This window comes from Phragmites australis, chromosome 3, assembly GCF_958298935.1.
Source record: "Phragmites australis chromosome 3, lpPhrAust1.1, whole genome shotgun sequence".
Lineage (NCBI taxonomy): Eukaryota > Viridiplantae > Streptophyta > Magnoliopsida > Poales > Poaceae > Phragmites > Phragmites australis.
In genome coordinates, this window is record NC_084923.1 from 38,020,413 (window position 1) to 38,092,501 (window position 72,089).

At 43.0% G+C, this 72,089-nt stretch overlaps 4 protein-coding genes across 4 annotated transcripts; 3 read left to right on the top strand and 1 right to left on the bottom strand.

Moving 5' to 3' along the window:
* The first annotated feature begins 1,238 nt into the window (after positions 1-1,238).
* On the top strand, positions 1,239-4,508 carry LOC133912982 (glucan endo-1,3-beta-glucosidase 8-like). The gene is made up of 2 exons (XM_062355997.1): positions 1,239-2,145; positions 3,270-4,508. The coding sequence occupies exons 1-2, from the start codon at positions 1,802-1,804 to the stop codon at positions 4,381-4,383; spliced, it is 1,458 nt and encodes a 485-aa protein (XP_062211981.1). The 5' UTR covers positions 1,239-1,801; the 3' UTR covers positions 4,384-4,508.
* A 14,771-nt stretch (positions 4,509-19,279) lies between these two features.
* On the top strand, positions 19,280-22,762 carry LOC133912983 (uncharacterized). The gene is made up of 7 exons (XM_062355998.1): positions 19,280-19,632; positions 19,730-19,806; positions 19,970-20,104; positions 21,219-21,273; positions 21,436-21,523; positions 22,045-22,143; positions 22,266-22,762. The coding sequence occupies exons 1-7, from the start codon at positions 19,388-19,390 to the stop codon at positions 22,392-22,394; spliced, it is 828 nt and encodes a 275-aa protein (XP_062211982.1). The 5' UTR covers positions 19,280-19,387; the 3' UTR covers positions 22,395-22,762.
* Positions 22,763-38,048: 15,286 nt separating this feature from the next.
* Positions 38,049-42,431, top strand: LOC133912984 (TATA-box-binding protein 2). Its single transcript, XM_062355999.1, has 9 exons — positions 38,049-38,416; positions 39,185-39,272; positions 39,958-40,029; positions 40,610-40,660; positions 40,748-40,792; positions 40,889-40,981; positions 41,083-41,184; positions 41,268-41,341; positions 41,919-42,431. Coding segments are annotated over exons 1-9 (603 nt in total). The 5' UTR covers positions 38,049-38,339; the 3' UTR covers positions 41,920-42,431.
* An 8,480-nt stretch (positions 42,432-50,911) lies between these two features.
* Positions 50,912-52,646, bottom strand: LOC133912985 (WRKY transcription factor 71-like). Its single transcript, XM_062356000.1, has 3 exons — positions 52,478-52,646; positions 51,804-51,944; positions 50,912-51,472 (listed from the first exon to the last, which is right to left on the bottom strand). Exons 1-3 carry the CDS (start codon positions 52,504-52,506, stop codon positions 51,259-51,261), a joined length of 384 nt encoding a protein of 127 aa, XP_062211984.1. The 5' UTR covers positions 52,507-52,646; the 3' UTR covers positions 50,912-51,258.
* Between the last annotated feature and the right edge of the window lie 19,443 nt (positions 52,647-72,089).

A 72,089-nucleotide genomic window follows, 5' to 3' on the forward strand; every position in this document is an offset into this window, starting at 1 on the left:
CCATCTCAAACTCCATGTATTCTCATTGCCCACCCTACCCACCCATCTCTCTTTTCCTATTTGCTAGCCAAGTAGCCAGTATTCACTTCACATCAAGAAACTAATTCCATATTTCAATTCATGGATCAAGACGCCGAGAACTCACGTGCATGGTCATGGGTGTGGCAACATTTTGAAAAGGTCTTCAAAGAAATTAACAGGGAACAGGTAAGATTTGCTAAGTGTAATATATGCAGCATAGAAATAAATGCCAGATCTCCACATGGAACGGGACACTTGAGGAAGCATATTAAAATTGCAAGCAAAATTCTGGGGTTTCTAATGAAACCATGTAATTTTCGGAGCATAATCATTGGTTGTACTCTTTTTTCCTTCTAGTCGAAAGGTTTTTAACGAGGCAACCAATCAATAAAGATGTTATGTATTTATTTTCTATATTTTTTATTGTTTTTGAATTTTTTTAGCTATTATTTTTTATTTTTTCCTATTTTTTTGAGTGCTGACGGGCCCAACGTGCCTCCACCGTGCCGGCCGGGCCCGTCGTGCCTTCCCGTGCCGACCTGGCCCGTCGTGCCTCCACCGTGTCGGTCGGGTCTGTCGTGCCAAACGGGCCTGTCGTGCCTCCACCGTGCCGAACGGGCTCACCGTGCCGGCCGGACCCATCGTGCCGACCGTGCCGTGAGCCGGCCCGGCACGGCACGGTGACAGTTGGGCCGTGCCATGGGCCGACGGCTCGGCACGCGGGCCGGCACGGCTAGGCACGCGGGCCGGCACGGCTCGGCACGCGGGCCGGCACGGCACGGCCCGTAACAGTAAATGGGCCAATCGGGCCGTGCCGATTTCGGGCCGTGCCGAGATGGGCCCGTGCCGGGCCGACCCGATTGTTCCATTTGACCATCTTTAGCACTCACTTTCCATCACTTGCATTAGAGCATATACATTGTAGTGCTTAGAGGATGTGCTAATAGAAAAAAATGGATTTTTTTTCAAAACTGCATTAACGCTGGTGCTTAGATGGAGAGCAAGATGCTTATTTAAGTATTAATAGTTATAGTAGTGCTAACAAGATAACTGAACATATTTAAACACTCATAGTCGTTATTTATATTGAAAATTATAATTTTAATGTAGATGCTTAGTGCTATCTTTCCTTAAACACCTAATCATAATTGTTGATACCATTAGCCACTAACCCAATCTCTAGCCCGCCTATCCCGTAGTTTTAACATCACCACAAGAAAATATCTTAGTGGCTCACTCATTTCCTCCACCTTTGCATCGAGGAAAAACTAAATCCAGTACTCTGAGCTCACCATTGAACTGCTGCATCGCATTTGGACCATGCTTCAGTAAAGTTCAAGCTTCACCTTATCTGCTGGACCGTGAGGTCATCCTTTTGATCTCTAATCTTCCCCTTAATCTCTTTCTCTTCTTCCATCTCTCTCTGGCCTGGTGACAAATTGACAACAGACCCATGGAGAGTCGTAATTCGTGATGTTTAGGGATGTGAACGTGCAATACTAGTTGTTCTTGGATAGAAAAGTTTTAAGCTTTTTTGAGCTGCCTTTCTCCCTGCTTCTCCTATGTGGTTCTTCGTCATCACACATCCAGTTCTATCCAAAATCCCCTGTCCTTGTCCCCCTCGAGTATCAAAAGCCGCCCGGTAGAATAACAATTCCTATTGCCCACTTCCTCCGATCTGTCCATCATCCAATTCGCGTCGGCCGCTTCCTTCTACAACCCAAGAAAACACCGCGTGCTTGCCTGCGCGTACGCGGCTGACAGTGATAGCGTTGTCTTCATGGCGGCGAGCTACCGGTTGGTCGTCGTTGCCGCTCTGGTGGCGGTCCTCGGCGTCGCGGGGCTGCCGGCGGCGGGAGGGCTCGGGGTGAACTGGGGCACGATGGCGACGCACCAGCTGCCGCCGCGCACCGTGGTGCGGATGCTGCACGACAACGGTATCAGGAAGGTGAAGCTGTTCGACGCCGACGCCGAGCCGATGGACGCGCTCGCCGGCAGCGGCGTGGAGGTGATGGTGGCCATCCCCAACAACATGCTGGACATGATGACGGACTACGACACAGCCAGGGAGTGGGTGCACCAGAACGTCAGCGCGTACAACTTCGACGGCGGCGTGAACATCAAGTGAGTAGTGTCCACAGCTCTGTTGTATGATCATACTGTCTCCGGTTCGTCTTCACATGGTCTTGGTGCAATCTTTTTCATTCTGCTGGTGCTTCAGGTGTCATGCATGTTGTAGTTATAGTTCCGTTGGATTGGATTTGGATTGAGATGCATCTCTTTCATGAACGCAATGAGATCATTGCCTGTGATTATGAGTTTATGACATGTTCAGTGCATGCTAATTTTCTTGATTGGAGCTGGTTAAAAAAATACTGCATGTAAGGATCGATACTATATAGTCATGTAGGGAAGTGAGAAACTGGCACTAGGAAATGTTAGTGCTCTTCACGTTTCTAGCTCCAAATTTCTTATTTGTTCTCAAAAAATTTAGGAACGCCTTTTGTTAATATTACTATGGGAGGTAGTTGCTTTCATAGGGTGACGTGGATTTTTATTAGTTCATTCAGAGGAACCTTTTTCTTTAAACCCTTAAATATTTCAGAGGAAGCTTTTTGATCACCAAAGTGGAAAACTTGACATGAACAGGTTTGCCATGGTTCAAAAAAAAAAACATGAACAAGTTGCGACATAAAGTATGGATATCCGTTGCATTTGTGCTGTCCATTTGCTGTCTGAAGAATCTAACTTGGGTGTTATCTGCTAGGTCTCGTGAGACTGAAATTTCTGAAAATGAGCTCCATGCACTACTGATCTCACAAGGATCATCCCATTGAATTTTTGTCGCAAAAAGACACAGTTCATTATTCATCATAAAGCACGGCACCGCATCTAATTGCAGTGCCCACTGGGTGCCTAGTAGATGTGCACTAGTCTATCCATATGACAGCAAAACTGTTCAATGCGAGGTTTCAGAAACTGCTTTTGGACATAAAGTTCATCACTTGAACAAGAATCTTCAGACGAACAATTTTGCAGCGATTTTTTTAGCTTTTCCGAGACTGAAAATCGATCTGCTCCCGAATGATCCACAACGATATACAGTTCTTGCAAGTTACAGTTCCTGATAGCAAACCAGCATTTCTCACCAATTATACTCAAGTTAGAAAACTAGGCAGTTGGGCTACCTTGGTAGCTTAACCATGGTAAGATTATGAGTGGTAATTTTGTTTGATGTTTGCGCGCAGGTACGTAGCCGTCGGGAATGAGCCCTTCCTGTCGTCTTTCAACGGCACGTTCCTGAACGTCACCTTCCCTGCCCTGAGGAACGTCCAGCGCGCGCTCGACGATGCCGGCCTCGGCAGCACCATCAAGGCCACCGTGCCGCTGAACGCCGACGTGTACAACTCCCCGAAGAGCAACCCCGTGCCGTCGGCAGGGAGGTTCCGGCCAGAAATCGCCGACCTCATGACGGAGATCGTGCAGTTCCTAAACCAGAGCGGCGCGCCCTTCACCGTCAACATCTACCCGTTCCTGAGCCTCTACGGCAACGACGGCTTCCCGCTCGACTACGCCTTCTTCGACGGCACGAGCAGCCCCGTCGTGGACAACGGCATCCAGTACACCAACGTGTTCGACGCCAACTTCGACACGCTCGTGTCCGCGCTCGGCGCGGCCGGCGTCGGCGGCCTGCCGGTCGTGGTCGGCGAGGTCGGATGGCCGACCGACGGCGACACGCAAGCCACCGCGGCGTACGCGCAGCGGTTCTACGCGGGGCTGCTCCGGAAGCTGGCCGCCAACGCCGGCACGCCACTGCGGCCGAGCCAGTACATCGAGGTGTACCTGTTCAGCCTCATCGACGAGGACGCCAAGAGCGTGGCGCCGGGCAATTTCGAGCGGCACTGGGGCATCGTGCGGTACGACGGCCAGCCGAAATACGCCATGGACCTGTCCGGGCAGGGCCGGAACATGGCGCTCGTGGCGGCGCGGGGAGTCCGGTACCTGCCCCGCCAGTGGTGCGTGGTCAACCCCAACGCGCCGGACATGAGCAGAATCGGCGACAACGTCAACTACGCGTGCACCTTCTCCGACTGCACATCGCTCGGGTACGGCTCGACGTGCAACGGCATGGACGCCGTCGGCAACGCCTCGTACGCGTTCAACATGTACTTCCAGGTGCAGAACCAGGTGGCGGGCAGCTGCGACTTCCAGGGGCTCGCCGTGCAGACGACGCAGGACCCGTCCACGAACGCCTGCAACTTCACCATACAGATCGCGCCGTCGATGGCCGGACACCGGCGCGCGCCGCTGGCGACCGCTGTGCTCCTCTCGATTCTTCTCGCTGTCATGGTTGCTCCCTGATTGATGCGATGTTAACAGATAGAGGAGGAGGATTTCGTCTGTAAAGATTTTTGTTTGGTTTGTAGATAATCTTGTGTTATCAGATTACTCTGACGTGCATAATATGACCTCTTGGATTTAAGGGACGTATAGATGTAAGAATGATTGAGTGAACAAAACAGTCATCTGAAAGGGACAGGACTCGGAAAATGTGAGTGGAGGGCGCTGCCTAGTATATTTGGCAAACTGTTTGTCTCTTCAAAGATTTTGGAGGGTTAGGTATAGTTAATCTCAATCGTTTCGGTGTAGCACTACAGCTCAGATGGTTTGGTACCAATGGAAGGGTGAATAGTGGCCGTGGAATGGAATGCAATTGCCATGCAATGAACTAGAGAAACTTATTTGCTGCATCAATCATAATACATCTGGAAAATAGTTGCAAGACCTTATTTTGGAAGGATAGGTGGCTGCAAGGCAATACACCAAGAGAGCTAGCACCCAACCTATTTGCAATTGCAAGGTTTAAAAATAGAACAGTCAATAAGGAGCTGCAGAACGATAATTAGATAAGATCGGTAAGATCAATACAAAGTGCACAACAACTCAGGGAATTCGTTGTCCTTGGGAACAAAGATCCAAGCCGTAACAATTCATATAAATCAGGAAGATTCAATTGTGTGGAGATGGACTACTCATGGTGAATACACACAGCAATATCAGTTTGTAGGGTGCAGTCACAGGTGGCATGACGAAATTGAATATAAAAAGTTTATGGAAAGCTAAGGCCGAGCCAAAAGCAATAATTTTTGCTTGGATCCTACTATACGGCAAGGTCTTAACAGCAGAAAATCTGCGACTCGAGGATGGCCACATAACTCCATATGCCCTTTGTGCAAGTGTGAATTAGAGCCATCTAAACATTTGCTTAAAATTGTGAGTTTACACAAGAGGTTTGGAATGAAACTGAACTATGAAACAATTAGAGTAATTAAAAAAAGTAGCCACCATGCTACAGGGTACCATGGCGGAATGGTGGCAAGCACGCCTTCAAATGCTCCCAAATCAGAGAGGAGGAAGGTAGCAAGAGACATAGTATATATGTGGTGCAATACATGGAAAGAAAGGAACAAATAATTTTTTTAGGAATGAATTACAGGCTGAATAGGTTGCTTATAAAGTGTATGAGGACATTGGAGCCCGAAGAATGGCTATAAAAACGAGAATGAGACACAGCTGCAAGGAGATCAACCAAATGGTTAGAATTTTTTTTTATGGTTACGGTTTTCTTCGGTATTCATGTTTTCCATCTTGTAATAGAGCATACAACTGATGTCTTGCAAAATCTTAATGGTTGTTCAAGGTTGTAATCATGTAAACTTTCTTTCTTCTAATTGAAAGGCAGCGCTCATGCAAATTTGTCAAAAAAAAAAAACATTTTACACGGTCTCGTGACCACGCATGCACCACGCATTAAACGTATAGATGTAAGAAAGATTGTTCATGAAAAATTCACGAAAGGTGTGTCTAATTTTTAAGTGATTGAAATTTTGTTAGTTTTCAGTCACATTTTTAAACCATTAGATCAACATGTAACACGTAATATTGCAATTTTCAGACGATTGGAAATTAACAAAGCACGCTACTTTCGCTGAATATAATCGAATCGATTTGAGCTCTCAAGGTTTGATACGATGACGCTAGCATCGACCGAAGTTGCAAAGACGTTTGCAACTCTTCATCTCTCGTGTGAAATGAAATGAAAGAAAGCTTTGGCCGGTAAGTGATGCCCAATTAAACGTTGCTATCTCACCGACGGGAGCATCTCAAACCCCTTTTATAATACCTTTGTTTTTTAAAGATTAGGTGATTGTGAGTTTGTGACATTGCCTGGAAGTGTTTTGACGCATGCCACGTGCCACGAGCTCATGGAGGACCACCACTGCACCGCCTGGATCTGACCGGGCGCCACTTGCCGTCGACGTGAGCGCGAGGAGATGGGAGGCCGACCTCAAGACGGGTCGTCACCGCTGCGGCGAAGATGGGCCGCTGGGATCTCGATTCAGCCGGATGGATCTGGACCTTGGGGACGACGAGTTGGTGGCAGGCTGTAGTGGCTAGAGGAGACGATGGGGAGAGACGAAGGTGGAGGAGGGGAGCGGGATCGATGCGTGCGAAGAAAGGGGAGGGGAACGCCGGAGCGGTTAGGAGATTTGTTTTTTTATTGGAACTAGGTCCACCCTGTTGCTATATATTATATCAATTACAATAACTAATGGGAGCTTAGTGGTAGCACTGTTGGTGGGTAGCCTATCCATCCGGGTTCAATCCCTTGACATTGTTTAGATATTAGCATTTTTGTCCCTGGGATATTGATAAAGCGCGGTTTAATTCACACCACATTGTACTTCATGTTTTTGTTCCAGCCGCACCACGAAAATGTGGTCTGATCCACAACACACCGTCCAGATTAAAATAATCTTTCCTGGCTTGAGAGGACAGAGAGGGGGTGGTGAAAGGATGCTTCTGCCCTTGGCCTCCCGCCTCACCCATTTCCCCTCTCTCGTCAGCATCTCCAGAGGGGAGAGGGGTGCTAGAGAGGGGCGAAGTTAGAGAGAGTGAGCTGGGAAGGTGGTTGGCGGAGATGGAGCTCACCGGAAGCGTGAGAGGGCGGGGAAAGCCAGCCGGAGCGGAGGGATCTCTGGCGATGGCTTAGGGCGCGAGCAACGGGTGACGCGGTGGAGCTACGGGCATGGCGGCAGAAGAACGTGCGACCGAGACGATGCCTGCGTAAGGGGTGGAGGGCGTGGCAGCGTGGCAGTGTGGGCCAATGGCGCGATGAGTACGACGATAGCATGGCGCATGCGGCACGCTTGTCGTCAGCACGCATGCGAATGGCAACGCAGGCGGAGCAGCGGCGCGTGCGAGCGGCGGCCTGGTGCCATGGCGTCGTGCGAGCTGCTACTGTTCTCTAGTTGAGAGGAAGAAGAAAGAAAAGGGCAACAAAGTCATTTTACTCACCCTCTCTCTCCTAAATGATTATTTTATACGGTGCGGTGTCCTGCAGACTAAACCATAAAATCGTAGTGTCCATTAGGCAAACTCAATGAGTGGAGTGTCCCAGGGACAAAACCAAACTTTATCAGTATTCTAGAGACAAATATCCCTTAGATATTATAGCTGCACCCAATTGAGAGACGTCAAAAATTTTTGCAACAACTAATGTCCACTGGCATATGACATCACCTACTACCTGATTAGGTAATAAACATCGCGGTCACCTTTTGATGTAACACTAGCTACAGCTTCAAAAATTATTAGAGCCAGAACTCCACTAAAGAGGGATTTACACATGGCTCCAACTCGCAGCTCTACTTGAGATATGGACTTTGTAGGCTAATATAAAATGGTTCAAGTATCAATTTTTTTATTTAAAATAAAAAGAAGATGGTTCACCCAGAGACCAAGACATATTTGATATACATTCATCTCTAGCTTCATAAATTAGGGCTACACCTTATATTTTTAGGTATAAAATTATAGTTTGACACCAGCTAGGAGGCCCATTAAGATCTAGACCCATATATCAGCAAGAATTGAGCGCCAAATCCCGAATTGCCACTTGAATTGAGAGGCAGATATGCCCTATCTTTTTGGACCCGAGGAGTACATTCCTTCCATGAATATGCCGCTTTTGGGTTACTCGCTGTTTGTTTAATAAAACAGGTGGCCAGGTCGGTGATCAGCTTTCGGTGACCATGGAGCATGCGACGAGCTCCTGATCCGGCCAAGGCGCTGACGACGACATGCACAGCGACGGGCCACCGCACAATGGACACACGGAGAAACGAGCGACTTGCAGCCACAGACCATCGGCGTTCCGCGTCTCCGTGCCCTTCCGGCGGCATCTTTTTTGGCCTAAACCTCTTGCAAGATGTTTGGACCCACTTGTCCTGCACTCAATTTTTTATATTTGTTTTAATATTTACAAAATTACATGACCATTTTAACAAATTACAAGAATAAGCTACTATCATTTGTTCATTGGGTAATATCAAAGTATCATCGGATGAAAGAGTGAGACTTTATGGGTCCTGTCGGTTAGAAGATTAAAAATACGAAAAAAACATATCTCGCTTGTTTAACAGGCAAGACCTTTGTAGGGGATCAGTGACGTTCTAAGAGTGGGAGTGAATTAGGACACTTAGAATTATTTCAGCTCTAAAAACAACACAAGATAAACTTATATCAATTTCTATCTAAATGTGATCTAGGTTTATCTAGTGTGTCTACTCTACCAATCAAAAGGCTTGCAACCTATCTAAGAAGGAAAATTACAAGTAAGTAAATACGAAAATATAAATAAGGTAGAGAGAGCGAACTTGGTATAAGGATTTTTTTTCTTATGGTATCGATGGCATAAATGTCACCCTTAGTCTACGTTGGAGCTCCACAAAGTATATGCTCCCGGTCGGCACCCAATCACGGCCTTTGAGCCACCAAGTCACAAAGATAATGCCTTCACCCGAATGAGCCACCAAGCCACAAAGACAAGACCTTCACCCGGATGAGCCACCAAGCCACCAAATCAAGATCTCATAATTAACCTCTCTTCCGGTTCCTCGCCGTCACGATCACTTCGGAACTTGAGCCACAAAGGCAAGGGTCTCGGCGTCCCCGCACAATCATCTTGCTGCTGCTCCACACCAAGTCGGAGGGTCAACAAACTTGTCGGCGAGTCACCAAGACTTCAAGATACCGGTGAGTCACCAAGACTTCAAGCTTGCCGGCGAGTCACCAAGACTTTATTCGGTGTTAGTACTTACTCAGAAACTAGCCGTTGGAACCCCACTAAAGCCTCTGTGAATACCGGATACTCCGGTGTATACTCTATCTTCATCACCAGACTTTCCGGTGAGTATAACTTAGCCATTCAATCCAACATCTTCTTTGTGTAAATTTCTCCAGTGCCTTCTCTGGTGCTTATCACATCATCACCGGACTATCTAGTGGGGTCATTGCATTCTCCCCTTTGTCAACAATGCTCCGGTGCATTCCTCTGGTGTGTTCAAATCAATCACTGGACTATCCGATGGAGTCTTCTGCTTCTTTTTCATCTTTGCATTATTCATTGTCTGGTGTATTGTTCGGTGTTGCCTTGCTTCATTACTGGACTATCCAGTGAGGACTTCATGCCTCTGTCCCCCTTAGACAGAGATGCTCTAGTGAGTGCAAATATCTGGAGCACCAGACCATCTGGTGTAGTCATTTCTCCTAGGACTTTTTCAATTCAATCAAACTTTGTCCCGCTTCGGTGGCTTTTTCATGTATTGCATCCATGAGACCCACTAACATATATTCTTGACAAATATATTAGTCCTAATGACTATGTTGTCATTAATCACCAAAATCACAATTAGGACCTAATATGACTATTTTCGCTACAATCTCCCCATTTTTGGTGATTGATAACAACATAACCAAAGTAAGTGGCAAATAACAAATGATTTCAAATGTAAAGATTATAAATGAGCACAAAGTCTTACCACATTGCTTGATGCATGTCCTTACTACTTAGTCCCCTTTTGTTGTGGATCCCCTTTCTCTATTGCTACTTAGTCCCCTTTTGTTGTGGCTCCCCTTTCTCTATTGCTACTATCTCTCTTGATTTGACCCAAGCAAGAGTTTCTCCCCCTTTGTTAACCTTCATGTATCTTGCACTTGTTACAATCTCCCCTCATTGTTCATCTTGCATTCCTTGCTTTTGGTCGTCAAACTTCTCCCCCTTTATCAATAATCTCCCAAAAAGGACTATATGCATATGTTGAACTTAAAGGGAAAAACATTAGAATACATGGGAGAGAGCTTCATAAATTATGATCCAATTGTAATGATACCAATTGTAGGAATCCCACTACAAAAGAATGATACCAATTGAAAAAGATGAAGTTCATGAAACTCACATAATATAGTCTAAACTCTCCATATATATATGCATACATATGATGAGAAAGAGGCATATGCATATCTAGACAATATATTAAGATAGAAAGTTTAAGCTATATTATGCATGGAGGTAGCTTAAATGAACAAAGATTTAAGAATGATACATTTGCATACATCCGGAAACATGTTGATTTCTCCATGAGACTACAAAAGATATCACTAACAATGCATGTTAGTCTCAAAATCACAACATATAGGATATACTCCCCCAAAATATGTGCATACAAGTGTTGGATACTTGAAAGATATATGCATTTGTTATTGACAACAATGGAAATTTATCCTATAGATTGGATCATGGCACATAAAAGATATCAAATGTAAAACTAGTGTCATAAGAAAAACCTATCACTAATAAACAATGTAGGTTGCTCATGGATAAGAGAGAAATATAAGCAACCTATCATATGAGACTTACACTAGGTATTGCAATAATTGAAATGAGCACATATAATCCTAGACAAGGCAAATGAGCTAGAAGCAAAACAAAATACATGAACAAAAATCTAGCTACACTTACATCTTTTACATTTGGATGGGGATTTGTGGATATGATGATTATAATCTTCATCAATGTACCCATCTTGTACACTTGGCTTCTTTGCTTAAATCTTTATTTCATCTTGTAAGCCAAATCTCCAAATCCACATAGCGCTTCGGGGCTTCAAGCCTTTTTTGGAACACAAACCGATGTGGCACCTTCATAATGATGATTACTTCCTTGGGCACCTAAATGGGTTGGTTCTACCTCCGATCATTCTTTCCAACCATGTGTACAACTACCTTACTATTTTCTTTATTTTTGAGCTTGTAGTGGTTGTTCTTTATCTTGTTCTTATAGTTAGGCTTGATATAGAGGTTGAAGGCTTTGTTGGAGAGGTTTGACATCTTCTTCTTTTCCTTGTCTCCTCCTTCACTTGCTTGCATTGGAAGGATTTGTGGCCTTCTTGATGGTATTTGAAGCATGTCACGGTTGACCCCTTCTCAAATTTCTTCACCATGAAAGCACTGTTATCTTGAGTAAGTTGGACATATCCTTTGCACTTCAATCTTGCCAATCCTCCTTGAGTTTCACTACTTCTTACTTGAGCTCATCATTCTCTTGTGCAATGTGTTCATTAGATTGTTCTATAACAATATTTTTAACACAAATTTTATTGCAAAAGGGTGAGCTAGATAAAGCATATAAATCATCACAAGAAGTGAAAATATCTACCTTAGGATTGTAATTAAAAATAGAGGTAGATTGCTTCAAAGGGACCTTAGTTTGAGATTCAATGCACTCAAATTTATCCTTAAGCTCTTCATACTCCTTGTTTATAATTAGAAATAAATATAGCATAAATATTATTAAGTGTATTGAATTTCTTAAACTCTTTTGATTGTTTCTTAAGGTTCATTTGTTGCTCATTGATCAAATAAAGGAGTTCATCATAGGAAGGAGAATCCTCATCAGATTTATCATCACTTACATCGATATCCATACCTTTGGCCATAAGGCACTTGTGAGATACACTTATATGATGATGACCTTAAGGAAGAGCTTCTCTTGGAGGAGTGGATGGTGATGCTCTCATCACTTGAGCTAGAATCTTCATCATCACTCACCATCTTTCTATGTTTGCGAATGCTTTAGCTCTTCTCCTTGTCTCCCTCTTGTTCTTGTCTTTTTCTTCTCCTTCTTGATATGATCAATTGTGTTGACTAAGTCTTCAATGGAGATATGATGATTAACCTTAGCATTGATCTTCTTCATGTTCTTCTCTAACTTTGAGAAGAGCTTGGCCATCTTAGGATCAATTTCTTCATCACTTGATGTGCTTTGATCATCCTCTTTATAGCTCTCTTCATCTTGATCATCATCATCTTCGCTTGAGTTTGACTCTTGCTCTTGTCTCTTCATACTTGCCTTCATGCGTTAGCATTGAGCTTGCTTGCTTGTGAGAATAAGATTCTTGATGTCGGATGAGGAATAAGCTTCCACTCTCATGTTTATTGTCATCTCATGGACAGTGATCTTGCCGAGCACTTAACTTGGAGTCATCTTCTTGATGTCATTGTTGTCGTAGATGATGGAGACTATCAACTTGTACTTCGGAAGAAGATCTTGAAGTATTCTTCCCACCATTTAATCATTTTCAATTGGCGTCAAACCTAACCTATTGATCTCATTGACAAGAATATTCAAACGTGAGTACATGTCATTAGCTTTTTTATGGGGCAGTTGCTTGATGCTATTAAGTTTAGTAACAAGTACATGATATTTCTAAGTACGCATATTCTTTGTGCCTTCATGTATTTCAATGAGACTATTCAGTGCATTAGTGCGAGAATAAACACAATTGAATGCATCAACACATATAGATGATAAAAGAATACTCTTTGCCAATACATCTAATTGTCTCTCCTTGTTGGTGATGCGTTGTCTCATCCCTTCCTCAGTGACTCTCCAAACATCTAACCATCTAGCTTGCAAATAACAAGTCATTAGAATTTTCTAACGCGAGAAATTTGTGCCATCGAAAAGTAGAGAACTATGAGAATCCATCCCAACCTCGGATGTCACAACTCTAGTATTTTAAGACTATCAAGAGCACGAGGCTCAGATACCAATTGTAGGGGATCAGTGATGTCCTAAGAGAGGGGGTGAATTAGGACACTTATAACTATTTTGGCTCCAAAAACAACATAAGATAAACATATATTAATTTCTATCTAAATGTGCTCTAGTTTTATCTAATGTATCTACTCCACCGATCAAAGGGCTTGCAGCCTATCTAAGAAGGTAAATTACAAATACGTAAATGCAGAAACGTAAATAAGGTAGAGAGAGCAAATTCGGCATAATGATTTTCTTTTCCTATGATATCGATAGCATGAATGAAACTCTTGTCCATATTGGAGCTCCACAAAGGATATGCTCCCGGTCGGCACCTGGTCATGACCTTTGAGCCACCAAATCACAAAGACAAGGCCTCCACTCGGATGAGCCACTAAGCCACCAAGGTAAGATCTCGCCACTAACCTCTCTTCTGGTTCCTCGCTGTCGTGATCATTTTAGAGCTTGAGTCACAAAGGCAAGGGTCTTCGCATCCCCGCACAATCGTCTTGCCACCGTTCCACACCAAGTCGGAGGGTTAACAAGCTTGCCGGTGAGTCACTAAGACTTCAAGGTACTAGCGTACCAAGAGGTACACTGTTGGATCACTTATTGATCCACTCTCTAAGCAGGAATCACCTAGCAGCTCACTCTCTAGGCCTATAAGCACTAATAACTCACTAATCTTGTGCTTAATCGCCTTGGATGATTACTTTAAGCACTTCGATGGCTTGAATCTCTTCCCAGGTGTACATGAACTTCTCAGGACTCCAGTACGCTCAAAGGACTGAGTGGAGGGGTATTTATAGCCTCAAACTCGCCAACTAGCCGTTAACCCAATGGCTCTAAAAAGTTGTTAACACCGGATGATTCGGTGAGAACAACAATAGTACTTCCTCAAAAACTAGGCGTTGGAACCCTACTCAAACCTCTGTGAACACCGGATACTCCGGTGTTGTCGGTGAATCGGGAACCAGGGGTCCCCGAATCCCGAGGCCAGGGCAGCAATCCGCCACGTGGTGCCATCTCGCGGGGTCTCTTCTGCAAGGTAAAAAGACTAAGTCCCGGGAGAGGGCGCTCGGGGCCACAGTCAGTGGTCCTCGAGTACCCAGGTTCCCCGATGATCTGTGAAGACCAAGTACCGGGAGGGGTGTGCCCGGGGCTGCGAGTAGTAGCCCCCCGGGCACCCGAGTACCCCGAGGGCCCACTGAAGGAAGTTCCGGGAGAGAGTGCTCAGGGTTGCGCGCAGTGGCCCCTGAGCACTCGGTTCCCCGAGGATCTGTACAAGCATGCCCAGGAGAGAGTGCTCGGGGAGGTGAACAGTAGCCCCCGAGCACTCGGTTCCCCGAGGACCGAGGAAGGGCATTCTCGGGAGAGAGTGCTTGGGGAGGAGAACAGTGACCCCCGAGCACTTGGTTCCCTGACGACCCAGGAAGCCCCCTGACAGTGGCCCCCACCGGGGTCCAGTGATGAGATGTCAGCCAATCAAAGGCCCGAGGCCGCATTTAAGAGCGCGCGTGGCCTGTCACCTCCAACTGCTCCCGCCACGCTCGGTGTCAGTTCCTGCCATATTCTGGCAGAAGGGCGTGGGGACATTAAATGCACGGGTCCCATCCTGTGCCATCCGGCACGTCTCGGGATAACGTCGCAAGGGCCGAGGCGTTTCGTCTGCCGCGCTGCTGTGGTAGGAGAACAAGACAGGACGGGCACGCCAGGCCGCTCTGCGGCTGCCCGGTGGGCCCTCCCCACGGCGCCCGTTGCCAGTGCCATTATGGTGACTGATGACCGGGCGTGGGGCGCGTTTTCAACCCCTAGTCACTTCTCACAGAGGCTATGATGACGTCCTTTCCATTTATGGTGCCTTGGAACTCGTGCCCTCCCATTCGGGGCACGCTACTGCCGGCGGGTATTTAAAGCAGCCGGCAGCACGAACAAAGACAGGCTCTAGACAAGTTGAAAAATCCCTGAAGAAGTGAATATCTCTCGGCAAGCTCTGCACGGTTGAAGCAGTTAAGGAAGTAGATAAGATCGAGAAGCCCAAGAGCTCCCAAAAGCCAACAGACACACACAGACCGAAGAACAAGGAGTCCCAGGCTCTAGGATAGACAAACATTCTTGTAACCAGCAACATCCTTAAGGGACATTCTCAGAGCATTTATAGTATCCATACAGGAGTAGAGTGTTACGCCTCCGTGTGGCCCGAACCTGTCTAAACCCCCAGTGCATTTACTTTATTCCGCACTAGATCATTCCATCCTGCCAGCCATCGCATTCATATCCATTTATTTCTCTGGCAAACATATTCAGAATCATCCCCCCGGCCGAATCTCTAAAAAGGGGTCCCTCAGGATCCTTGCGACAGAAGTTAACCCTCCGACAGGTGTATACTCCATCTTCATCACCGTACTTTTCGATGAGTATACCTTAGGTATCTGAGCCAACATCATCTCTATGTAAATTTCTTTGGTGCCTTCTCCGGTGCTTATCACATTATCACCGGACTATCTAGTAGGGTCACTGCATTCTTCCCTTTACCAACAATGCTCCGATACATTCCTCCGGTGTGTTCAAATCAATTACCGGACTATCTAGTGGGGTCTTCTGCTTCTTTTTTTATCTTTGCACTGTTCATTGTCTGGTGTATTGTCCGGTGTTGCCTTGCTTCGTCACCGGACTATTCGGTGAGGTTTTCATGCCTCTATCCCCCTTAGACAAAGATGCTCCGATGAGTGCAAATATCTGGAGCACCGAACTATCTGGTGTAGTCATTTCTCCTGAGACTTTTTCAATTCAACCAAACTTTATCCCAACTTCAGCAGCTTTTTCATGTATTGCATCCATGGGACCTACTAACATATATTCTTGACAAGCATTTAGTCCCTATGACTATATTGTCATTAATCACCAAAATCATAATCATAACCTAATAAGATCATTTTCACTATAACCTTGCTCTCATCTACTAAACGAGCAAGTGATAAACTGATACATCCGTTCATTAGCTTTTGCTCTATACGTGTACGCGTGTATTTCTTTTTTATTTAACTCTTGATTTTATCTGAGAGTACACAAGTGGTCTAAAAATTCTAAATGTTTTTACGAGCAAACTAGAGCTCACTAGCAAACTATTTTAATTGGTTTGATCCAAAAATCCTAAGTCAATATTTAATTAAAATTCTGCAAAGATACCTACTTTTATACATTCTAGAAATTTTTAATTCCTTAAATAAATTCCCAAAAATCAGGAAAAGTTCACTAATATTCTTTTCATATGATTTACTAATTTATAAAAATATTTTCAACCCTATTTTATTTGGTGAAAAGTGAATTCCTTTATAATGATCCATTTATATACATTTTTATCATTTCATGTGATATTATCTTTTTAATTCAATTTAAATTCAAACATACACAAATTCATCTAAATGCTACACAATAAAGGGGTAAGTTTGCTAAAAAAATTATCATAAAAAATTGTCTAAAAGATTATCGGTGTAATGTGATATAAATTGATAGATAATTGAGGTAGATACCTAATTACATATATTTAGAAAGTATAATTATGAAAGATAACTGATATAGCTTCATAAATCACAAGATAATAATATAGGATAGGGGTACTTATATGTTAATTTACATAAATAACTGAAAGGACATAGCTAAACAAAATAACAATAAAACAATTGAAAGAATTTGAATTCAATGTCTAACTTATAGTTGGACTAAAACAATTGAGACAGATATATAACACATGATAAGCTACAAATATAATTACATGAATAATAGGCAAGCTCGTTACTATTGTGCGGAGAAATCTCACTACCTACAAAAGCTATGTTCGAATCATAGATAAAGTTTAACCAATATTTTAAAACTTCTGTGAGCCATTATTATGCCAATAGAGACGCATGCCCTCATTTTTTCTTCACTGGGAAAGATCAAGGTAGTGATGACTTTTTTACGATGATCAAATAACCTAGGGTAAGTTCATTAAAAGAATATCACATGAAATAATAAAAATATATATAAATGAAGCATTATGAAGAAACTCACTTTTTTACTAAATAACTTAAGGTTGAAAACATTTTTATAAATTAGTATCACTAGTAAAAAACTATTTTTTAAGACATCTAGTGTGTCTTTCCATAGGCGGCTCAAATGACAAACCGCCTAAGCAGCTTTCTGGGTCACCTGTGGAAACAAATTTTCACAGGCAAATGATATGATTAACACAAGCGGTTTCTTATTTGAACTGCTTGTGTAAAAAGTCATTTTCAAAGATGATTACTAACACGAATCGTCTCTAGAAATAGGATGATTACCACAAACGAGCCACATAAAAAGTTGCCTATGTAAAAGGGTATTTTCAAAGGCGGTTCCGCCTCTGGTAATGAGTTGCAAAAATCATAATTTTTTCATACAAAGTCGAATGAGAACAAACTTTATATAAAAATTGTAGCTCTCGACGAGATATACAACTATGTAGTTAAAAACATTTTTATTTGAAGTCATTATCAGATGGTGAAATATCAGCCCTCATATATAGTTTGAGTCATATTCAAATGAGTATGCTCAGAACCTTGAACCTTGAGGAAAAGACTGAGAATCATCATGTGCATGACTCAAAGAGGAAGCACTCTTGAGATAGGTTTTACCCCTTACTAGTAAAGACAGAAGTGAAAATAGCTCCCTTTATAGCATTAGTTTTGATCTTTTTAGAGTTCTCTAACTAAGATCAGACCCAGATGCATGTTTTGTTTTGTCATTATTTGGATATATGATAATAACTTCAAATAAAAAAGTTTTCAACTATAAAGTTGTGGATCTCGTGGAGAGCTACAATTTTTATATAAAGTTTGTCTCCATCCAACTTCGTATAAAAAATTTATGAATTTTTACAACCTATTTACACAAGTGGTTCCTTATATGAACCGGCTCTGGTAATATGGATGGTTTCTAGAGACGGTTCCTTATGTGAGCTGTTTTTGATAATGGGTTAAAAATTTTATAATTTTTAATACTAAGTTGGATGGTGGCAGACTTTATATAAATATTGTAGCTCTCGATGAGATCTATAACTTTATAGTAGAAAACCTTTTCATTTGAAGTTATTTAGATGTTCAAATAATTATTTAAATTTTTAGATAATAGAATAAATCAAAATGATTGCTTATACTATTAGTATCACTAGTACTTCTATAGTGAGATAGTAAGGATGTCTTGCGCGAGCTGAGAGGTCCCAGGTTCGAGTGCCGCAAACCACATGCGTGCGAAAAATTGCATGACTTGTGACTTACAACAGAGCAGGCATGTGGTTCCTCAGGTGCCAAAAATAGCTTTTTATCCAAAAAATATTAATTCTGAAAATTGATTAACACAGACGATCTATTTAAGGAACTGCCTATAAAAATCAAATTACCAGATGCGGTTTGCTTAAGGAACCACATATGGTTTTTTAAGTAAACCACATGTGGTAATAAGTTTCCGCGTGGTGTTAAGTTTTCACAGACGATCTTTTTTATATTTGTGGAAATCGTCTATTTTCATAGGCATTTGACCAAAGATAGGTGGCTAAACGTTTGTGCAAATAAGTTATCACCTGCATCCGAAAATAATTTTTGTAGTAGTGTATATTACATCAGAAGAATATTAGTAAATTTTTTCTAATTTTTTAAATTTATTTGAGGTATTAAAAATTATTAGAAGTTATAAAAATAGACTTCTTTAAAGAATTTTAATTAAATATTGACTTAGGCTTTTTGATCAAACTAATTAAATGGATTTATAATGAGCGCTAGTTTGCTCATAAAAATATTTAGAGTTTTTGGACCACTAGTGTACTTTTTTAAAATCAAAAAATAAATTAGAAAAAAATATACACGTACACATATACGTACACATGTAGAGCATAAGCTAGACAAAGGGATATGCCGCTGGGTGTTTAATGGACGAGAGTAAGATCTCACCTACTAAGCAGGCGAGACATGATTTTTCGTATTTTTTAATCTTCTAACCGGTGAGGTTCATAAGATCTCGCTCTTTTATGCAAGAGTTTGATCTTACGCGATGAACGAACAACGGACGGCAATAGATTATTTTTTTAATTTATTAAAACGGCTGTAATTTTGTAAATATTTTAAAAAATAAAATATATAAATAAAAAATTCCCCGCACTCGACCCACGCACGACGTGGCCCATATGCCGATGGCGAGCCGAGCAGCAAACCGGCGGAGCAGCGGCCCAGAATGAAGCGAGGCCCGTGCAGGCGCTCCTGCAAGCAACCAGCACCTTATCCCCTCGCTATCCCCCCCGCCCTCCTCCTTCCGTGCTCCATTCCGGGCTCGCTCCTCCGCGCTGCGTCCTCCTCAAGCCCTCTCCTCCCACCACTCCGCCGGCGGGAACCACCGCTCGCACGTGACGAAATGGAAGCAGCACCTGCCATCCGCACATCCTCGGCCTCTTCCGTAGCATCGAGACCCAGCCGCCTCCTCGCAGGCCCATCCTCCGGGCACGCCCGGGCGCTCGCGGCACTGCCTCCGCCCCGCGCCGTCGCCTCCTCCCGCGCGCCGCTGGTAGTCTCCAGCCCGCCCCCTACCGCGCCCGCGTACGCCAAGGTCGACCGCTCCGGCCGGTTCTGCAGCCCCCGCGCCGCCCGGGAGCTCGCGCTGTGAGTCCCACGCCCAAGCCCGCTCGTTTCTTTCGTTCCGCGTGCCCTTGGCTTGGGTTCTTTGTCGAGCTGAATCGTTGCCTTTCCCGGGTCTCAGGATGATTTCCTATGCGGCGTGCCTGGAGGGCACCGACGTCGTCCGGCTCTTCGACCGCAGGATCAGCGCGAGGCGAGGTGAGGATTCCTCGGATGTTTCTTATTCGTGCACTGTTTCAAGAATCAGCTTGCGGAATCGTTAGGCTGGATGCTTCGCACCATAATTGCAAATTTGTGGCGTTCTATAGATGTATTTTACTGCTGCTCCTTCTCTCATTTCGTTTTTTCCCCGATTGTTCAGAGCCCGGGTTTGTTTTTGACAAGGCGTGCTTGCTGAGCTACAACCATATGAGCTTCGGCGGGGGACCTCTCGAGGTTGGGACGGAGGAGGAGGCTGAGAAGCTGACCAGTCAGAACGAGAAGGATTCAGCCAACGGTAACTACTATCAGAGTGCAATCTCTGGTTCATTTCAAGATGTTAATGAAGTTCAAGTTGGAACAATAATTTCTTGTTCGTAAATTTGGGACATCTCAGACTTCGAATTTGATCATAATTTTAAGATGGAATAACTATACCCTGGGAGCTCCAAAAGAGCAAAAGTTCAGTTGGTTACCTCAATTCCATCACAGTAAACTTTTACATTACTCGATGCATTGCTAGATAGTCAATGCTGAGGTAGTCACGCTACTCTTTTCAGGTGTTAGGATAGGATATAATGTGTATCTGTTATGCTTTGGACAATTTCCATCATAATCCATCAGTAAATTTAGTTGATTCTTCATTGAACAAATTTTATAATGAGTTTCAGTTGTAACTATTAAGTTTTAAAATTTTCTCTCAGATTGTCATATGCTTATACATATTATTCTGATTTTCTAAAGTAAAGAGAGCAATGGAGCATTATATGTTTGATAAATAGATTAGGGTATGCTGGCCCGTTCCTATGACCATGCAGGTCATGCATATCAAAACTGAAGGGCATGATAGAACAGTTTAAAGTTACTGCTGTGAATTTCCGTCTTTCAAACTAATATAATGTAGTGTTCTGAAAGTGCATGCTGCTCCTAAGAAGGGTTAGTTGATGATTAGGCGCTAGGCTGGAGGGTGGCACCTAGCGCCTATATGCCACCTAGGTAGGCCTGGTGGCCGCCTTTTAGAACAGTAGGATAATAAGTTGGACCTTAAGATCTAAAGGGGGTGTGCATCTGATTTTTTTTTTTTTTGTGACAGTTTGAAGAGTGACATGCCATAGTCCATCACTCTCCAGTTCATCTCAATCTATTCTCAAGCTATGTTTCAATTATACTTTTAATCGACAATAAGCTGAAAATTGTTCACCTTTGTTAACTGCATATTTTTCCATCAGTTCAATGACATTTATACTGCTCAACACCATACACATATCCTGATCATACATATTACGTTGCTCATAGTAACCGTATAGACTTTTCTTCGATTATTCTATTGTGAATGAATTGGGTAATTATAGATTTCTTTGAGTTTGTTATTCTCATGCAAAGATTTTGACATGCTGCTTTCTTGTAATCAGAAGCAGAAGTTCTTTCAGCTCCTCCAAAGCTTGTTTACAACAACTTTGTTCTACGGTATACTTCCCTGCTTGTTCTTTTCTGTTAGGCATATATTGAGTATTGGCACACTGTGTTCTGTGTTCTGATATATCTGATTGTGATATATTTAATGCCTATTTAGTGTTTAGCTCTGTTGCTCTTGTACTTGCCTTTCTGATTAGATGTTTTCTAGTACAGGTTGTCCAGGGAACTTTTAGTGGCTGTTGCTGGTGGATGGGATAAACATGTTGATATCATCAACAAAATAACTCCCCAGACTTGGAAGGTTGGATACATATTCCTAATCTTGTATGTTGATTCATCAAATCCATCCAACATGCATCAAACTGTTCAGATGTTTATCAAGCTTTTCAGATGCTTAGCCACTTGTTCAGTATGATGCGGTGAATTTTGAGTTCTCCCGTAATTTCATTGTGGCATGATCCATGTTATTTTATACTTCTACCTCACCACACTACTTGATTTTCCTGCTAGTTATTTCTGATAGGCACCCAAGGATGAGGAAGTGATTCAATACAGAATCTGAAGAACGAGCACTTCCTTAATCTTTTTTTTTATCTCAGTATTTGTTGCTGCCACCAGAACTCAGATATTTTCTCTGAAATAAATTTTGGAAATATGAAATATAATAGAGGTCTTGTTGAATCCTTGTCCATTCAGTTTATAATCTGCTTAAATTTTACCAAACTAGTATCCAAGTAATGCCTGTTTGTATTTTAGTATTTTACTCACCATTTTGAATTACAGCAAAACCTGCTGCTGATACATTGAAAATTTCATGGTCAGGATGAGCCTGTGGCAAGGATACTTGAGCTCTGCATTCTTCATATTGCTATGGCAGAGATGACATCAAAAGGAACACCTCACAAAGTTGTCATTAATGAGGTTCTTATTTTCTTCCCATCTACTTTTTGCATATTTCAAATTTACGCATGTATCAGTTGCATGGAAACAATGGAATGGATTACTACTAGAATGAATGGCTCTTGATGCTCCTTCTCTTTCAGGCAGTAGATCTGGCGAAGAGATTTTGCGACGGCGGTGCTCCTCGGGTAATCAATGGATGCCTTCGAACATTTGTAAAGGATCACTTCGACATTACAGGCACCAGTCAGGCAGCTGAGACAAAAGCGTGAAGTTTTTTGCATATACCATGTATCGTACATCAGAAAGGTGGCTGAAGTAACATAAGTATGGAGGAAAACCTTGCTCTCTTCAGACAAAACTCCTTCATCGAAGATTGGATGTTTAACCTGAGAGGAGGCAAACGGGGGGAGGGGGGGGGGGGGGGAGGGGGGCACGTCGAGAGCCAGTAAAAGCTTCAGTCTGCGATTGGGTGAAACATACTGAGCTTTAAGCTAATGATGTAGATTCAGCTGAAGCTACTGAAAGGTTACAGCTTCTGACAGCTTTTAGTCCTGCTGATCATTGTGATCCACCGGATAACACATTATGTACAAACCTGAATTACCTGATGTGAATGTAAGTTATGGTTCCAGATGCTCATGCTTGCGCATATCTCAGTCTCCGCTATTGGAGGATTCTGATGTGGCATGGTGTGCGGATACTTCTTTTTTGCAAATGGGGGGATTTATATTAAACTGGGAGCACAGTACATCCTCAAGTTACAACCAAGTCCCTAACCGGATATCGGCGGTGACATCATCAAAATCGGTCGAGGAAAACAGATCGATCGTCGTCGAAACAAGATCTGACAACCTAAAAGCAAATCGGACTTAATACCCGAGCAACTCCTGACAACCCTGAAGACGGAACAAACATCAAGCATCAAGGGGATCAGAAGCATCCCCCCAAATGCAGGCACCCTACCTACAAATCCAACACAATTGTTGCTGGTGAACTCATGTAGGCCGAAGACAACACCGGAGAGAAACATGACATAGGCACGGTGCAGATCCAAATGTTGCTGCACTTTCCTCACCGCCAAGTCCCAAACCCGAAGCTCCTCAAACAAACTACTGCAAACCGGCAACATAGCGAGATCCGCAGCAGGTCAGCCGGCTAGAAACAACCCACCGACGCGTAGCACCAACCGCAAAACACCGGTGATCTGGTAGACCATACCCAAACACTGACACATACCTAACACGTACACATACGTGGCCAGCGAGCTGCTTGACATACCTTGGAGACATAGACGACGACGACGAGCACCCCAAGGCAGAAAGCGGTTGCCACGACCGCGTCCACCGGGTGCATCGTGCGTCTTCCGTCGCCTCCGTGCTCAAAGCAAAGTGGACCTCGTGTGGGCTTGGCCGCACGACTTCGGCCCATACACCCTCCATTGGTTGACCCGGTCGCATAAGCACCCAGAGCTCAAGAACAGGATGACGCCGGCTAGGGCGAGAAGGAGCGGTCCACGACCGACAGTTCCGGTGTCTCTATGGGGGATCCAAGTCGGCGCCGGAGAAGAACAATTTGCCCCTACGAAAGCAGCGGGGAAGATCGATGAATCGAGCGAGGAGAACTTTAAACTAGACCTAAAGGAACCTAGATCTACATAATTGCTATACGAGAAACAGGTCCCTCACCCTGCACGACGCCGACAGCGAGCCGAAGACGGAGGGGAGGGACCAGATCCGGCCACTAATGCATTTGGTGTACGTATACTTGCATGAGTGTTGTGTTACGGCAGGCAAAAATCGAAAAAATAGACAATATATGCTACAGTATTTACCAAAATAGATAACATATCGACATATTTACAAATCTACTACTAGTATTTGGCACCTCAAACACAGAAAAATCGATTCTGGTACCTGAGGCACCGAGAAATGATGGGCTTAGAGGTGTCGAAGCACCATATTCGGCACCTCAGGTGTCAAAAACACCATGTATCTGGCATCTGAGGTGCCGAATACAGTGAATGGTGTTGTATTCGGCCGGGCATGGTGCTCTCGTCCCTTCACGTTGCATCGTGTCGCTTTCGCTTTTGTCGCTTGGGCCCGGTCACTTTCACTTTTGTTGATTTTGTCACGCCACACGCTATTATCCCTGCAGTAATTACTTAGCCCCTGCACTGGCGTGTTTTTCTATAAGATGAGAGCAAACTGGTAAGGAGACGCAACGTGAGGAGAGAGGAGACGAGCAACGCGAGCAAAGGAGGAGAGGAGAAGCAGCAACGTGAGGTGAGGAGTAGCAGTAGTGCGAGGAGAAGAGAATTAACCCGAGGCGAGGAGGACCAGCAGCGCGAGTTACAATAAGTACTTAAATTATGTATTTAATTAATACTTGCAGTAATAATAGTAATTAGAGTACGTAGATTTTTTAATCCATTCAATTACATTTGTTTAATTATTTGCTTAGTTTGATTATATACATTTGATTATTTTATTAGTCATAAAATAGTAATTAGCATGAATTTATATAATAGTAATTAGCGTGAATTTGTATAATAGCAATTATTTGCTTAGTCAGAGTAAGTATATTTCATAATAGTAATTAGCATTAATCTGATTAGTCAGTGTAATTAGATTATTTAATTAGTTTAATAACATGATGGCCTAGTGGTGGCGTATGGTGATGGCCTGGTGCATGAATGCTCTCTATAGGTGTAAGTAGGATGTTGATGCAATGAGAGAAAAACAAAGGAAAAAGAAACAAAAAGGAAAAAAATAAATTTAAGAAAAATTAAAAAAGGGGTTGGGTAAGATTTGATTAAAATCACAATACACTGAAAAATTATCAAATTGAATTTTTTAAATAATAGTGGTGTGTGCCTGCTTAATTAGTATTTTAATTCAATCCATTAAATAGTGATGTGCACCGAACAGCTACATGACCACAGAGGTGGTCAGGGATGAGATGTGATGAGAATGACGGATGGATAGTGGTGTAAACCTATTTAAGTAATATTTTAATTTAATATTAATTATTTCATTTGAATTGAATATTGATTATTTAATTAGCATTATTAATTATGTAAATATTTAGCATTGTTAAGTATTGTACTATTTAATTTGCATTTTTAATTTATTTATTATTTATCGAGGGGCGTTATTAGTTGTGTATCATATATACATCTAAGTAGTTATTTTATTACATATATATTTGTTTAGGAAATACGGTATGACTTTCTATATTTATTTTGGAGAACGTTCCGCAGTTTACATGGGAGACTTATAGCATTTTAGAACTACTGGCACATAGAGAGTTCGATTGAGGTACCTAATGACCTAGATGGTCTGAAATCACATGTTATGAGTCTTTTGCGTGTGAACCAACAATCTCATACTGTTGTCCTGGAGGATGTGTGGTAATGGCTTGTTCCAAACAGCTCAGTCATTATCCATACGTTGTTCAAGATGAGAAGGAACAACGTATGAGCTTTGTACTCACGCAAGACATTAGAGGAAAATTTTGATATGAGGTGTACATAAACATAGTGTCACGATTGGTGCAAGATGATATAGTGACTACCATGGAAGGATCAGGCCAACAAGTGATGCATGGAGAGGATGAAGGCCATGTCGGGGAGGGCAACTCCGGTAGAGAGGGAGGTAGAGTGAACCCTTCTAAGGTAGATGCAAGATGTATAGATGATGAAGTTGGTGGTAGTGGGGATGAAGAAGTTGCTGACAACGATGATACGATGCCAAGTACTTTTGTGGTGCTGGGCTGCTGGATTATGCCGTCGTTAAGTATAACACCTTATCTAACTGGGGATACCAGAATAGCGACATCCAGGTCGGACAATAGTTTTGTAACAGGGGGAGGTCATCCACTTTATTAGCAACTATACTGTAATGACAAGAAGGGACCACAAGTGCGTCCGGTCTAACCCGACGGAGTATTAGGTTAGGTGTATCAAGCACCCAAATTGTCTTTATTTCGTACAAGCACATAAGCTAAAATATGAGAACTATTTTATGATCAGTAGACACACCTCATATACATGCAGCGAAGAGGCTCTTAGGAATGTGAGTCACACCGTTGATGCGAGGTTCATAGCCTAACTCCTCATCACCCTTGTTGGCACAGACATTTGTTTGTCGCCAAAATTCATTATGGAGGAGGTGCAGACTAAGACGTGTATGCTGATCAATTATCACACCGCATGGTAAGCGAAGCAGAAGGCGCTGAAGATGCTGTTTGGAAGCTTTGAGGAATCTTAAAACTATACTCTAAAGCTACTGGCAGAAGATTTTCATGACGGAACCAGTGACTCAGTGGACCATGGCGGATGAGCCAATCAAGCTAGATGATGGGCCATACAGCACCACTGACCGATACCTCATTAGGTTATTCTGATCCTTTAGACAATGCATTGAAGCTTCTAGACATTACAGGCCAGTTGTATGCGTGGATGCCACATTTCTGAGCGGCAAGTACCATGGTACCCTTATGATAGCGATAGCGGCGAATACAAATAATCAGATCATTCCTCTCGCCTTTGTAATGGTTGAGAGTGAGAACAATGATAGCTGGTTGTGGTTCCTTACTTTGGTAAGGACACATTTCATGGTCAACAGGGAATGAGTTTACATCATCTTAGACTGTAATAAGGGTCTTTTGCATGCGTTAGACGTGCTGCATGATAGCACAAACTATTCCATTGCATGGCCTGATGTGGAGAGAAGATGGTGCATGAGACAATTGGGAGCGAACATGCGTTGGATGTGTTGCATGATAGCACAAACTACTCCATTGCATGGCCTGATGTGGAGAGAAAATGATGCATACGATACTTGAGAGCGAACCTATATACAAGGTACCACAACAAGTCTCTTGTAAAGAGATTTAAAAGGTTGTGTCTGCATAACCAGTATACGAAGTTTAACGAGATATGGAGAGAGTTAAATGAGATGACTCGCAAGATGATGGCAGATCAACAAGCACAAGAGGACCATCTGCAAACGCAAATGGTTGGGGGACAAATTATCGTTAGTCATTCACGTGCCACGTTTAGCCAGTGGATAACGGGAAAGCCGATGGAGCGTTGGGCCCTAATCTATGATACTCACGGTGCCAAGTTATCACATAGAATTTAAATAATCATATTGCACCCTTTCTTATGCAAATAGACATTCTAAAATTATTGCATCCCATGTTAGGTACATCATCATGATAACAAACATAGTGGAGACGTTCAACAATGTCCTAAAGAGAGTATGGGGTCTTCCATTGTGTGCCATCATTGAGCTCATGGTGGACTACTTTTGAGACTGTGGTAATGCTGCTATGAATTACAGCACACGGTTCACACCTAAGAAGGATGAAATCATATCAGAAGGAGGAACAAGACACATTTCATCGGATGAGGATCTACGACCTAGTCAACAACAAATTCGAGGCCATGTGCCACCGTAGGTATGCTTCAGGATATAGCGTAGGAGACACTATGCAGCAATGTCAACATGGGTCTCACGAGGTGAAGTACATATGCAATAAGCCAAAACTGCACAACATCTCGTGCTCGCATATCTTAGCCACTTGTAGGGACGTGAGCAGTAATAACATATCACAGTACGTAGCACCATGCTTCACGATCGATGTACTAAGGAGCACATGACTTTCAAAGATGTAGTCCTTCAACATCGAAAGCAGCTACAAAGCAATCAAGGGGCCTAAGTGGGTACCTTATCCCTGAGAACGACGTACGGATCCTGAAAGGCCTAGAGCACGAGGTTGTAAGGTGACATGGATGAAGCAGATACTATTCATAGCCTACGCAAGTGCAAACTTTGCAAGTAACCTGACCATGACAGGAGGACATGCTCGACCTGGCAGTAAACTATCAGGCCACTATCAAACTTTAGTGTATTAGAGTTGTTGCATTTTAATTTGTTGTTTGAAGTTATTCGCAGTCATGATTTGTATTCTAAATTATTCACATATTAGTTGTACTACTTATATTGTAAAATATCATATGGCACTGGCATCACATACGATGTTTTTTTATTGAACCATGAAGCTTGTTATTCACTTATTGATTGAACCATAAAGCTTGTAATATATTCTAATTTGTTATTCACATACTTATTAAAGCATCAAGCTTGTAATATATTTTAATTTGTTATTCACCTACTTATTGTACCATGTAGCTTCAAATCATTATCATGGCTCATTGTGGTCTTCCCGAGCTTCTTCAGCAGCGGTACGACGAGAACCATGATGATTTTTACAGGGCAGCATGTACCACAATTATATGTGTTTTTTAATTTCCATAATAATTTACTACTAACTTAGTACATATATTGGATACCTTTTGTAGTTGCTTCCACTACGAGCCCGATGTGTCCACACGATTAAAGAGTTAGATTCTCGATTCCACGAGCCACTTTATGGGGGAACCGCTCAAATAATATTCTAGCTAATCACTAAATCGATCAGCTACATAATCATGACTTCAACGATTAACCAGAATACCATCCTGATAGTCTCAACACGTATTTTGTGCCCAAGATCAGAACACATGCTTTTCCAACATAAGCAATCACAATCAAGCTTAACAAAGAGTGAGTAATTAAATTATATTACAAGTTCTTAAGCATTTACAAGTTTAACAATTTACAATAAAAGAAATATAAGAGGATACTAAAACTGATCAACTCCTAGCCAACAGGAAAAACTATGCAGCGAAAACAAAAGCTAAAGACAACAAAAGATGGTTGAAACCATATGTCCTTAGGCTTCACCCCAAAAGCGCGACCTCCGAGTAGTTACCTACTCATTCCCGCCGCTAGCATCTGCGGGCGTGAATTAGACAAACACCACCTCTGTCTCACCTGCAAAATCTGTAGAGCAGCTGAGTACGAAGATACTTGCAAGACAGAATCCATATAAGGTACATATAAATAACCCGACTTCAAGGATTATGCATTGGGCCTAGCAAGGAATAAGGCCACAAGGCTAATTAAAATATATGCTCCCGCAACATAGACACATATGTGTGAACATCTAAACATAACCAACATACTCTCCAAACCTGTAACTACCAACCTGCATATAAATGTAAATGGACCCATAGTAATACATCAATAGCTAGCCATCAACATTACCCAACATACCATCCATACCAACATCCCACATTCGTAACTCTATGACCGATGCAAATAGACAAAAGCATGCTCATGACTGAGATCGTGGTAATTCAAATTATTTTTACACTCTGCAGAGGGTACTCCTATATCTACACAACTTCAGGACCATATGACTCACCTGTCCACACAGGCCCATGCGAGAGGGTACTAGTGTCAACCTTTCCCAATAAGCCACAACCATTTGATCATGCATCGATAGGTGCGGGGGTCATCCAGAACTACTCCCGGAGCAAACTGGATACCCTACAAGCCCGTTCGCTCACATCATCGACTTGCATGCCAAAAGGCCACAGCTACAAAGGTTTTCGGCTTATCATTCCCATATGCGATATGTAATAAGTATGGAAAGTGCTAAAGCCCACTGCACTGATGGACGGTGCTTAATCGATGCAAAGCAGTCTATGGTGCCTGGGCTCCTCTCCCGAACTACCCTAAGAAACTTCTTCGGGACAGAAGACACCCCTAATACCGCCCATATCTCGTCTCATCCTTACATCTCATCCAACCATCGACATTGTAATCAATATTCATGAATAATAAGTAAACCCGAAGCTCGCGAACAATGGTTACACTATCGCTCGACTTCTACCGATAACCTATGCATTGCTAAGCATTTCGAATAACTTTCACGTTAGACATCAACAATGTTATCAATTCTACAAGGATATGGATCATCAAATAACCAAGGTACGACAATGCATCACATATGTTCTACCTATATAAGCCCGACATCGACTCATTGAACTTGCAAACTTACATAAAGCATACTTTATCAATTTTAGACTCCACAATTCAAATCAAATGATGCAATATGCTTATATGCTTGCCTTGCTGCTCTAGGGTTTGCCTGATACTTTTCACACAACACTCGCAAAACTCTGGAAGGTTGGCATCACATTCACTCGCTTGGATCGGTGGAGCAACACCCTCTAAATGAATCAAAATGAATGCATAAACAAATGAATGACGAAAAAACACGCAAATGATGCATGCTCGAAGTATAATATAGCGTCGAGCTTCAAAAACACTTGCAAAAGACCGCTAAATGATTCGAGTTTTGAAGTTTGAAACCTCGGACACGGTAACCTAAGTATATCTAGCTTTAACAGGCTGGCGGTTAGACCGACGTAGATGTGGCAGTCTTACTGGCGGCCGGCAAAAAGTTTTGGCCTCTGACGATCTAACCGTAGGCATGGTGGCGGTCAGACTGCCCACCAACAGTCAGACCGGCACTAGTGGCGGTTAGACTCCTGAATAAGTTTTCAACTCGGATTCTCTGGTCCCAACAGGCGGTCAGACCGGCCCTAGTGGCGGTTAGACCTCCAGATCTTATCGATAGCACCTTTATGGGGTCGTTGGCAAGAATTCCGACAAGATCTTCAACAACGAATGGTACTAAAATGCTCTGTGGGACTAGTGGAATGTTTCTAAAGTGATTTGGACATCATTCACCAAGCTAAACTCAAAACACCCAATGGATTGGATCCAGACTAGGTTGAACTTAGGCCTAAACGACACGAGGGTCGAATCGAGCTCAGAAACAATAGGAAAACGGTAGGGGATAGCTCACCTCAGCTTATAGAAGCTTTCTATTGGATTAGAATGCTTCGGGGAGGCTCCAATTCACGGATCGGCTCTCTTTCTCTCTCTAGGGTTGGGTGGAGAGATGGAGAGTGAGAGAAAAGTGAGAGGGAGAGAGCAAAAGATAGTGATCGATCCACTTAACCTGAGCCTCTGTGTGCTGGTGGTCAGACCGCGAGCTCGAGCAATCAGATCGCGGAAAATGAACATGGCAGCGCACCTGGCGGTTTGACCGCGAGTGACACCGGTCAGACCGCGAGGGGGTTCTTTTGCTGAAATTTTTCTAAGTCTTCCCTCATCATCTTACTTCTATTCTGTTATTTCTCTGAGGTATGTTGAGATTTTCCTAAGTTCTCTAAACCATCTCTAAGGTGTTTGTGACATATTTAACTGGTTTTTGATAGACAAACATGTGCAAGCACATGCGATGATGATTATACATGTCTAATTACATTATTAGCATTTTGGGATGTGATACACTTGCACGGGCAGGACTACTACCTTTCGCTCTCATAATGGCCGAAGCTCCCATGGCGGGCAGTGGTAGGACACCTCTCCCATTAATTGAGGAGCCACTGCTCACAGGTCTCATCGACTGGTGGCATCCTGAGACACACACATTCCACTTTCCTTTTGGCGAGATGGTCATCACATTAAAGGACATGGTCATGCTAATCGGGGTGCCAATCAGGGTGCCTCTTAGTAGTTTTGCGACCAGCTAAGGAGCAGTGGAAGTGTTACATTGAGGGTAGGTAATTATTTGTTATGTAATGCACTTCAAATAGTGTAATGCTATCAAGCTTCATTAACCCTCTGCATCTTGTAGGTTTGGTGTGCAATATGACAAGAAGGATGTTGGCTTCTCCATATTTTCAATTCATGGGCAGCCATAGTTCATTACATACCCACCGGATGCAGATGAGGCTACAATTATAAAGCACTCTGAGGTGTACTTGGACATCTTGTTGGGAGGTATCATGTTCTGGAACACGGCAGACGATTAAGTTGTCCCTCATATTGCATGGTTAGCGAGTCAGCTCTCATCACATCCTTATGAATTGACATCTTACAGTTAGAGATCTGCTATGCTGGTTGCTATCTATAGAGGATTATGTGATGAAACCCAGTAATCAAAGAAGAATGGATCTATTACAAGCTGTCTACACCTATTACAGCTATAGAGTTGGGAGTACCTCCCGACTTGTCGGCCTTAGGTGCTCAAGAGCTATTATCCAGTCCCCATCTTTGATGGTACTGTAGATGGTATGAGACCTACAATAGAGTATCGGTGGATGCATGCTAGACTGAGATGGAGTCAGCAGCAAGACCATGGTAGCTACTCCCGGATGATCAGTGATCTGGACATCCTCAGTGCTGATCTCATGGAGTGGGATCCATGGCGTATGCCAAGAGTGACCGAAATTGCAACTGGAGGGCTCACTGCATCATATTATTGGTGCGACATAGACTTATGGATGACCAAATACTTCTTGTTGTATATGAACAACGTGGAAGTATATTGTCCTGAGTGTGTACAGAGGCAGTTCGAGTACTGACAGGTGGTGCCAGTACCTCCCCTATGAGACGTCGGTCGGGCGTACGAGTAAGTGTGTTATTGTAGGTAGTAGTAGTACCTTAGGTGATCCATGTTAATAAATTATAACTGTTTATGTCACGTACAGGAGGAGCACACAGGGGGAGGCATGCGGGACTGGGCATCCGTGAATGCTGAGCACGTACAGAGGTGGATGGAGTTAGCCACAGCGGATGTCGCCATTCCTGCTGAACAATACGGCGATGCTACGTACTGGGAGTATATTTCGTGGTACCATCTGTGCACTCGTGCCACCTTACTCAACGGACCTGTAGAGCCGGCCCCTAGACCCTTCTCCAAGGATCGTGCCCGCCTTCTTCATATTGTAGTAAGTGATGCGGTACTTATAACAATTTTTATTGGTTAAACTTCTGTATTACTAACACGACCATCATCTTATACAGACCGAAGAGGCGTACGCGATGCATACGCATGAGGAGCAAATTTGTGGGGAAACAAGCGGGTCATTAACGTGAAGGGATCAGAACCCTCTCTAGGACTACATACGGATGAGAGGGTCCCGCTTCCTGTCTGCTATACATGGTCTAGGTGGTTGTGTCCCACGTTGGAGGAGGTATGACCTACCTACCATGGACCTATCACGTGCCTCCCACAGCAGGTGCTCGTCCAGTGCTCGGGATAAACCCATTTGGGCACAGTCACGAGAGTCACCTTCAGCTTTGGAACATTATGTGTCACGTTTCTCTGTTGAGGACGAGGAGTGCACGCAGGCTCCTGCACCCGAGCAGTGTACACTAGGTACACAGGCCCCACGGTAGACACTACATCCTCAAACTACGCTGACACCTCCGCTTGCAGCATTGACTCATCACGAGGATGTTGTTGACTGCATGCAGTAGATGCCTAACTAGAGCTTCACGCATGATTTTGACTGGACTACTGCAATGCAAGCCGCAAGCTTCACCGACCTCCTCAGCGCACAGTACCTCCTATATCTCGAGGCACGTGAGGGTTCATAGTGGTACCAGCAGGGCGAGCCTTTGGCACACTGGACTTCATCGGAGCACGTTCAAAGGATGTCCACACCGCCGCATGAGTATCCTTCTTCTTGGTACATGCAGGGCAGAGTCAGCGGGGCAGGATACAGGTTTGATGGGGGTCCCATAGGGCACGACAATGATGATGACGAGTAAGAGAACACTTGGTAGGGCCCAGCACAGGCTGCTGGGATGAGGGCCACAACCACCAGACAAGTACACTCTTAGGGATTTCGTGTGGCGTCATCGTCGTTGAGTTGATAGTACAGTTGTTCGGTGCACTTGTACTTGTTAACACATATATTATTGACTTTATTATCAAATTCATTCCTATTATGTATTATTCATTATATTGTTAATTTAATTATTATTAATTTATGTAATATTTTTCAAAAAATTCTGGCACATAACTTATTTGTTAGTTATTTATTAAGCTTTGTTACATATTAATTAAGATATTCAATACTTATTTAATGTTTCTTAAATAATCAAAGATTAGTGCTTTGATACAGAGGCATAACGTTTCAGTGAAGGATCAATAAATCTATGGCGGAATCTTCAAGTATAGGCTTTCTACGGACACCTACAATAATCCATATAGCACTTAATACCTCATTGCAGGTTGTGCGTAAAGGAAAGGATGATCCCTTCAAGGAGATCAATCTAATCCAAGCCATGGCCAAATTGCATGTAAGATCCTTCTGTTCCACGTTAACCAATCCGCTCCATCATGTAACCACTAAGGACTTTAGGGCCCTCTTGCACGAGTAGCATCAAACGTATCTCAGGGTGTACGAAGTAGCCAACCATCCTTCTGTTCTAGGTTTCTCTAGGAGACAAAGAACGATAGTGATATTGCCCGACCAATATGCATCCCATATTCACGTTCGTAATTTTCTATGTGGTCACCCTACTTATATTTTTTCCATTGATTCGAATACTCTTCTTTTACTTTAGGCGTTCCTGGAAGATGCACATTTGATCAATAAAGACATCAAAAACTTCTTGAAGATGTATATGCTCTTTGGTGGGGGTGTCATGCCAGGTTCGGGGTAGAAGATGACGACGGTCCACAAACCTAAGGGGTACAACGGCACCCTCTACTACTCATCCAGAAAATGATGAGAACGATGAGGATGATGATTTCATACCCCCAATGCCTCGGTGTTCCAGCAGCAATACATGAGAAGGTTCAAGGAACACTGCAAGAGGACGTTCACGCACCACATCGAGATGGCGTACAACCGACAAGGAAATAAGACATGCTACTACCATGATAGCTCAAGATGATGACGACGGTGACAATTTCATGCCACAATGACCTCTCCTTCCGAGACATCCATCTCCAAAGGACATTGATGACCTTAGAAATGATGGTGTATTTGCTGGTACTCATCCTTACAATTTCTTATTACCATCTCAGATACGATAACCATCTTACCCATATAGCATTGACTGGCATAGCTGGCATTTTTCTGCTAATTTGCGTCGCCACTTTCCTCTACCATCTTGAGATGATCTAGATATTCAACGTATATGCACTATGAACTATGCAAATGCTAGACAAGACTATTTATTTTGTTTACCTTTCAATTTCATTAGTTCAGTTCGATGGGTATATATTTAGTGTTTTATATTAACATGCTATGTTATGAATTATTTGCGAACTTTATGTCTAATCAATGTGATGTTAACATACTATCCAAACATAATTCTTTCCAACATATGAAAATCATTACTTATAAAGCTAATTAAGTATCATTTCACCGGACTAGCTCACGTACTCACGAATGCACTTTAGTGCATGCAGATGATTAATCCATCTCCACCATAATATCACTTTAGGTCAATTATCAAACAATAGGGACTCATCACCTCATCACACTGTAACATTGATTCATGCACATATTTTTCACTAACTCTGCAATTACACCCGTTAATGAGTTTACCAGAGTATCTGATGCCCTTTATCAATATAAGGCACTGCAATATTGACTCATGCACAAATTTTTCCCTGCCACAACACCTCTGTCCTGACTCAGGATTTAGACACACCAATGCTTATGCTAATGTCCTCTTACGACTAATGTTGTAGCACGAACACCTTATTGACTGGCATAGATTGAGGTTGTATCACCAGCACCTTGGCGACTAACATTAATTGCAGCTCTAACATCAACCATATGATTGTATGAACCGTTCAACACACAAATATTGCTTGCTTTAGGACGAATGCTTAAAGCAGGCTTTGACTTTGGATTAAGATTGAAGGGATAGATGTTACTTCACCACTCAAAATCAACAGTTTTCACAGGGAATGCTTTCATAGGATTATATGCCTCCATATAGAGGCAACAATAACTTATTGCTGAACTTTTCTATAATAAAATGATCACATCAAGCAACAACTTTCATAGGGAATTTCTGCCAAGCATCAATGTCACAACTTTTTCAGCTTTCACAGGGAATCATATGCTCTAGTCCCCAGCCAAACCCATGCACGCAATCCATAAATAACCCCCCCCCATCCATGGATATACCATTCATTCCTCAGCTCTCTTAACTGCAATATCTTCCTCAGCTCCACCAAGCTCATCCAAGAAATATTGTGGGTTTTTAATCCTCTAGGGGTCAAACTGTTGATGTACTTCTGTGGCAACCCTTTTAGGTTTCATGAGTCCTATCATATATCCTACACCTATGGCCTACGCTTCTTCATATGTGCCAACTACCAGTACGACAAGTCTCGATATAAACTATACAAGTATCTACCGGTGTAACAATATATATAACTCATATGGCACTTTTCGTATGATTTCATGCACTGTCTTCCCTCTTGTTTCACTTGTCTAGTCTGCTCTACCTATCTGTGACTACATGGAATAACTGGACATGGAGAAAAATGAGCATAAAAAATGATGGGTTGACATGAGCATACGGTGGAGGAGGGAAACGTACGAACGCTGGGAGTATGAGCAACAACAGGAGGAACTATGGCTCAAGCGTCAGGAGGAGGAGCGTATGAGAAAGGCAGTGAAGGAGCGCACCGCGGCTAAGGCACGCGAAGCAGAGAGGGAAAGGAAGCGGGAGAGGACCCGTCGCGCTAAAACAGAGGGCCCCGATGCCCTGCGAAAGGGAAATATCCTGAGTGCATTCAGTAGAGAACATCTATTATAACTCAGTCTATTTTTATTCTCTAATACATGTTAGGTTTAACAGTGGTACACTATTAAGTTATTCTTTAAACGTACTATACATGCCAACGTTTATTGTCGTTATCTCTTTATGGTTAGGATACATTCACGTAACGATGAAAAACCTTATATCCTATATAATTTTATCAACGTATGTAACTTCTATATCGGATTATATGATAATCGTAGTTTACAACTATTATTGTTCGACAAATTAGAATTTGTATCCTCTCAACGTTACTTCACTAAAAAGTTACACACACAAATACACTAAATTAATAATAAAAAATATCGACAAAATTGTGTTGAAACGAATTTACACACACTCACTCCTCCAGTTTATTTATTTGTTTATTCATTCATACCCTGATAAAACAAAGTTATGTTACTGCACTCTATTCAGCCCTATTATCACCAATAGATACTGCACTCTATGCAGAGATATGACCCGAAATGATACACACTCAATCAAGTTTTATTCTTTATTTATTCGCTCGTGTTCTAATAAAACAAAGTTGTGCTACTTCACTTTATTTAGCCCCCTATTACTAATAGGTACTACACTCTATACAGAGAGATGGCACGAACTGACACACGACAAAATACGATGTGAGCGACGAAAGCAACACACAGCAGAGCCGACTTGTAGTCGCCACCTGAGATCCGAATACAAGTAGACCCATCGTTTTTTGGTGCATAGCATATCAAAATCGGGTTTTCGCTATTTAAAATGCCGAATACATATGTTAAATTTACAAATACGTCGCTTTATTATCTATTATAGCAAATATGATAACACATGATACTTATTTTTAAATTTTTGCCTGTTACGCCAACCTGATACTGTTCTACTTCCTACCGCTCAGTACGGAATTCGAACAAAAGCTTTGGATTCGAGTACGTAGGACCTATCTAATTTTGATGGTCACAAGCGGAGCTTGGTTTACCATAACTTGTAACTTTAACAAGATTTAAGCACCGTTTGGTTTGATGCCACTAGTTCCGATAAGTCAGCCACCCTATTTTCATAATTTTTTTGAACGATCTTATTTTCATAATATAAGCCTTGATTTGTCTTGCAAAATTTTAGCTTGTCTTTCATGTGCTTCGTATGGAGACAAATCGAAGCATCATTTCGCACCCGGACCCGGCTAGAAAGGATTCACACCCGTCTGCCAAGTCCATCTACTCACCGACAATTGGGCCCCACTAACAACTATACCCCGCATGTCAGAGTTTGGGAACAAAAGCACACGTACTTGTAGACCTCCGCAATTCCGAACACCACACATCACCCTGACCGGCCACAGCCGGTCATCCAGCTCCACCTATAAAAGCCATCCACCGCCTGCTCCCCGTCCAGCGATACAACCCAACACCCGCACGCATCCATCCACCACCACCCTCTCTCTCTCACGCCGCCCCTCCCTCTCGCGAGATAGATAACCCTAGCTCCCCTCCCATTTCTTCCCCTCCTCTCCAACCCCGATCCCGATCTCTATAAAAGACCCAAAATTTCGAACTCCCCCCTCGAGCTCGCGACCCGCGCGATCCTTCCCGCCCATTTCGGCCTCGATTTGGCCTGGATCGGCCCTGATTTTGGGCAAGGAGCCGTCGGGTTTGGGTGCAGGATTTTGGGGCAGGGATTCGGATGGCCGAGGCGGGGCTGGAGGGCAGCCAGCCGGTGGATCTGTCCAAGCACCCCTCCGGCATCGTCCCCACTCTCCAGTAAGTCCCGGATCTGTGGCGTCTTGCCTGGACGAGAGATCCCGTACGTCTTGGGTCGCGGGGCGGATGGCTCATCGGGATTTCGAGTGTCTGGAGGCGGCCTCGGGGGGTCTTGGCTGCGGGGGGTGTGTCTGAGTGAGGTGGAGTGGTTAGTTTGTGTCGCGATGCTGCTCCACTTGCTGGTGCTGGGAGCTGCGGAATGACCTAGATCTGATTAAGATATTGCGGGTTCTAGGGGCAATTGTTAAGTGATGATTTCAGTTATAAGATCTGTGAATTTGGGAAGGGAGGATAAGAGAAAACTGAGAGTCAAACTGTAGTGCAAACACAAGCGTGCCGCAGAAAGAAGAATGCTAGTATAACTTTTGTGTGACCATTGATTAGTACTGCTGTAACATTTGTAATGTTAACTAGGTTATCCTGGTTAATGGTTTAACTTTTTGTATGAAATGTACATGTTGTGAAGAACAAATAATAATACACACTAACTCACTTTTGGTACGACTTGTTAAGAATGCCATGCATAATTTTTACCAACTCAATCCATGAAAAACATCTTATATTTTTGCTGACAAATGTATGCCAACTTGATCAAAGTATAATATGATATCCGGCTTGATCCATGAATATATTGTTATGCTTAATGGTATGCATTGATTGTGGGCGAATCCTGTGTTTCTGCATAATTTACAGAATGAGAATTCATTTATGTTGCAGTGCTTCTATCATGGCTTGTTTGACGTATACTGTCATTTCTTTTGATGACAGGAATATCGTGTCAACAGTTAATTTGGATTGTAAACTAGACCTCAAAGCAATAGCTTTGCAAGCACGCAATGCGGAATATAACCCGAAGGTACAATGATGACCTCAAAGCAATAGCTATGCAAGAGCATTTGGTTTGCTCTGGGTACTGCATTTCCTAGAGGTTTTATCTAGAACATGTGATATTGTATGTAAGTATGAATGTTCCAGTGGTATGACAATTCTGCATGTGTCGATCCTTATTAACAATGTGCAACCTTTGTCCATGGGTGTAAGTAGTTTTGTGCCAGTGGCTAATGGAATATGAGTTGAGTACTGTCTTATCCATGTCGTCTTGGGTAACTGGCATTCAGAGAGTTGTGTGTGGTTAATTTAGGACAGGATGCGTACTGATGCCCAACTTGTCCTGTGAATAACCACAATATTCCTTGCCAAAGAAGTTCTAAACTTATCTTATATGTGACTTGCTTCCACTTTGGACTTCTAATGATTGCAGTATTTACAATTATCACGTAAAAGCTTGAAGTAAGAAAGAGTTTGTACTTTCCTTATATTGTAATACTTAAAACTGTATCTAAGTCATTGAGCTCTAAAATTTACTTCAATGAAGCATGTGCACTAAATGAAACAAATGTCAAGATATAAAATATATGCTGCACTTGAGTAGAATTTAGGAACATGATTACTATGCTTTTTGTCAGTTATATGTTTTGTAACATTGTAACCTTTCTCTCTCTTACGATATATGGTCTGTTGACTTCTCTCTTTGTAAACAGCGTTTTGCTGCAGTTATCATGAGAATAAGAGAACCCAAAACCACAGCACTGATATTTGCATCGGGTAAAATGGTATGGTTTGAACCTCCTGTACTGTCAACGTTTCAAGGATGTGCATGTTTTTTGTCTGTTAAAATGCTTTTGGTGGCATGATTTGCCCTTGTTAAATTTGTGAACATCAAAACTCTAATCGCACTTAGCACCTACATGAAATTTAATCTGATCTTTTACTTGTTTTGTTGCCGTAGTTCTTTGTTATCTAAAATACTAAAATAGAATAAGTAGTCATCTTTCTGTGGTTGTTGGTTTGTCCTAGTTTAATTCTCTCAGTCATCAAGCATCAGAAAATAGTGTTGTTACCCTCTAACCTATAATAGATTAAATATTTTTTATTGAATGATATTTGACGGTGGGTGTTTACTTGATATTTTATTTGGATTAATATCTTCTTTAAAGTAGACTTTCGTGGTTGTCATCATGGACATGAAATGCAGTGGTGCACCAATATTCTTTTTTCCAAAAGAAGGAAGTTTCCTTTACCATGTACATTTGTTAGAGTTGCATTGCTTTCATGTATAACTACAATCTTGTATCCATTCATCATACTTGTCTATAATGCTGAAGCAAGCAACATTGAATTTTGTATCACCAGGTCTGTACTGGAGCGAAGAGTGAACAACAATCTAAGCTTGCAGCAAGAAAGGTGTCATATCGCTTGATACCATTTTATTTAAGTTGGATCTAGTTTGCTGAGAGGTTTCTGAATTCTAACATTAGTCCTTATTTCCAGTATGCTCGCATTATTCAGAAACTTGGTTTTCCAGCTAAATTTAAGGTAATTATTTTCATACTTCATACTTGTCTAAATTCACCCGTGCTTTCTGCAATTTTCATTTTGTGAGACAGTTACTGAGTTATGGTGCCATTCCAGGACTTCAAGATTCAGAATATTGTTGGCTCTTGTGATGTCAAGTTTCCAATTAGGCTTGAGGGCCTTGCATATTCACATGGTGCTTTCTCAAGTGTATGTGGAATGATTCTATGTTTCTTTTAGCATCACAGTAAATTTTTGCCCATTTCTGGGTATCATTATTTAGTTATGATATTTTGCATTTTGTTTTACAGTATGAACCAGAACTCTTTCCTGGCCTGATCTATCGGATGAAGCAACCAAAGATTGTTCTTTTGATTTTTGTTTCAGGCAAAATTGTTTTGACTGGAGCAAAGGTTAGCAGTACTTTTCTTCTGTATGCTTAATATACTGCGATTTGCTTCTCTTTTTTATTCATTTCATACTCCTTTTTTTCCAGGTGAGAGAGGAGACATACACTGCCTTTGAAAACATCTATCCTGTACTGACAGAGTTCAGAAAAGTTCAGCAATGGTACACTGTTCTTTTTTTTTATGTTTAAATTTACGTTGAGTTTTAGAAGACTTTTGCAGAAATTGAGATTTCTCTTGTTCTGTTGATAAAGTGGGTGTGATAAGGTGGATAATTGCATTTTACTTATGTAACGTTAGGAAAATGTGGGTTTGGGGTACTGTGCACATTGTGTGTTATTTATTGTTAGTCTTAGTAGTAATATGTTGGTATGATTGTAATGTTTAGTTGCTGTGTTGGAAACATGTCCTCTACGTGTGATCCAAACAAACTTGTCATGGCGTTCTGGTTATTGGAATCAGATGATTGGCGTGAACATTAGTGAGAAGCTGAGGGTGCAGCAATCTTGTTGGGATGTTTGATGTGCGATTATGAGGCGGTTAAAGTGTTATGCTTTTTGATATCAGTTAACGAAGGATGCATACCAATAATATGCCATAATAGCTACGCCGAGCAAATAGCTGCTTGATGGGATCTTCCCTTCTCTTTTGTTTTGGTTATACTGTGTGAACAATGCATGCAGTTGTTGAATTTATATTTTAAAAACTAATTTGTTTTCCTTGCAACATCCTGTATGCAGATGACTTGTGGAGGTCACATGCTCTTAATTACAAGCTTCCTTGAGGCTCTTCTGTTGCGTGACCGTAAATTTAAACTGTACACAAAAGTCTGGAGGAGCTTATAGCATCTTGTAATTTACTAATTTATGTGAGCTTCGATGTCTGTTGTGCTTGGGTGGGTTTGTTGTGGGGGCTGGTGGAGACTTACCCAGTTGGTTCATTTGGGTTGGTCTTAGTGATCGGAAACGCGTTATCATAAATCTACTTGAGTAGTTTGTGTGCACTGCAGGTATGTCACATCTGATTGCACTGTTAACTGAAGTACTAACAAGAGTAGAGAAATTTTGCCCTAGTTTTTCTTTGCGGGGACATAAAACTGTCTTTTCTGAGTAGCTCAGTGTGCTGTGCAATGATGAAAAGGATGGCACTGTATGTAATTGGGCAATCGCTATGTACTGTAGTAACTTCGTGACTGCTGTCTGTATTTGAGATGTTTTTAACGTTTAGGACAGTTCGAAAAATCCTGTTGACTATCCTTGTGGTGGAACCGATGCTATTGGTCTGGTGAATGATTGTTACCGTGTCTGGAACGAATGATTGGTGTTCACCAATGGATGCATATCACATGAGATTGTGTTTACTGCTCAAATCGTATCAGCTAGTATAATTGTGGTAGAATTGCGCACCGAGTCGTGGTCATATAGGATAGAATCATGAACTTTTAAAAAAAAAAATCAGAATAGATTGATTCTATAATTTAGATTTTATAACTTGGAGGCAGAGGGGATTCTGGATTGTGTATTATAATTCATAATCTAGAAAAAAGAGAGATTATTCTAGATTGTGTATTATAGTATATATTTATTTACTATTATCATTACAAATTTAATATTTGTTTTTTTCTCCATTTCTTCATCGTGCGGTTTTCTTCGTCACCTGTATCGTCGTTCTCCACAGTGGTTTGAGGGCACCCTATCGCTAGAGCCTAATGTCATTCGCACAAGCAATCTTGATCTCGCCTTTTTCCATCATGACTTCAACGTTGCTAGCCTTTGTGATAGCCGACCCTCCTCCATCGACGTGGGCACGATCGCCCTCCTCTTTGCCCATGACATCTTGGTCGCTCTCCACCATCTCCTCGGGTGCCTCCACTTCCCTGTCTTGGAGAAGGAGGCTGGGTTCAAGGATGAACTTCACGTCCTCTGCATGCTTGATTGCCCTTACAAGCTCACTCGCTTCGCTCTTAAAGCCCTTGGAGAAGGAGGCCTAGGAACTGGAGACGAAGGCGATTAAGCTCACCTTGGGCCCCTTGCGGTGGAAGGCACAAGAGGTGGAGAAGGAGACCTTCACTGCGGATATTCATAAGTTTGAGGCAGTGGTGAAGAATCAGAGTGCTAAGATGGACGAGAATGGGATGCACTACTGGATTTGGAGGAGCTGGAGGCGAAGGTGATGGACAGGCGATGCATCGTGGCTAAAAATCAGGACCTGTTGAAGAAAGTGAGTATGTAGAGGAGGAGGGAGATTATAATAATCAATAGCTATGTGTCTTAGATTGCACAATTCAGATTCTAACATTATAGAATCTAGATTATAAGAGTCAAAATCTAAATTGTTAGAATCATAATAAAAAACAAACAGATTCTCATTCTGTAAAAGATTTCAATATTTTGTAGTGTCATATATTTCGATCCAAGTTCCAAGGTAAATACAAGGTAGTACCTATTTTAGATATTAAGGTTTGAAAAAATTAAATTATTTTGATCATTTATTCATTTTTACTATTTCATAGCATAAATGACTTGTAATGACATGATTGATAACTTTGTAACATTATAATTATAGAATAGAATAGTCCAAATGACAGGGAATCAAAATTTTAGTTCCATTCAAGTATAAAATAGATATCTAGTAATAAATTCGGTTCTAAATAACCAAATAAAAAATCATGCCTCTCTTGGAATACATAAAAATAGGAAAATGTATATAATATAGAATCGGGTAGGATCTTGTTGACCAATGTTTATTTTATCTTCCTTTTGACCAGGCCGTATGTCTTGCTTTGCCCATTTCATTAGTAACAGTCTAGCACTGCAAATTGTTGGTGACATGAATAGCTCTAAGCTAGAGTATATAACTTTCCCATCCCCTCTGCTACAGTAATGGAGGTGAAAAAGCAGGCCGACGCCTGAGCTTCGCCAGCGATTTCTTCTACCCCTCGCCTCTGATGGCTCCGGTGATGACCTCGCTAGCATTAGAAGGGGGCCGATCTTCACTGGGTTGTTTTGTATATAGGGTAGCTAGTGTTAAGTTCTACTACTCCTAGGGTTTAGTCGCCGTACGGACCAGGCAGCGGAGTTCCAGGCCTCATGTGGGGGTGTCATTGATGAAGCAACCGCAGATGGAAATAAGGCTCCTCCTGGCCTTCTCTGGCGATGATGGTGACTCTGTGTAACACCTCGGATACCACCACAAGTCTGAAGTACTACCAAACTAACTAACAAAATTGTCGAACCTTAAAAAAAATTCGGCAACACCTCTTTTGAAACTAAATGTATAACTGGCATCAACACACATAAGGAGAGATAACAATTTATAGATTATCACACCAGCAGCATATAACATTCTAGCAAACGAGAAACATGTCTCGATCATTCATCCAAGCCATAACGGAAGCAAGCATACATTAAAAAGCTAAGAGTCGCTAACTGACAACACAACAAATCTAAAAAAAAAAGATAGGAGTGATGGTGCAAATGACGTGCAGCCACCTATTCTGCATGCTCGCCATCACCTAAAGGTACAACCGGAAAGATAGAAATAGTGAGATTTGAATATCTCAGTAAATGAATTTATTTTAACAAGTTATTTACCTACAGTTGATTAACAAATCATCTTTAAATGAAAAATTAGAAACTTAACAGGTTATCAACATCTAGAAATATAGCTAAGTAAAACCAACGACAACATTAATAAGTTGACATCATCCAGCTTGATTCATCACGAAAGCATCATCTAAAAGAAAAATTAAAGATTTCCTTGCAACGTGAGTAAGACATTAATGCGATCAAATTGCGGAATATCATATGGATATATATGTATGCACATGTCATGCTCTTTCTCACCCTTATCCCTTCCCGAAAAAGTAAGGTTGTGTACCGTACCCCTTCTTGACAAAATTTCCAATGCATATGTATCACATGCTTCATGCATAGTCAACAACATAACTTGCAAGATATGCATAGTACTTCAAAAATAGTATACTATAATAATGAACAACTGCAAGCGGCATATCTCACTTCCTACACTTCACAATTCAAGAATCGAGTAAACTTAAAAAATAGGGTAACAATCTCATATTCAGTTTATCATATTAATTGTGTGCTTTGCAATTAAAAGGACAGATGCAACCAAATAATAGGTTAAAGTGTAACCATTCACTACATTTATTTGCCTTCAGACCATCCCCAAGGGAGTCCCTTCACAGACGAGAATCCCTTCATGAAGGGATTTTCGTTCCTTTCAGTGCTCCAACGGTTTTCCTTCACGGTTTTTATCACGAAGGGATTCCCAAGGCCATTCTCTCTAGGACGAGATTCTCTCTCCTTTTCCTTCATGAATCCCTTCGAATGAAAGCTGTTGGAGATGAGAGAAAATAAAGGGAATGAGAACGGTGAGGGAAATCAGGAAAGGAACATAAATAAAGGGAATATGGTTAGGGATGGTCTCACCAGCGATGAAGACGGACACTAACAGGGACCCGAAGTGGCACCATTTGAATAAGTGCACAATTAGCACCAAGATGTCTCAACAGCATAAGTAAAAAAAATACACACGCTCCTACGCCCAAAAACTCTGCAAACACGACAATTGGGGTTTACTGAAAGACTTCTACCACTTATCTTGAAAGACATCGAATGAGAACTTCCTCTAATGGGGTCAAAGACCAAAGAGCAAAACAACTACGTGCATACTAACTCTCGTAAGACAACAACACCACTTTAACAAAAACTCATAAGAGGTTCAACCAAAAAGAGAAAGACCAATGTCAACATAAAGTTATCGACGATGCCTACAACTTTTCTTCTAACCATACGATCGATTTCGACACTAATTAGGTCTCAATTTCAAATTAACTCACTGCACGCTAAACGGATCATCAAAACTCTAATCCGATGACAAGATCAATTGATCCCAACTATCACAAGCATCTAAGGACTATGACGTAGTCACCTTTGGAGCAGAATCACAAATCGACGATGAAATCTGATGAAGTCGTGAAATTCCTCGTCCTTCTCCCTTCTTGTTATTCCCCCTTCCCTTTCTTCTTCCTCTTCCCTCTCCTCCCCCTTCTTCCTTCTTCTTTTCATTAGTGACAATACCTATAAACTGACAATTATATTGAGAATTATTTGTAGATTGATTCCATAGGTGATGCATAAGTGATAAAGTATGGATTCGCTGAGGAATGCTATGAGATCAAAAGAGATGCATCGAGGTTATTGAGCTCTAGGTGATGCTTATGTGATGAAGAAGAAGTTGAAGTGAAAAAAGACCTCAGAGATCGAGGGTGGACTCAAGAAGATTGACAATAAGCGTGAATGCTAAATCACTTGTGAAAAATCAAGTGACTAAAAGTATCAGATTGCCAATTAAGTTTTTATAGACTAATCCATGTACTATGCACTTAAGGGTGAGTTGGGGTTAGGTTCCATATAAAGGCAGGTGTTGATTTGAGATATTCAATATGCTAAGTTGGAAGAGAAAGATTAAGACAAGCTTTGTGAATAACTTGTGTATTTGATGCTTGTGGTTCATACATTGGTAGTGAACCAGATGAAGATGATGTGAATAGAGAAGTCATGTATGCTTGGTGCATGGGAAGCCATCAAGTAAACTTCATCAAGTTTCTGGATATGAAGAGAGGATCGAGATGGAAAGCGAGGATGATCATTATCATCAAGATCAAGTGGAGTTGATGACAAGATTAGAAGAGAAATGAAAAGCATCGGGACTTAGATTATGCGTTCGTTAAGTCCAACGTGGTGGCTCAAGGCAAAGATATAACTAGAATATGTTTTCTAGTTTTGTTGGACTCAAAGAGCTTGGTGGGAGACCAGGTTATATGTTAGATAGCCGCACTATCAAGAGGGGCTTCCAGATACGTATCTCAATTGTTATATGCTGTCAAGTGCTCATACCATATGCTTAGTGCGTAGGTGGGAATATGACTAAAGTTGGCTTAGGTGTTCGAGGTATCTAAATAGTGATTTAGACTTAATATTTTTTTTTTGTCGCGGTCGGCCTTTGTGGTGGAGAGTGCTTTGGCCAAGCCTTAGTGGTGTTTGGTGTGTGCCATGTGGCATCTAATTTAATCTTGGGTGATTGAGCTTAGTAAGATGTGTGGAAGGATAATAATTAGTTGTTTTGAATATTCCAGGAGAGCTTTTATCAGGCAAAAGTATCTTTAGTAGCAGATGTTTCAATGTGAGTATCGGATGTTCTGATTGGGGTCGGGGATCGGATAGTCCGATATTTGCAAAGTTGGAGTTCTCGGGTTGCTATGTGAAAAGCATCGAAAGTTCTGATGTAAAGATTGGAAGTTCTGATTGGATCAGAACCTTAGGAATTTGCAAAGGTCATTCTATCGGGTCGGGGTCGGGAGTTTTGATCCATGCATCCGAAGTTCTGATGTGTGGAAAGTTGTGTTCCATGCTGCGAGGATCAAAAATTCCAATCCAAGTTCCGATATGTAGGAAGTTCCCATCAAAGCTCTGATGTGTTGGAAGTTCCGATTAGGGGATCGGAAGTTTCGATATGTGCTTTTTATCAGGTCTGGGTGTGAGTTGTGTCCCATATCCGACAGTTATGATTCATAGGATCAGAAGTTTTGATCAGTGCAGAATCTGTCCAACGACTAATTTTTAGAGTTTGGGTTTTTAGACCCCTTGCCCTCCTTGCGTGGGGGCAACTCATTGAGGGGTTGGAAGTTGCTTTGCTGGTGCCAACAAATGCTTGAGAGGTGTTGTAACCTTATGTTCCACCTTTAAGTGCTCCATTTCTCTCTCACTCAAAGGTTGATTTGTGATATCTAAAGCCTTTGTGGCTTAGTGAGTATAGAGAGAGGTGTGAGATGCGTGTGTGGTGCTTTGGTAGCCCGTACTTAGTGCATTAGTTGCGTGCGGTTGAGCATTCAGCATAGTTCAAAGCATGCATTCGGGAGCTTTTTACTCTTGGAGACCACCGTCTCCTTGATGGTTTGATGGTGGATTACCGGTGATCTCCTCAAGTGAAGATTGTAAGGAGGCCTAGGATTGGATGCAAAACTCACCATCTCTGAAGTGGAGAAAGAGTTGGCCATAATAAGAGACGAGGAGTGCATTGTGCAATATTGGGAGGAAAAATGTTGAAAGAGATCCGACTCAAGTGCGATCGAGCCCCTCAACGGAGACGTAGGGTATCGGTGGACACCCGAACTTCCGTAACAAATCATTTGTTCTGTATCTCTTTACATTTGTGCAATACATTGATTCAATTGCTTATATGCTCATATGTATTCACATTAAGTTGATTTCTTGATATTCTTTCTAGTTTTTCTCTTGTATCGGAATATCCGATCAGTGGATCGGAACATCCAATTAGTTCTCGAGCTTACTTGCATATCTTGCTAGAATTGAATTGAATCTTTGTCACCCTAGGATTGTAATCCTTCACTTTGTTATAGAGGGCTAGTGTACTAGTTGAGCCTAGCATATTTATATCTTTTCACTTATGAAAAATCCGTTAGTTTATTTCTACTGCAAGTTTAGGTTAACTATTGAACCAGGAGATGAAGTTTTTTTAATGCCTATTCACTATCCTTTAGGCAACATTAAGATCCTTTCACCCCGGTTGGTAGCCTCCACTGGTGATGCACCGATGACGTTCGGGCGACGACGGTCAAGCGGCGGGCTAGGGTTGTTGGTGGGGGCAGGTGGAGTTCGACGAAATGGGTGGAATTGGGGTGGTCACCGATCCCCAGCCTTATCTTTTTTCTTTCTCTCCTATCAAACGATCTATATTCGTTGGGCTCGCTACAGATTCATCGAGTGTCCAAATGGGACGTTAGGTGGCAAAATAAAATCATCTCGACGAGATCTATATCCACGGTTTTCGATTATCCATCTGAGCAATGGATAAAAGAAGACAAAATTCACACTCCTCGCGAGTCCCACATTCAACCATTGAATTTGCACATTTTTGGGTATTACACTCTGACATCCTTCTCGGCATATTGGGATGTGTGTCGGATTTGACGTCCTCCTTGGTGAAGTTTCTGCGAGGTATATATTGGTGATATGTTCTAGAGGCGACCATATATACAGACTGGATCTGCGAGTGAGATTTAATATGATTAAAGATCTATTAGAGTTTAGAGTCATGATGAATTTTAATGTGATTAAAGGCTATTAGCGTACTATATATAAGAAGAGACATGAACCATGTGCGCATGAGTTGATTCGAGCATCAAAATCCATAACTGCCACATCTTCCGAACTCCCTATGAAACCCTAGCCAGGCGTGATGCTAGCACACCGACGTACGGTGTTTCATCCTTGTACGTGTGGATACCGTGGAGGCACTGCTGCCGTTGCCGCAGTGCTGATCGGCGATAAGGACACTTCGACGTTATCGACTACTTCCTCTACATGGACACGCACAATTCTTCTTCCACTGCACTACGCATCTAACAGTAACAACTTATGATCCTCTACCCCTATAGTTTACTAGTTGAACGTGATAAAGAAATTTAATTTGTTCTAGCTTAGGGTACACTATCCGTTCCCTAACATTATGTTACCGGTGGCCTGTCCTCAGTTCTTGGGCTATTGGCTTTTGCTTGCCCCTGTGTTGGGTTCGTATCTCCAGGTGGTTGCTAGGATCTCCGTTCCACGGTGGCGCCAGACGACATTTCTGGTCTGTCAGCGTTGTATCCCAGCATCGATAGGGTCGACCATGCCTTCGGGTTGGTGCTCCTGCAGCCAGAAGGAAAGCTGACGCCGATTATATCCTACCAAGCGGTGAAGATGGCTGTCCATGTGCGTTCAAAGGTTCCTGGCATGCGGCATAACAACGTTTGGGTCTCTTTGTCCGGGCTTCTTTGGTGTTCTTCCTCCGGCGACCGGCGGACGGTGATGGTATCAACGATGTCTTGGTGCGTGCATCGTGCGGCGATTCGGGAGGCCTCTAAAAGCTGTGTCATTTTCTTCTAAAACACCCTCTCGCAGTCAATGTAATTTTCGGTTTCTTTGGGGTGTTGTTGTTTGTCCGTCACGGGGGTTTATATGCTCTCTCGTAATCTTTTTCAAGCCAGCAATATAAACTTCAAGCCCCTTTTCGCAAAAAAAGAAAAAAAATTCTACATCTCTTTAAGGTCAATCAAGCGGTTGTATCGGTTCAGTTTACCGTGGAGACATATATATTTTTTGGACTCAGGACACGAAATTTTGACGCCTCGCGAAACCTTGGCGCTGCTTCATCACAAATTAGCACTTTTTTATACGGTGCCAAGCGAGAAACAACTCTCCAGTGATTGCAGTGAGTAGATTGAGTGATTTTATAATCGTCGCACCATAAAGGAAGAAAAGACTTGGCTTTGAATTGAGCATCTGATGAGAGGCTTTGGGGTACCTCGTGGTGGGTACGTTTGCGTTATTTTTATAATCATTACTATTTAAAAAATATATAGTAATTTCTATTTCACTCGTATAAGTTTCGTTTTCGATATTTTTATGCTTACGTTCCGTTCCACTCTCCCGCGTAGGTCCACATCCCGCGCTCCCATGATCCACCTAACGTGCACGCTTTCGCGCTTGCTCCCGTATAGACCCGTCTGCCGTGCACTCTCACACGTGCTGCCGCGTCGGCTCCCGCGCGAGCCTACTTCCCTCACGCGGTCGTGTGTCCGCGTTACTTAGGAAACATATGCACGTTAAAAAACGGTTTGGTGCGAAGGACCATGAGACGAGACGAGTACGAGGAATAAGAAAGAGGACAAAATTAAAGTGCTTTACATCAATTAACGCACTCTCATTAGCAGGGCAAACCTAAGTATTAGTACTAATTAATTATCTGATGCTGATGGCCACCGGCGTTGCCCAGCAGCAACGAATCCCCCCACTTAAACATCAGGTCACACCGGCGCAAGGCGTCAACCGGCACCACCACAGGGACTCGCCGCCACCTGATGGCCACCGGCGCCGCGGCGGGCAACACCAGCCATCCGCCGGCCGGTGTGGGCCCCACGTGAAAGCTAATCGAGGGAGACGTTGACGGGCAGCGAGCGTCGTCTTCCCCCTGTGTCTTGTCCCCCCCGAGTCGTCACTGCGAGCGGGCCCCGCCGAAGTACTGGGTGCTCAGCTCGTACTGGTTGGGGGCGCCGCCGCCGTCCCCTTGGACGCCGGTAGCCTCCGAAGGGGAGCCGTGCTGGTGCGCGCCCTCGTAGACGATGCGGCGGTCGCTGCTGGGGTCGTGCGGGTGCCACTCCACCCTCTTCTTCGCGCCGCACAGCTTGTGCCGGCACCGGAAGTAGCTCCTGCACGTAGCTTCTGATTAGCCACGACTCGATCGAATGCATGAACAACACTTCTAAATGATTTCTTGCTCAAATTTTCCGAGCTTTAGGTTCAACAAAGTCACTGGCCGTCACGTCGACTTACAAAGATTTGATGCACGCAGAGATAGGTCAAATTAAGCTGGTCGACGGCGAGGGTGCTTCATTAAGGTGATGAACACGTGTGGCGCCGGACATGTGTAGCAAGAAATGCACCTGATTTTAATGATATGATCTATGCAGATTGCGTTTTGGAGACCGGATCCACTTCAAAAACGCTACTAGTGCTATTCCTGTGCGTCGGAAGAAGTACCTGATTTTCTGGATGTTCTTGATGAACTTCTGGCCGTACTTCTTCCACTCGTACCCGTCCTCGGGCATCACTGCCTGGATGATGCCGTTGCCGGTGGCCTCCGCCGCCGCGTCCTCCTCGTTTCTTTCTTCTCCCTCGCCTCTGCAGCATGATCGTAGTTAACTTCCTGGGTCAAGGAACGAACGTGCATGGCTAGGCGGCTAGCTCTCTTGGGCAGGGTGAAATAATGGTGCATGTCCTATGCTTGAGAGGGGAATTTTTGTCGAAGGTGTGGGCTGTGTATGCTAGTCTTGCATAGATCTAGGTGTATAACTCTATGCTAACCCTTGTATTAGAATTGGAAAACAGTTACATTTGACGAGAACCAAAGTCATGCAAATTAGTTGCTAACCCTAGAAGCAAATTTGATGTAAGACGACAAACAACGAAACAATGGGTGATCAATGAGATTAAACACATTTACGCATGAAATATCTCCTATCTAACTTTTTTTTTTCTTTCTATTCCGATCTCCTGTAACTTACATCTAAATCCCCACATAGGAGTAAACGAAGTTGAAGAAATCGTTTAACTACCGGATGCATACAAAAACCCATTCAATGCTAACTGAGAGCCATTTGAAAGGAATGAAGAGAACAGAAAAAAGGATGAGAGACAGAGAGAGGCAGGCATACATTGTGGTGGGTTGTGAGGTTGATGCCATGAACGCCGGTCACCGTACGCCGTGCTCCTCCACTACTCGCATGTTACATATCACAAGCTAAATGAGCGGAGCATCGAGACGCTGGTGAGGCAGGAGAAGAGCATGAGAGAGAGAGATAGATAGATAGATAGAGAGAGAGAGAGAGATAGAGTACTTACGAAGCTCTGGGGTGCTATATTTATCAAGGTTTAGTCAAATGGAATATTCTCAGATGCTACATTGGCGTCATCAAGATGGAGCAAATCTTTGGGTTCACTGATACGGGGGGCCTCTCTTCGCTGCTGCGGGCCCACATAGTCAGCAGCGGAGGCGTGTCTCAGGGGTCGCGATCGACGTCACCTGTGCTACGTCAAGAAGCTTTCGTTGCAAACGGTGTTTTGTTCCAGGAAGCTGCCTTCGTTAGTATGGACTCAGTCATTTATGCAGACTATGCAGTTCCATGCATGGCCGCATGGATGTCTATATGAACGGAAGTACACCATCTGTTTATTTTATAGGATCATGGGCGGAGTCAGGTCTAGTCTAGTAAATCAAAAGTAAAATATGAGTAGGCTCAAAGGACTAGAATTCAGTCTAATTTCTATTGACTCAGCACCTGCCTATTGAGCTAGCACCTGTCCACGGGCCATCCTAGCTCCGCCACTTTAAAGGACGTGTTAGGTTTTGAAAAAAAAGGTTTTAATTAACAATTAATCATATTCTGTGTATGTTTATTGTGTAAAAGTTGTACCAATAATAGATTCACATTTCATAACACGATATCGATTTGGGGAAACTCTAAATCACTCTTTAAACTTTGCTTCGATCTTCAAATTTCATCATAAATTATAAAACTAAATATTTCCCCTCTAAACTTTACAGTACCATTTAAATTAAATAACATTCTAATTGGTTTTGGATGTTAGTTTTGCCTACATGATAGGTATGCATGAACGATTTTGTCACATGGGTATGTCAATACGGTTGACTGGACCTAGCTCACTACCTACCTATGCAGACGTGACAGCAGACCTTGCCTCCACCTATCATTCTCTCTTCATGGATGGGGAAGCAATATGACTGAGTTAACATATGGAAAAACCACTTAGCAAAAAAGAAGATAAGAAAAGAGTTCACGTGGCAAAAGCCGCCCATACAGATCTGCCACATAAGATAAAATCACCCTTCAAAATAGGTTTGTGTGTTATTTAAATAGTGTTGTAAAGTTTAGGGTTAAAATTGTGTTGTTTCATACTTCATGATGAAATTAAAGATCAACGCAAAGTTCAAAGGGTGATTTCGAGTTTTCCCTCTTTATTTTGTAGCAAGTGGTAATATATAGAATAATATATTCTATGCCATAGGGAAAGTCTCCAATTTGGAAACTACCATCGCAAAACGGCTAATCTAAACCATGCCATATGTTATAAAATCTTTGGTTTTTTTCCATCATCGTCAATGCGGTTAGGTTTGACCATTAATTTTCTTCAAAAATGCCAGTCATGCCCCTCTGACTAGTGGGCCCACATATGCCTTCTTCTTTCCTCTCCTCCCAGCCACAAGCATTACGTGCAAAACAGACAAAAGAGACACAAAATTAATGACGGATTGTATAATATGACATATCACTTATGATAATAGTGACAAATCGTAGTTATGACCCGTCACTTATTACTAGTAATAAGTGATAAGTCATTCCAGACTAATCATAAGTGACGGGTCGAATTATGACCCATCACCAATGACCAACTCATCAGTGACGGATCATCCTAGATATGGTAGTTATTAGTAATGGGTCAAGTTGTGATCCGTCACTAATGACCAGTTTAATAAAACAGAGCAAGTGAATGAATTTTAATTAATCAATCATTAGATGTATTAGTCAATAAATTTTCTATCACAACTCACTTAATTTTTTTATATAGTAAATATGTACATAGCATGATGCTATATTTTTTCAGAGTACGAATTCCATCTTTCAGACCATTTTTAGCCTCGAAAAATTTGCCAAACCTGACAAAGTCAGAGGGGGAGGGGGGTTATGCCTGTTTTAACGAAGGTGCTCCGAATCACCTATTTGGTAATATAGTCATATGCGATGGATTATAACCATAACCCGTCACCTAATAAGTCATATGTAATCAATTTTAACTGTAATTTTCATAAGTGATGAGTCAATTTAAGACCCATCACTTATGATTGAATTAGTGACAGATCTTACGAACTTATTAGAAACATATTTAGAGTAATGGGTGCAGGATCAGTAGCTAAAATTATTAGCGCCTATCACCTGTGACTTTTTTTTTTCACGTAGTGAAGGCGGCGCGGAGCGCCGGACAGCAATAGCAGCTAGCGCCGGGTAGCAGCAGCAGCAGCAGCAGCATTACCAGGCGTTGCTGTCCCAATCGCTGTGCCCCCCGGATGGCGTGGGCGTGACGTCGCACCAGCACCTCGGCGGCTCGTCGTGGCAACAGCAGCCGACGCCGGCGGCATGGACGCACGACTATTCGGCGCCGCAGGGGAAGCACGTGAGCGCGTGGCACCTCCCAGCGCAGCAGCTCCTGTAAGAGTTCTGCAGCTTCCCCGTGGACGCCAGCGTTAAAAAGCGCGTGGAAGGCAGCAACGACAAAGCCGTCGTCGCAGCAGCAGCAAGAAGACGACAGCGACGGGTCATCGTCGTCGGCCTCCTGCTCCTGGGCCCGTCGTGGATCCAGGCCATGGCCGCGTTGGAGAAGAAGGCAGCAGGAGCAGGAAGAATAATCAGGGACAAAGAAATCTTTTCGCAGCTCCTTCACGGCTTGACCGGTCAACAATGGCAAAAAAATGGAAGATATTGCAACACCATTGTATGGTTCGGATTTTTTCAGATCAGAGATATTTGCAATGGTTTTGTAAAGTTTAGGATGAAAATTATCTGATTTCATAATTTATGGTGAAATTTGAAGATTAAGGCAAATTTCAAGGGGATGATTTGGAGTTTTCCCATTTGATATTTTAGAAATTAATAATATATTATAAAAGATATTAATGGTCAATTTTTAAAACCTTTTTTGAATCCTAATATACTCTATAAAAAGAAGTCACAAACATATCCCTAATTAAATCATACTAAATCCGGTCCTTCTTGGTCTCAAAACAGTGTCACCGTGGGATGTGGAGATTAATATATGTATGAATGTGGAGATTGAATATGTGAAAATGATATGCACAAATTTGTCTCGAGGATAAATCCATAATTACGTTTGATTTTATATCTCTATATTACTACAAAATTAGTGATCATATGTGTATTTTTTAAAATCATGTTGATATCCAAAACAACACTTTTTCGTGGTCGGATAAATTTCAAGTTTATGTGCAATTTACGAGTCAAATTTATACGCACCAAATAATGTAGCTTACACCTACTATCGTCTGTGAGAACGCTTGCACGGATGCACCTACCATCTGATCAAATTCACCAGTCGTAGATGGATATTTTGGATGCTTCTGGTGTGCACACTCTTGTAATTATAAAATGACTAATGATAAATTTCACCACTTGTACTACTATTCTTGAGTCTTGGCCACATAAAAAACTATCTTATTGATAGTGTAAGACAAACCATATAATAGTGTTTATATGTCACTTGATCGATATTAACTCGGGAGCGCTAACGTATATAGTTTAAGGTCATCTCTAACTATATTTTTTTTATTTCGTTTCCTTTCTAATTCTCTTTCTCGTTCTTATTCCTTTTATTTTCTCTCATTCCAACAGTTTTCTTTTAATAGGAATCGTGAAAGAAAAATAAAGAGAATCCGAAATAATCTTAGTAATCCCTTCGTAATAGAAATCGTGAAGGGAAACTGTTAAAACGTTGAAAGAAAATAAATCCAGTTGTAAAAAAAATTTAAACGCTAAAGAAAACGATTGGGCATAGTCTAACATGCATGACAAGAGAACCATCAATTCATCCCGGCCGGTCCCAATCCATCGATCCGTGATCCGTGAGTAGGAATCTCGCACGATGTGATCCAGACTATGTTATGGCTGGCGGGCTCGCTACGTGCCGTCTTCCAGGTCTCCTGCCAATACGAGTTCGCCACGCCTTCTGTACGAACGTCAAAAAATAATCTGAAAACAAGTGGTAGCCGCAATCCTGCCGAACATTCAGAGGCTGAAAGGCATGTGAAGCTGATCGACGAGGGAGCTGCAGCCAACCGGCGCGCACGCATGTGCCAGCTGCGCTGACTCCCCATGGAAACGGCCGAGTCGCCTCTCACTTTCTCTCGATTAATTGTAGCAGATGATCGAGCAGAGAAAGGAACTTCAGAAAGCGAGTGAATTGAGAAGCAGATTCTGACCATGGGTCCGTCAGACTGGTAGTAGTCGCGTCGATGTCTGTTTCTGATCGTTCTCCGTTCTGATCGTCCAGGCAGTCGTCGTCGACTCGTGGTGGACGGACGTGCTCGATGGTGCTGCCATCCTGACTGCCTGGCACCACGCTGCATGCGGCTGGCGGATCGGAGAAACTACTGGCAAGTCTCCTGGTCGGAGCCGAGCACGCTGCTCGGTGTCAGCTCCCTCGACGACGCCGCCGCTGCCGCTGCAAGAGTGACAGATAGGTAGCGGTGGAATTGGATGGTAGAAAATTCGAATTATTTGATTTTGTATTTGTTAAAATATGAATATGGATATTTGTTTCTGAAATGGATATTAAAATGGATATATCCGAATTCGGTTTTGAGATTCGGATTCAAATGTGGATATCCGAATTCGAGATATATCCGATTCGTATCCGTATCCGCTAACCAGGGAACCAAATTTTACTAAAATTTTAGAAATTTCAGATATGAACGAAATTCCAACCCAATCAAATTGGAACAAATTTCAGTCAAATTTTATCAAATTTCAGTTAAATTTGATCAAAAATTCAAATTTCCAACATGAATTTTGAACAAAATTTCTAAAATTCCGGCCCAATCATATTAGAACAAATTTCAGTCAAATTTTATCAAATTTCAGTCAAATTTTTTCAAAAATTTAAATTTCCGACCTGAATTTCGAAGATCGAGTAGATATCCGAATGCGGATTCGTATTCGAACTATCTGATTCGTATTCATATTCGAGGATATTCGGATCCGTATTCGCATTCGAATTAAAATATGGTAAATCGTACTATCCGAATTCGATTCCATACGTATTCGATCGGTTTTCATCCCTACAGATAGGAATAGGATCGAAGTTGTTGGTAATATGTGCAAAAATCTAATTCCAGATTTTATACAAGGCATATTTCATAATCTATAACAGATGAACATACTTCTAATCTTAGCAGCAAGCAACAGTACCAAAAATCCATCAGTTTCATCAAGAACTCACAGTTGGGTTGATGAAGGGATGAAGTTGACGATGTGTCGATTCGCTGCCGTGCAGATCGTAGATGAATCAGTGCAGAGCGGTCACGCAGGTGCGCTGCCCAGAAACCTTATTGCCGTCCCTCGTGCGGGCTTCACGACGGCAGAGGCTGGGAGATACCGCTCACCCTCTAACCTTGTGCACGGCAAGGAGAAGGGCCGACGAGATCCGGCAGCACAGCACACAATACAGTGATCTGGATGGGTGGAGAAGAAAATGTGGAGCAGAGAGATCTGTTCTCAAAAGCCTGGATGTCTCCAGAATTTATAGGGAAATGGCTGTCCTCTTGGAGCCGTTTTCTCTCATAAATTGCCCACTAATTACTGTCTCCATAACTAACCAATAACTCTCAGAATTAAGGCATTGATCACGATTAAAACGGCTAATTATGACATTGATCACGATTAAAAAAGGGAGAGCAGCAAAAGGGCTTGCAATACGCGAATGTTCACGTGAAAAATACACGAATACGCGCGCACGTGTGAATATAGCAAATGTACTCTCTTTTTCTCATTTTCTCTATTTCAAAAAGACGAGAGAACTCAAATATTTAAGTTGATTTACATCCCTTATCTAACAATACGAGACTAAATCTTCTTCTTTGCATTCTCATAAATGGCCACATTCTAACAGAAGTTTCGTCTCGGCACATTGCGCCGGTGACGGGGCCATGTCCATGCGGGCGAAGTCTAGAGCAAAAGCCTAAAGGGCACCATCATCATTTGGTTCGTTCCCGCCAGAAATGGCTAAAGGGCACCGTCAGGCACAGACAAGACAAGAATGTCCCTAGCTACGCTGCCAGGGGCCGGCATGCAGTCAGCTTGCAACTTTGCAAGTCGTCGTCTCCGTGTCGCCGTCCGGCCATCCTGCTTGCCGAGATAGGTCCTGGCCAAGGCCAATGTTACCGGGTTCACTTTCGGTCGATGCTCACAGTTCAGTTCAGCCATCAGTCGTCGCCACGTCGGAAAGGTTCCCTCCATCGATGACTCTTCCACGGTTGGCTGCAAGTCGTTGATTCCTTGCGAAAGTTCGTCATTTGGTGACTCTTCACACGCAACGTATCGAGAAAACCTGACAAATCTCCACAATTTTTTTTTATTTTGCTTTCATAAGTTCATTTCTAGAAAATGATCAGTGTTCTTGAATTTATATCGCTAATTTCGCGCCTGTGGAAATGATAGTATTCATCACCAGTATAAAAAAATATTGTATGGTTAGCCGCATAGCATTACAAATAAATCACTGCTCAGCGTTCCGTCTATTTGTACATCTTGGCGAATGGCGACGACTCTGCTCCACCATTCTTACCTCCTTCACCCTGTCCTGGCCATGCTATTTCGAGCTGTTCGCAGGAGGCTGTTGGCCTTCAAGTCTTGATAGTCTGCTGTTCTTGGTGAGGTTTAGACGTTTAGTAGTTCCGACTAAATGCATATCTTCAATACTTCCAAAAAGATGTTCTTATTCACCAATGTTAATTTTATCATGACTTCTACTAGCAAGCATAATTAAACAGTATCATGTATTGTGTTTGTCAAAAAAAAAAAAAAACACACACACACACACACACATTGAGAGCTGCGATGCGGGGGGCGACTTAGGTTTTCCCCGCCGCCGACCGCCATCCCCTCCGAAGCCGCATCTACCTAATGACGCCTGTACCTAGGAACCTATGAAGCCCATGACATCGTCTGCCCCGTGGTCGCGCCCCTGACATCTGCCCCGTGGTCGCGAAGTTGCCGTATGTGAGGACCATCACTGTCGGCATCGGAAGCATTCCCCTCCACAGCTTGATGCCCGTTGTCCGCTACCCGTTGCCAGCGCCCACTCCCACACCAACCCACCGCCTTCAGCCCCTCTGACGGACATTGCCCACTGCTAGACACCTCCTCCTCCACTGGATCTTCAACCCCTGTCGCTCCACGCAGTCACACCATCTCCTCCTCGTCCCGTCGCCGGTCACTCGCACATACCTAGTCACCCTCTAGAGCTCCTCCATGCTGAAATCCCTAGCTGGTGCAACATGACTTCCTCCACACCCAATAGCATGTAGGGGGCCTTTTGGTTCTCGTGATGCCCAACGGTATGTAGCTGCTGCAACATAACTTCCTTCTCTACCACCAGCCGTCCTAGATCCTAACTGATGCCTCCACCTCCTCCGTTGGATCTCCACCACCATGGAGGCCTCTCCCACCACCTTGCTTGAGTAGGATACGCTCCCCATCCAATCGGTAGTCACCCCGCATGCCACCATCGCTTTCATCAGCGCTACCCGTGCACTCCCTTGAGGTGTCATGGGTGATGGTGGGCTTGAAGGGTTGCCCTAGACAGGATCCATCTCCACGTCTCATTGCGTAGCCGTCATCACTGCTGCTCAAGGGAGCACAATCTTGCTTTTAAAAGGTTGGCTCAAGGCAGATGTTACCGCTGCCTTGCATGTGACCACTAAGTCAGCTCCTACCGGGATGTCTTCCGTTGCATCCGCTATTGGCATCCTTGGCATTGAGAGAGAAATGCTGCTTTTGGCCCCTTACTCCTCATAGCCCGCACGCTCCCTCCCCATCTACCCAATCTCACCATTCACTAAAGATGGCAACAGGTAGAGATTACCCGCGTGCTAGCGGGTAAGAAACCCGATGGGTGCAGGTTTGGGTTTCAATGTTTTTCTGCGGGTATGGGTACAGGTTTGATCCTAAACTTGATGGGCAAAAGGTCACATGCAAGAAAAAGTTATACCCGTGCCCATGAACCCGTAAACCCGATCCAATCACCTTATATGTGGGCTCAAATCATCACTAGTTATATAAACTAGGAGATTAGATATATAAATCCACCTCAATTACCCGCAAACCTATGCTGTGGGCGGGCATACGGACACGCTCATGGGTACAAGATGCCCGAGGGTGGCGAGCGTAGGTAGCATTTCTTACCCTTGGTGGGTAACGGGTACGAGTGTAGGTTTGGGTATAAGTTCATGGGTACGGTCTGGGTAGCCTCTACCTACAAGCATTTTACCCATTGCAATCTTTAACATTAGCAGCTAGCATAGAGCTGGGCGGAGATCATGGCTACGTCTCCGCTGCATGGGCATCACTCCATGTCACCTGTTTCATCCTAACCCTTTGCTAGGTGTGGCAGGGACGTCGCCTCCATTTGCCACGACAGGGGAAAGGTTCATGCTGTCCAAATGGGCATGTCAGGCCAACCCAACATGGGCTCAGCTCAGCATGACCCGGTTACAGCCTAACCCGACAGGCCCGTTAAGTTTTGCAGGCCATGCCGTGCTAGCCCACATGACGTGACCTCGGCCCACAGCATGGCCTGTCAACCACCGTGCCGTGTCGGGTCAGCCCGTGCACAGTTGCAACACAGTGGCCCGGCCGGCCCGGTAGCATGGCGTGGCCCGATGGCACGACGCGACACGGAGGCACGACGATGCATGGCCGGCACATCGGGCATGGAGGAGGCTTGGGCATGTAGGAGGACCAAAAATAGGGAAACAAATAAAAAATAATAACTACAAAATTAAACGCAATATTTAATATGCTTCCTCAAATGCCCCATTCTATTTATAGATCTGGCATCTATTTCACTACTGCATATATTACACTTAGCAAATCTTACATGTTCCCTGGTAATTTCTCTAAAGATCTTTTCAAAATGTTGCCACACAAATGACCACGCACGCGAGTTCTTAGTGTCTTGATCCGCGAATGGGAAGATGAAATTTTGTTGGAAAAGAGAGATAGGTGGGTAAGTGGCCGATGGGATCACTAGAAGTTTAGGAATTAGGATGGTGGCTACTTGCTATTTATAGGCTAAGAGAGAGGTGAGTGGTGGCAGGTCGCTTTCGAAAAAAATAAAGAAATCAGAATAATAGGGACACATAATTAATTCTAAAAAAGAGCTTTATTGATAGATTGCCTCACTAAAAATCTTTCTAGCAAAGGAAAAAAGAGTACAACTTAGCTCAAAAAATTGAACATTACACATTCTTATCAACATCTAGATACAATTTTTTGAATGAATCTTCAAGCTCCGTGTTCTCTGCAGTTTGTTGCATTCGCGCTTCAACTTGTTCCTAGATTTTTATGATGGTGAGTATTTCCACAATCTCACTTGTGAGACTTGTTCTTCTTTCTCCAATTATCCGAGTAAGACTAAAGGCATCCTTCGAAGAACCTATAGATACGAGGATCGTTAACAAATCTGTCACACCCGGTTTTAACGGCCAAAACCAAGTGCGGCTTATGTGTGCCCAGGAAGTTTAATACACATAAGGACGTCATAGGTGAAGTAACAAAAGCAATACTTTATTCAATTAAACATTCACCTCTTACAATAAAAGACTTTACCTAAACAAATCTCAAGATTTAACTAAACGACATCATCTAAACGACGGCAGCGGGACGAAAGCATTGGCGACCAAAACTCCACAGGCACCGACTGGAAGACATGCTCCTTAGAACACCAGGTCGTCGTCTTGGAAATCCTCAAAGTCTTCCACTGAGCAGCATATGTTTTTGGTAGGAGAAAGCAAGGGTGAGCACATAATGTACTCAGCAAGTGTGGAAAAATAATGACATGCAGGCTTATATCAAGAGTAGGCTGACATAAGGTATTATTTGCATAAATGCGAGTAATGAAAACACATTTGGACTCAAAAGCATTAGACATGTATTAAGTGAATGTAACTCAACAATCCATCATCTAGCATACAAGGTTCCCCACCCTGCATACCACAACTGTCTAGTACTCCCTGTACTAAGACCAAACCACAACATCTAGTACTCCCTGTACCAGATGCAAAACCAAACCACCATCTAATCATATGAGGATCCAAGTCTCTCATATCCGTGAGCACGGCTGTTATAACAGTTTTACACTCTGCAAAGGTTGTCCAACTTTACCCACGAGTCAGTGAATTTCATGTTGCCGTGTTTGCAAGACACTTAACACACGCCAGTGGTGTGCCGCCAAGAATCACTGTATGACACTTTTCACTAACCAGAGACTAATCCAGTGCATGTCTGCCCACTAGGTTTCACCGCCAGGCTTTACGCAAGCAAAGCTCCTACCCAGAAGCCCCCTTTTGTGCTGACCCAACGCACACTGGACAGATTCTAATCAGTATGTCACACCTTACCCATACCAGCCTCGTGGTTGGTACGTCACTTCTTGAGTTGTCGCTCCACGAACCGGTCCTTACTTAGGTTACTTGAGCAAACACTAAACCAACGTCATAACCATGACCACTATCACCAACATCCCTATGCTCAAGACCTAAGGTTCCATGTTGCTAAAACATCATCATATTAACCATCATTACTGCATATGTTCATTAACCAAAATTATGACACTTCCCAACATTCCAAAAGCAAGGCTAAGCAATCTACCCATAAAAGACTCCTAACCATAACCCATCTAGGTTCCAAGGGATGATAAGGGAAAATCTAGGGAAGAACCCTAACATAGGTGACTACCTATCATATTGACAGGCATTGCATACAGCTTTGTAAAACAAAACATTTAAAAACATAGGTTCAATATGATCAAGGACATTTGCCTTCTCCTTGCTGCTGCTCAGTGTATTCTTGCTCCTAGTCTTGATGTTCTTCAAATTGATCCGGGACGTTATCGGCTAATCGCACAATTACCGGCAAACAAACAAACAAGATACACTAAGAACAGAGCACAAAACAAAAGAACAACGAGATAAAAACTGGCTAAAAAGGAAGAGCACTGAAAAACGAATCCATCGACGCAAGAATAGCTTAAATCGGAGTTACGATGGAAAAGTTAGGGCTAAAACAAGTCTAGGGTTAAATCTGGAAAAAGAAAAAGACCTAAATTGAATTATCAGAAAGTCCAGAGACCTTTTTGTAAAAACAGAGGGACCAAAATGTAATTATGAAAAAGTATAGGGACCTAACTGTAAAAAGATAGGGCTCTTTTTGTTATTTCAGAAAAGTTTAGGGGCTAAATTGCAAAATTACCAATTAAAAGAATTATCAGATTTATTTTTATACTGAAAAAGGTTTGAATTACTGACTGGGTAGCTCAGGCTGACGTGGCAGGGTGACAGGGGTGACACATCAGCAGAAAGGCTGAGGTGGCGGCTGAGGTGGATGGTGACATGGCATGGCTGCTGACTGGGTTAAGTGGCCACACGTGGCAGCCTCTGATTGGTCAGCGAAGGGGTACAAATGGGATCTAATCTAGGCCATTGAGGACAGATCCGACGGCTGAGCTTAAAGGGGACGGTCGGCAGGGTGGTTCTCGGCGGAGCCGAGCTCGGGCATAGCGGCGACTAGCCGGAGACAAGCGCAAACCTCGTCGCCGGCCTCGGATCACGACGACAAGAGGCGGAAAAGCATCAGGAGGGAATGGCGATCTCGTTTTGGGGCTTACCGGAGGCTGCGCGGCACTGGAAGGTGGTCGGCGACGGAAGGGGGCGGCGGCTGCTTCGGGAACTCGTCGGAGAAGGCTCTCCGGCGGCGCAGAGATCAAATCGACGACGGGAAAAGCTTCTGTGGTGGCAGGCACTCGTGATGGTGGGCTTGGGATGTGCTGCGATGCTCTGGAGCAGCGGCGAGGGCTGCGCAGCGAGCTCTGAACTCGGCGTCTGAGGCTCGGGTTTTGGCGAATTCTGGTTGAGATGCGTTCGGGGAGGGAGGCTCTGCTTATATAGGCAGCTCGGGGTGTCCAGGGCGACGGCGCAGCGAGATCAACTCGGACACGGCGGCGGGGATATGCATCCGATCTCAATCCGTGATTTCCTTAGAGATAAGGCTGGCTAGAGATAGAGGGGATCTCGGGGGTTTGATTTGGCATCTCTCTAGAAGCTCTCGGGTTCGGTTTGGCCTCGGATTCGAACGGAAATCGGCGGCCGGCGCGTTCCCGTCTCTGAGTCGGAGTCCGACTGAAGGAGGAAGAAGGTCCTGACATGCGGGACCCGCATGTCAGCGACTCAGGTGGGCGGTTAGGCGCGCGGGGATGGCGCGCGGAGATGGGCCGAGGCAGGCGGCCCAGGTGGGAGGGGAAACCCGTGATGGCTGGGTCGAAGCCGAGGGAAAAGCGGGCCGAAAAGAGAAAAGACGGCCCAGAAGAGATTTTATTCTTTTTCTTTTTTCTATGAATTCAAATCCAAATTCAAATTCAAAATCCAGGCAAAAACTCTTCAAATAAATTCATCAAAAATCAAATAAAAATCTTATTTGCCTAATTCAACATGAATGCAAGATATTCACTTATATCCTATGTCATTTTCTTTTTCTTTCATATAAAATAGGGTTTCTTCTCTTTTTAAAATAAAATATTTAAACTTATTTGAACTTTAACAAATATTGAGAACAATTTGGAATTAGAAAAATTAGGGTGTTACAAAATCTCGTGCTAACAGTGAAAGCACTGGATAATTCATTTTTTGCTCATGCCACCATTGTAGTATGTTGAAATTTTCTTGCTCATGACTAATAACGTCGCTATCGATGAATTTTGTTAGCTCCCCTCCAGATGCTGAAATTCCAGCGCTCGTAGACGATCGTGATGAAGAGTCTGAACTTCTTGATGCAGAACCTCCTCCAAATATGTTTCTCCACGTTGTTGCTTTTTTACTTATTGTGTGTGCTAGTGGAGGTCGTTGCAGGTGAACTATGGCATACTTTATTTTATTTTTACTGTAAACTTCGAATAACTTATAACGAATATTAGTATAATAAGTAGAACAATCGTGGCCAAGAACATCACCTAGAATTGTGTGAACTCTACAGAAACCTGCAATTTTTGCTGTAGGATCTAAAATAAAGGTAAATGCATACAACAAAGGAATTTCTTTCTAATATTTTAAAAATTTAGATTTCATAGGAACTACACAATTTCTTAGAATTTTGTCATTTTCATAGATGTTTAAATGGGTAGCAATTTTAACAATATTTTATACTACTAAACAAGATGTTGGATAATAAACTCCTGATAAACTCACAGTTGAATCATACAAAAATTCAAGAAACTCAAGTATCCTTTTGGCAGCATTCCAATGTGCTTCTATGAGTAAAGTTTGACCTCCATGTTGATGGTAATGTGTATGAATAAACACACTAAATGTGCTCTTATATGGTAAAATATTTTTGAGAATCAAGAAATAGAGTTCCATCTTATCGGCATGTCCATAGCAAACTTACGTGGTCACACACTCATTGCAACACAATATTGCTTATATGTTGCAGTTCGTTGGTTAGAGGAGTTTACAAAAGATATTGCGGTACGAAAATCGTTTATGTATTGCGCTAACCTCTTCAAACCAGGTTTTACTATAAGATTGATAATATGACAAGCATAACGTTATGTAACAAGAAAGATTCAGCATATATACTAAACAACGACATAAGAATATCCATTGCTCTAGAGTTTGCACCGATATTATCTAAAGTGATAGCAAATATTTTATTTGTGAGCCTAAAGTCTTCGACTACTTGAGGTATTTTTTCAGCAATATTTTCATTGGTATGTGCATTGTAAATTAACTGGAAACCTATTATTCTCTTTTCTAGTTCCTAATCATTAACAAAATGAGCAACCACACTAAGATAATCCTCTCTAGCCCTACCTGTCCATATGTTTGAGGTCAAAGCAACTGAAAATGTACATGTTTGTAACATTTCTATAAGCTTGCTACGACACTCATTATAGTATTTTACCATATCCCTAGTAGTTGTTTATCTAGAAACATGCGTGAACATAGGATTATGAGCTTCCTTAATGTAATTTTCAAATGCAATATACTCACTGATGTTGAGTGGTAGATCCACTCTTGCAATGAAGCAGCGTAGCTCTTGTCAAACATTGGTGGAGTCATACTCCCAATGACGAACAGAGCCGTTGGGGTTGTACTGTAGCACCGTATGTTTCATATATGCTCCACTCTTTCTCTTGCAAGTTGCGGCATGCCTCTTCAAGTGTCCCGTTCCACCTGAAGATTTTGCAGATAATTCATATTGACAAATATAACACCTAGCATACCTGACACTTACCCCGTTTTTCTCTCTATAGATTCTTTCGAGGTCTTGCCAAACTTTAGAAGTAGTGGCTCTTGATCTTTTGGAGCCGGTGTTTGCTAACGTGTGTGCACTTGCAGAGCCTGACGATGAAGGTGCTGCTGCATGTGAACCAGCAAGAGGTTCACCGTCGGGTCCTTCTTCATCTGCAGCACTACTATCAACGGGGGTTGTAGTCCCCTGAGAGTCCTTGAAGAAAAAAATCATGATCATGGTCACCGTCGTCCATGATCAATGTCGAATAGCACTACAAATAATTCAAATATTCAGAGTTAGAAATAATCAAATAATAAAAGAAAGATTGGAGAAAACAAGAAACAACAACGGTGCAAAAAATCACCAAGGTTTCTCCAAGACAGCAGGATGACGATGTTGAAATAACTCGAATTTTTGGCAATAATTCAAACTAATTTTGCTAAATTCATAAATTCTCAAGAACTTTGAGACAAGAATGAGTAGAGGAATTATGTGAGGAAATGATGTTGCTGGTGTGGAATAGAATGACAGGGTGGTGCTCTATTTATAGGTGAAAAATAGTGATTTTTGCAAAAAATCAAAATTTTTGGTGCCCATCGGTCACAAAATAGCTATAAAATTCAAGAAACTGGGTTAATGGCTTAAATGGGCCACGCGTAGCCCATTCAACCTGTTAACCAGATGTTCTCTCATGTGCTTTGCGTGCCACCCATGTCGCCAGTGCTCTGGCAGTCCTGGCCCCATGCCCAATGGCTAGCGCCGGGCTGCTGGCGTGATGGGCGTGCCGTGCAGGTCCGGTCGGTCGTGCTACCGCGTGCCGCATCGCCTGTTGGCGTGTCGTGTTGGGTCGGGCTAATTGTGCTGCCGCGTGCCTAGTCGAGCCAACCATTCCACACGGGCCCCTGTCATGCTTGGCCACGCCGTGCCTAGCGAGGCCAGTCATGCTGCATAGGTTGATGGCGTGTCGGGCCAAGCCATGCTTTGTCGGGTCATGTCGTGTTGACCCATACCAGTCGGGCCGGGCCAAGCCTTGCTAGCCTAGTGTGTTGTGCGCTCAGCCCAAGCATGGCATGTCGCACCGTGCTGTGTCGGCTCAGCCCAACTACGCTCGGGTCTTGCCGTGCCTAGGCCATGACTACAATGGCAGGCCTCAGTCCGGCCCATTAGGCACGGCCCATTTGGCCAGGTTTGGGTAGGGTGATATGTGTGGTTGTTGCTGCCATGCCTCTCACGGCTCGACCACACCAAACCTTGAGTCCATGCTTGCGCCTCTAGTCCAATCATTGTGCTTTGAGTTCTAATAGCTGATTGCAACCCTTCCTCAAGGGTGAGGCTTCTACCTCCAAGCTGTGGCTGTTGCACGTGGACAACCGCCTAGAGCACACTGAACTGCCTAAGGAGGATCCCTCTACTGCCAACAAGGCTAGCATATTTGGTCCTTGCTCTCCGGTTTGGCACTCTCTGGCCCCATTATTCTTTTCTTCACCTATGGCTATTTGCACACTTCCCAGAGACTACCTGCCCACAACCATTGCAGATCCAGACGATCGAGAGTCTCCCATTGTCAATAAGGTGAACAAGGCACTGACCGCCTCCGCTACACATAAGCACCAGGAGCTTCTAATGAATCAGTCACATAAGCACTAGGATCCGCCCATGGAGCAGGTGTTACTCCAAGTTGTCACCTCTGTCGACCCTTTGGTCACTATTGCAGGTGGTGTTTTCCAATTGACTACTGAGGAGCAGTCAGGGCCCTTGGTAGACCCTAGGTTGCAGCCCCAAGATCATGCTTGTCGAATATCTAACTACAAGGTATATATGCATGAGAAGTACACCGTATACATACAAGGTACCTCGTACACATATTTAACAACTCCATATATTGCAGATCCAAACCTGTGGTATGCTATTACTTGGAGATCTTGAAGACACATCCCAAGAAGGTCTTGATTGGGTTACCCGATCAAGTACAATTAGTATCTAGGTTGGATTCCCTATCGATTACGACCGGATCAGAGATGGTACATTAACCTATATATAAGGCGGGGACCTAGACCTCCGGGGGAGGAGGAGATAGCAACACCAAGACCCTAGCAATTAAAGATACTCAGCGACTTTAACCCGAGATTAGCCTAACTCCAATTCTCTCCATTGTAAGGTCTACCCATATTGCTCATATTCGAGATAATCAATATACAACAACATCAACACATGATGTAGGGTATTACTCCAATCGAGGACCCAAACCTATATACATTGTGTGTCTTATTTTCTGCTTGACCCCTGATCTCGAAGGTACCCTTGTTTAATTACGAATATATTGTCGGACACTAATCTTCAATAGTTGGCACGCCAGGTTAAACAAGGGTACCTTTGAAGATTAGTGCCCAACAATATATCCTTAATTAAACAGGGGAACCTTCGAGATCAGTAATCGGGTAGGAAATAAGACATGATGTATACAGGTTCGGGCATCCGATTGGAATAATACCCTACATCTTATGTGGATATTGCTGCATATTGATTATCTCGAGTGTGAGCAATGTGGCTAGACCTATTATAATAGAGAGGATTGAATCTAGGCTAATGTTTGGTCGAAGTCGCAGAGTATCTCCAATTGCTAGGGTCTTGGCGTTGCAATTCCTCCTCTCTCTAGGGTCTGGGTCCCCGCCTTATATAGGGGTTGATGTATCATCCTGGATTTGACCGTAGTCGATAGGGAGTCTTTTATCTTGTCAACCAAGCCAAATAAGATGAATCCAACCTAGATACTAACTGTACTTGATCGGGTAACCCGATCAACACCTTCCTAGTATGTGTCTATGAGATCTCCAAGTATATTAGGTACTGCAGGTTTGGATCCGCAATATCCGGAGTTGTCAAACATGTGTACGGTGTACCATGTCTGTATACGGAGTACTCCACATGCATATACACCCTATAGTTAGATATTCAACAATAGCCCCCTAACTGTGCTCAGTATGGAGGGTTTCTTCAAGCGCACACTCGAAGTGTCGAGTGGAAACGCAGTTGGGGTCAAGTGCCCTACTGTTGTCCCCACTCGAGACTGCAAAAAGGTGTGGAACTCTGAGTAGAGTTAAAAGAGAAAACTCCAAAATTTGAACCAGGCGCATTTAAGATGCACGGATGGGCATGCAAAGATTTGCATGGCACCATCACCCCGCCTTTCACGCCAAACAAGGCACCACACGAAGGGAGTGGTTACCAAAGATATAGTAAGTTCATGGTTATTTATTCGTACAAACCTAGACTATAGCCATTCTTTCACCCTCTCACCATCATGCTTCTCTCGTAAGCTCTCATCTTTCTCCGCCCAAGCACACGCTGCCACACAGAAACCTAGCCCATGGCTTCCAGCCCCTCTGCGAACATCGCTGCTCCTTCTTCGCCGGAGAAAAAGCCCGACGCGATGCCCGTTGATGCCTCTCCCAAGCAATCGGACGAGATGAAGCTCTTGATAGACGTCTGGTCAATCTCGACGATGCAAGAGTCCAAGCTCCAGGAACTTGAAGCCAAAGGGATCGTTCGTCCTCGTGAACTGGCCAACTGGAGGCCGGCGTCGGGTGAGGAATTCTCCTCTTACCAATTGGATCATGAGATTGTAGTGTTTGAATTATTTTTTTGATACGGTTTCAATGTTCCCCCTTCCAAATTCTTTCTCACCCTACTCGAGTGGTGCTGAATCGAGCTTCACCACCTGAATCCTAACTTGATCACCATGCTCAGCGTGTTTGTCCACCTGTGTGAAGCTTTCCTCGGTATCGTGCCGAGCTTGAATTTGTTCCAATAGTTTTACCATTTGAAAAGGAATACTGAGAACAAATGTGTCAGAGGCTGTTATTTTCAGTTGCAGAATAGGATGAATGATTCCTATATCCTAGTTATGTTAACCACCCCAACCCAGTGTTGTCTCCCTTAGCCTACAAGGGCCTACATCCCCACCCAAATCCATCCTTGATGAAGAAGCACCATGAGTCTGACCACACTACCCATTACATCAAGAGGATTGGCGAACATAGGCAGAGTTGTTTAACTGGGTAGCATGTGGCTAAAGACTTCATTAGTCGGAGGTCGAGCCCCTTGAAAGCACGAGATCACTTTGCCTCAGACTATACTGGAGAAGATGATAGCTCTCGGGACATAGCCGGATGTAAGATTTAGCTATCATTTTGCTGCTTTTGTTGCCATTGTCGAGCTCTTTCGGGTGACTCTTTTTTCTCATTTTATCTCTATCCCTGTAGGACACTGCTACTCGATTGAGCAAACTATTTGCCAAAGAGGCACAACCATGCTCCATCCATCCCTACTCCCTTATGAATCCTCGACCATCGGTGAGAATTTCGAGTGACTCTTTTTTCTCATTTTAGCTCCATCCCTGTAGGACACTGCTACTCAATTGAGCAAACTATTTGCTAAAGAGGCACAACCATGCTCCATCCATCCCTACTCCCTTATGAATCCTCGACCACCGGTTAGAATTTTCTTGATTAAGAAAGTAGCACTGATTGTTACTTGTTCAACCTGATTCATCTTTTGATTCTAGGTTCTAGTCTTTCACCAAGACAGAAACATCTCCACGACTAGGGTCCTTGTTCTCGAGGACACCTCCTCCTCTGGTGCCAGCGATGAGCAAGGCCCTCGCCCCGTAACTAGTCTTGTTGCAGAGGAAAATGAGGCCAAAGGGAAAGCATCGACCAATCAAGAAGCCAAAGGGTCTCCTTGACCCAAGAGATCATATTCGCCATCTGATCTGCTGCCCCTCAAGCGCACGTGGAGAAGAAGACAACTAGTACTGAAATAGAGTCCTCAAGAGATCATTTATCTAGCTGCTACTTTGGTTATTGAGCACATACCAATTAACGCCTGGTCTATATGGGTGACCTTTCTACAGGTAATAGCCGGAGCCCCTCCTCTATCACCTCCTCGAGTAACCGCCAAGCCTAATGACTCGATAAAAGAGGTAACTCGTATCAAATTGACCCCCCTTATGTTGGTCATTATTCTAAGCATTTGCTCGATAACTCTAGAATGATGATGAATCATTGCGGACTGGTTTTTTTGCAGGCAATGGCTACCCTTGCTTCATTTGACCCCCAGGTCATCCCTTTGATACAGCTGGTCCCAGATGCCGGTATGATGAAGAAGATATTGA

What these genes read in the sequence shown, in the direction of transcription:
- LOC133912983 (XM_062355998.1), top strand. Translation starts at nt 19,388, where the DNA reads ATGGAAGCAGCACCTGCCATCCGCACATCCTCGGCCTCTTCCGTAGCA. An exon ending in CAGGATCAGCGCGAGGCGAG is followed by an intron (nt 19,807 to 19,969) that starts GTGAGGATTCCT and finishes CCGATTGTTCAG; the next exon opens with AGCCCGGGTTTGTTTTTGAC. An exon ending in CGAGAAGGATTCAGCCAACG is followed by an intron (nt 20,105 to 21,218) that starts GTAACTACTATC and finishes TCTTGTAATCAG; the next exon opens with AAGCAGAAGTTCTTTCAGCT.
- LOC133912985 (XM_062356000.1), bottom strand. Translation starts at nt 52,506, where the DNA reads ATGGCATCAACCTCACAACCCACCACAAT. An exon ending in ACCTCACAACCCACCACAAT is followed by an intron (nt 51,945 to 52,477) that starts GTATGCCTGCCT and finishes ATCATGCTGCAG; the next exon opens with AGGCGAGGGAGAAGAAAGAA. An exon ending in AAGAACATCCAGAAAATCAG is followed by an intron (nt 51,473 to 51,803) that starts GTACTTCTTCCG and finishes AGCTACGTGCAG; the next exon opens with GAGCTACTTCCGGTGCCGGC.
- LOC133912984 (XM_062355999.1), top strand. Translation starts at nt 38,340, where the DNA reads ATGGCCGAGGCGGGGCTGGAGGGCAGCCAGCCGGTGGATCTGTCCAAG. An exon ending in TATTTGCATCGGGTAAAATG is followed by an intron (nt 40,030 to 40,609) that starts GTATGGTTTGAA and finishes TTGTATCACCAG; the next exon opens with GTCTGTACTGGAGCGAAGAG. An exon ending in TTGTTTTGACTGGAGCAAAG is followed by an intron (nt 41,185 to 41,267) that starts GTTAGCAGTACT and finishes CTTTTTTTCCAG; the next exon opens with GTGAGAGAGGAGACATACAC.
- LOC133912982 (XM_062355997.1), top strand. Translation starts at nt 1,802, where the DNA reads ATGGCGGCGAGCTACCGGTTGGTCGTCGTTGCCGCTCTGGTGGCGGTC. An exon ending in GACGGCGGCGTGAACATCAA is followed by an intron (nt 2,146 to 3,269) that starts GTGAGTAGTGTC and finishes GTTTGCGCGCAG; the next exon opens with GTACGTAGCCGTCGGGAATG.